At 40.3% G+C, this 72089-nt stretch overlaps 3 protein-coding genes across 6 annotated transcripts; all 3 read left to right on the forward strand.

The window, feature by feature from the left end:
• Positions 1-5883: 5883 nt before the first annotated feature.
• On the forward strand, positions 5884-11115 carry sp8b (sp8 transcription factor b). 3 transcript variants are annotated; one of them, XM_054781810.1, is made up of 2 exons: positions 5884-5994; positions 7962-11115. In XM_054781810.1, the coding sequence occupies exon 2, from the start codon at positions 7995-7997 to the stop codon at positions 9297-9299; it is 1305 nt and encodes a 434-aa protein (XP_054637785.1). In that variant the 5' UTR covers positions 5884-5994; positions 7962-7994; the 3' UTR covers positions 9300-11115. The 3 variants fall into 3 exon arrangements, with proteins under 3 accessions (XP_054637785.1, XP_054637783.1, XP_054637784.1); XM_054781808.1 differs by lacking the exon at positions 5884-5994 and adding an exon at positions 7535-7657; XM_054781809.1 differs by lacking the exon at positions 5884-5994 and adding an exon at positions 7740-7852.
• Positions 11116-14702: 3587 nt separating this feature from the next.
• Positions 14703-23180, forward strand: macc1 (MET transcriptional regulator MACC1). Of its 2 annotated transcripts, none has more exons than XM_054783034.1 (5): positions 14703-14833; positions 19146-19319; positions 19412-21408; positions 21558-21746; positions 22428-23179. In XM_054783034.1, the coding sequence occupies exons 2-5, from the start codon at positions 19205-19207 to the stop codon at positions 22629-22631; spliced, it is 2505 nt and encodes an 834-aa protein (XP_054639009.1). In that variant the 5' UTR covers positions 14703-14833; positions 19146-19204; the 3' UTR covers positions 22632-23179. The 2 variants fall into 2 exon arrangements, with proteins under 2 accessions (XP_054639009.1, XP_054639010.1); XM_054783035.1 differs by having other exon boundaries at positions 14719-16608; positions 22428-23180.
• Positions 23181-44487: 21307 nt separating this feature from the next.
• twist1b (twist family bHLH transcription factor 1b) lies at positions 44488-46455 on the forward strand. Its single transcript, XM_054782971.1, has 2 exons — positions 44488-45153; positions 45952-46455. The coding sequence occupies exon 1, from the start codon at positions 44615-44617 to the stop codon at positions 45125-45127; it is 513 nt and encodes a 170-aa protein (XP_054638946.1). The 5' UTR covers positions 44488-44614; the 3' UTR covers positions 45128-45153; positions 45952-46455.
• The last annotated feature ends 25634 nt before the right edge of the window (positions 46456-72089 follow it).

Genomic DNA, 72089 nt, shown 5'->3' on the forward strand with positions numbered 1-72089 from the left:
ACAGGCTAAGCCATCAAATGCACACATAAATTATTCCAAACATTTAATTTTGTTAATAGAAGAAGAATCATTTGTAACACTGAGGCAGCACTGAGGCCTTGTATATAAGCTGCACTTGGCTGCAGCCGGCAGGCTTTGATTGACAGGAGCTGGGATGGATCATCCGCGGCCTCTCGACATAGTTGCGTGACAAGACTCATTACGCCTCAATTCTGAGCATGTTCATGTTAACATGCAATTATCTTAGTATGGGAGACAGATCATGCCCATCCGAGTGACCAGTTACACCATCCCCATGCCGACCAAACATATAGCAGCTGATAAAGAGGCATTAAAGGTGATGTCTCTCTTTGGCTCAAGATTACACTGTCTCCATCAAAAAATGTAAGAACACAAACAGAACAGAAGAATAGTGATTTAAAAGAACAGATTGATCGTATAAATGTCTATATTTGTCAGAACTCCAAGTTAAACTTTGTAAAAAATTGTCGTAGCGACCGTCAATTTGGAGTCATTTGATTGCCTTACAGTCAATGATAGCTAGCGTTTGTAGCTAAACTTAGCCAAATCGCTATTATGAGCTGACAGCAAACATAACGAATGCGCATGTGTGAGTGTCACATAGGGCGTGGCTTGCAATGTTCGACCAGGGAGGTGCCAGAAGACTTCAAGGGAGGTGCAGCAGCTTGAGAAAATAAATTCATTAATTCATTTTCAATGCCGCTTGTCCTCACAAGGGCTGCGGGGCTATGTTGGAGCCTATCCCAGCAATAAATATCCCAAACCTGTTAAGTTAAATTCAGGTAGTTAGAGGCAAAATGTATTTACTTTTAGTTCTTACAGTGAGAGAATAAGAGAGTCTGGAGTGAGCAGAGATGATGCTCCATAAAATAAGCTTTTCTTGGGATATAGAGAGGCCCCAGCCATATTTAACGGTCTAAAGGCAGGCCACACTTTGGAAAGCCCTGCTTTAAAACATTCACACAGCTTAAAAGGGGCTTATGACAGCATATTAAATATAAAATATGTGATCCAGCGACAAGCTCTCTATTTAGATCTTTGTTTGGGATGGGGCTCACTAGAGCGAGAGGAGGAGGAGAAAAGTGTTTTGGCGGCTCTCATTCAACCAAGGAAAAACCAGAAGCTCCCGTCTTGCCACACAAAGCCGGGAACAGTTGGCTGATCGATACCTGACAAAGGCTGAGAGGTTAGAGCAGTCAAAAGACTGTTAACTAGCCATTTTATTTGTCAGACATTTATATCATTGTTTATGGTTCACTGCACCCCTTTCACTTTGGACCAGGCCGCACACCTGTGCTTGGAACACGGTCAAGGCCTCTCTCCAGTGGCTTTTTCCATCACCTCATGACACGGTCACCTAGTTCGGGTGTATGGATGGAGATAGCTAGATTTAGATGTGGCAGATATTTGAACAGATAGTTATAGAATTTAACTATTTTTACACTTTTAATACAATTAATATAATACCATGGCAAGTATTTATTTGCCACTTTTTAAGGTATAATTCATTTAATAATAACTTTAAGATCTATATAGGGGCTTGTTGTCCCTTTTTCTAGAATGATAACTATTTATGATTATGAGCATACAAGTTGTTTTTAAGATTATATCCCCAACAGTCTTTTTTGATAGAACGATAGATACATGATGTGGTATATAGCTGTTCCTTTGCATAAGACGATAAAATGGGTATATTATTTAGGATACACTGGATCATGCTCAGCTGATTTAAAAGCTAAATGTGTTCCTAAATGAACAATGTTGATTTGCTGTATTTCTCATGTTTTCGGAACTACAATAATCTTTGCCATGAACAAAAAAGTGTGGCACAAGTTGAGATTTAAAACACCATCTTTGCATTTGTGCAAGTGCTTGTGAATTTGTGTGCATAATATTAGTGTATCACCTCTTCGTCCTGCTGAGGAACACAAGGCTTTGGCTCAAACAGGCTGGCACCCACTCTGGGGCTCACCCAGGCAGAGAGGGGCTTCCTGCACATCCTTTGTCACACCATTTGGGGCCCTTGTGTCTATGTGGCTGCCCCAACGATCTGGACCCACTTGGCAGCTCTATATGCACATGGACATCTGCTCCGCCCCCCCCCCGAACCTCCTGGTGGATAAGCACAACAACACTCATCACAGCCCACAGTTTTCTTACTCTTTGATGCATACACATATACATTTATCAGTTCAGCTATTCATATTTATTTAAGCTATTCACTAACTTTTCATGAGTAACGGCAGTTGTTTAGTTGATTTCGAACATGCAAAGCAATTACATAACAGTATATCACATGTTTACACTTGCACTAGCCCGCAACACTAGAAATGTTCTTGTAGCCACAGAAGGAGACAATTGTATGTCAAACGTCAACAAAGAGCAAAACATGTATACTACATTTAGTTTGACGCCCCCTGATCTGGTTTCTTCTGGTGAGCAGTGGGTTCTGCAATAGATGACAGGGCTGCACCACTTTGCATCCTGGCGAGAGACAACATATCCATTGTGGCTTAAAAAATACTTCTAAGAAAAGTGAAAAAATTGTGGAGCGTAATGTATTTGTTTGTTTGTCAGGCTACTTCCTGGTTCATGGCGAAAGATATAAGACGTTAGGATTGGACTTCTGTTGCATTTCAAACGACTAAAAAAAAAAAATTCCTCCAACAAATGTGAAAAAAGAAGGGATGCTCCGATTGACAGGCTACCGATCAGTATTGGCCGATTTCTGTGAAAAAGCATGTGATCGGCGATCACTTCCGGCTCGGACTATTGCAGCATAGAGCCTGTAGCTATTGTTCCCTGCCCACTTCCCTTCACGCCGTGCATGTGTGCCAAACCCAAAACAAACATGGCTGCCATGTTTAACATACCTGCCGTTTCTGAGAGTGATAGGAATTTTGCACCCTGCAAAACATGCCACAGAAAATATCTTGCAGGGGTAGCACATTAAAAAGCTTTCATTTAATACTGCATTCGAAGAACAGACGCTTGACGGAGTGGGGTGAGTTTTCGAGGCTCACGATGTGATGATCAGTCAAACGGCAGCGAATGTAGCCAACGCTGGACAACACTAAAGGCTAAAGCAAATAACCCGAAAAATAACTGAATTCATCGGACTAGATGACTAGCCTCTCTCAGCGGTGGAAGACACCGTTTACCGACTGCGCTCTCACTTGGAAACCAACTATGTGCTCCTAGAAACCCTGCTAGCGCGCCATCAGACAACGTACTCTCATATCCAAAGTCTCCTTCAATATGCCGTCTCATCCTCTAAGTTTCATGAGTGATATACGTTCTCTTGAAAAAGTAAGGCAAATGTGCTTTTGTGTGAATGAAGGTGATTTTATGATTGCATTTTTCATATCATATAGCCAGTGGCAGGGGTGCAACTAGGAATTCTGTCCCCCATTAGAAAATATTTATATATTTTGTAATAATTACTTATTTTTTGGGCCTCCTGGCAGTCAGGGGACCTCGGAATTGTCCTAACTCTTCCTCCTTATACGGCACCCCTGGCCAATAGCACATAAATAAATTGAAAAATTTACAGTTAATCTATGTGATCGATATCGGCCAATTTCACTCGTGGATGATCTGTATCGGAATCGGCAGCATAAAACCCCAATGGAGCCTCCCGAGAAAAAAGTGTAGCCATGTATTTGTTTGTCTGTACGTTCGGTTCCATTGCAAGTCAGACGGCAAAAAATTCCTCTAACAAGTGGAAAAAAAATGTTTTTGTTCGGTATTTTTGTTTGTCTGACTGTTAGCACTCTACTTCCTGGTTCATGGAGAATGACATAAAACATTAGAATTACATTGATGGGATTCCACCATCTGCATTTCTGAGCAGGGAGAACAGTTCCACTGTATGTAAATGGAAAAAAGAATCCTTTAACCTCCTGAAATCTAGAAAAATACAAGTTTCTGGAGTTTAATAATTATCTTGGGTGAAAACAATATTGTATTGTACAATGTTTTTTGGGGGGTGTGTTTGTTTACTTTTTAATGCAATGTCCTTTGCAGTGGACAACGAGATCAAGTGGTAACTCTTTTAGCCATCATTTTGAGAGGAAATGAGAGGAAAATAAAAATGATTACAAATGTATCATAAATTATGAACTATAATGCAAGCAGCAGTTTTTCTTCTTGGTTCCACACATCCATTTCTGCATCTTGATGCATTTGTGGCATCAGCCAGCTTTATCATTTTATATTAACATGCAGTAAGTCCTCATGTCACCACAGAGGACAACGGAAAAATGTGTTGTTTTCAGTACCTTAAAAATGACTGCTTACAAAAAACAAAAACTTTTCTACTTTTAAAAACACGATACTTCAACAATACAAACAGCCATTTTAAGAAGACAGCTCGTCTATTTCGTGGGACAAAGCCCAACATATCACAGGACGCCCAGGATGTCCTCTCCACAGCACAAGAGTTTTAATGCTTGAAGAGTTTTTGCATGAGAAATAAGCTTGTCCTTTACAGAGGTCAAAAATGCATTTCTGGGTCTCATGAGGTTACCGACAGTGGAAAGAAAAATCACAAAGTGCAGTATTTGCTGTTTGTTTGTCTGTTAGTACTGCTTGCTGGTTCATAGAGAATGATGCGAGACATTAGGATTAGACTGATGGGACTCCACCATTTGCATGTGTGTGTGTGTGTGTGTGTGTGTGGGGAGGAGGAACGGTTACATTGCAATTCAAATGGGAAAAAGAGAAAATAAATCCCTCTAATACCCACACTGGCACCAAAATCAATTGGGTTCTTGCACTAAGGCCCTGTCCACACGAAACACTCCTGAGATTTTTTTTTTTTTTTTTTTTTTTGGTGGGTTGAAAAAAATGTGCGTCCGCACTGTGCCGGATTAGTAGATAGCTGCATTCAGACGGGATGATTGTGTACGCTTTTGCATAATATTACTAACAAACTGATCAAAACAACACAACAGAAAATAATACATAGGCAAGCTAGTATTGTAGTTAAAATACAAACGATTACGCTTAGTGCTGCTAAAGTCTGAATAATCTCCATGTTTCACTTAAAAAGCAACCCTGTAAGAAGCGAAAAAGTACATTTAGGACTTTATATTCTGAGGTCACAAGTGCTGACCCCCAGTTTTATCTTTTTTTTTTAACCTCCAGAAGCTACAGCGGGTGAAGCTTCCCATCAAAGTGTAGCGTCTGCATCCACGGACCCAGTTGTTTTGTGTGTGGAGTGATTGTGCCGCACGCAATATTGCACCCACTTTGTTCATGCTCAGCGTCCCAGAATAAGTCGCTCATTATGGCGGCAGAGGGGACAGGTTTTGAGTTTGATTCCGTGATGGTAATATAGCCCAAAGAAAGCCTTCAATGGGGACATCTGTTCAGTGTGGCTTACAGTTACGGAGCTATCAGGGCAACCTGTGCACCATCTGAGCACACATCGCAACATGCCGCTAAAGATTTCCTGTGCAGAAATGAATCAGAGAAGATTTTGGTTTTTTTCCACCCAGTGCACCTGCGTTTACATGTTCTCTTTTGCAGGAGCAACATGCTGCCTGTCACACTGACCTTTCACCTCTGGCTTGCTGCAATGATCACTTGCTAATTTGTCACCAAGGGGCAGCATGCACCCCCACACTACCCCCCACCCCCTTCCGCACCCCCCCCCCACACACACACACACAGCTTGCATGTGCTAAATTCACTGTTAACCAAAACATAGCGAATTGAAAAATATATCACCCAAATTAAGCATAATTCCAAATCTAAATTACATATGGTTAAATTACTTTCTAAAAAAGTGTATACTATAATGAAGGGGGTTGGTGGACTGTCTCCCATGAACTTCCAGCCATCGGATTAAAGGTGTATCATTTATCCGCACCGTGCACAGTCACAGCGGCATGCAGCTTGTATCTGGACGTGCTGTGTTGTGCTGAGAGCAGAAACTGAGGGTCAATCGATGCACTGCGGAGGAGAACGGTATGTAGCTCCATTTCCCCTTTTTATCATCACATTTTTATTTATTTATTTGTCGTGCGTGTGCGTGTGCATGAAAAATGCTTATTCAGTTTAAAGCATAAGTGATTATTACTGTTATTGTAACGTTTAAAACATATTGTTTCCCGATTTACATGCACAAATAAGTTGTTCAATTTCGCATACTTTTTAAGTTATCGTATGAACAATTAAATCAACGCTTGCGAGCATGTTTGAATTTCATGAAAATGATGTCTAAACATTAGCAACAGGTGTATAGTGTGATGCAACAAATTAACTCGAAATTAATAAAGCGCTTTTATAATATTATCACCTGTGTATCACAATAAAGTGTTCAGTCATTCCTGATGTTTTTTTTTTTTTTTTGCACCTGAAAGTAAAGTACGTATAAGCTCATTCAGATAAAAAAAGCTTGTGTCCAATGGTAGAAACACAAGAATTAATCAGGCAGCCCATCTATCACGCTGTGTAATAAAGGAAGCGACGTGGCCAAGGCAGATGATGTGATGAATAATCCCTGGTCGTTTTAATTAACTTTTCCCTGTCCTGTAATGACCAAGCTGGTCAACAGAGCCGGTCAATAAGCATGTTAATATCAAACAAATAAAAGTGCGGATGATTAAAAACCTCCCGCGTTATTAAATTTGAAATTCAAATGAAATGTATGCTTCCAGTGCGTGCTGCATGCAAATGTATATGAGCCCCAAAGACAGTCACTGCACCGCAACTTCTTATTACATAACAGCCCCTTCTTGTGTAGATTTAACCAAACGTCCGTGTGCAAAGTGATGAACCCATTCAATATAAGCAACATTTATATTCTAAATCCAGCCTGACCACTTAGTTTAATAAATAAACCAGAGTTAAGTCACATAATGCATATTGCCTGGGTTGAAATTTGGAGGAAGAAACAAAGTCTGCTCACCTTCCTCATAAAATGAATCATCCGCCTGTGAAATCATCTACTAGTTTTAATCAAAAGTGCCAAGATAATTGACTTCAATTATGGGAAAGTTAGTTTCATATGTATAGGATCAGAAAGGTCGAGAACAAAGCAGCCTTTATCCACATTGACTTAGCGTTTGTGTATATTAAGTTATAAGTAACAGAAAAAATGGAGAAAAAATGTGTTATAAGAAAAAAAACAAGATTGAAATTGGATGAAAAAGGGTAATAATGATACATTTCATACGATAAGCAACAAGAAGTGAGATAAAAATTGACAACTTTTTGTACTGAGACCCAGGACCGGTTTTTTTTAATTTATGGAATGTGATGTTCAGTAAAAATGTTCAATAAGCGCCCCCCAATTCCTCCCTCCTTATTCACTCTCATTTAACTTTACCTTCCTTCCGCTGTCTTTTATTATGGAGGGGGCGGCTTGGGGGGTGGAGAGCCTGTCTATTGATGACCTCACGGGGGCCGTGCGGCGGCCGCGCGGCGCGCCGGAGCCCCTGATTGGATGCCCGTGTCACAGAGCCACTTCAAAGCCAGAGAGGAGCCCACAACCGTGGAAGAATGGGCGGAACACATCATTGTATTGCACACCTCTAAAAAAAAACACTGCTCGGATTCATAAATATAAAAAGATCCTCAGAGGAGGGCTGTGTTTTTTTTGTGTGTGATGGCAACTTCACTTCTAGGGGTGAGTCTCCTAAAAGGACTTTCTTACTGCTTCAATTAGTTCTTGTCACTGGCCGCTCCTCTCTGCTTGGAGGGGGATTCAACTTTAAAATCTGCGGGAAAAGTTACAGCACAGGCAGTTCCTTTAGCTTCTATTGTCAGTTGATGGGATAGAAGTTGGTGCGCAAAAGTATTTTGCTTGTAAAAGTTTGTCCAGGTAGGAGGATCTAGATTAAGAGCTATGTGTAGAGGAAATGTACCTTTTTATTCGTAGTGTGGAAAGAGTGAGCCCTGACCACTAACTTGCATCTTTTCTGTCCCCCAAGGAGGAGCCGAGGTTGGGATCGACTCCTTTAGCCATGTTAGCAGCAACATGTAACAAAATAGGGAGTCCGAGCCCTTCACCGTCCACCATTTCGGATAATTCTTCGTCATTCGGCAAAGGCTTCCACCCGTGGAAGAGAGCCGCCGCCAGCAGCTGCAGCCTGGGCTCCGGCTTGTCCGGTTTCGGGGTGGCCCGCAACGGCTCCGGCATCTCGGACTCGTTCGCCTCCAACGGCTCCACGGGCTCCAGTGCATTTTCCCTCACGTCCGGCGCCTCTTCCGGGTCCCACTTTGGAAACGACTACTCCGTGTTCCAAGCCTCCGTGTCGAACAGCTCCCAAGAGTCGAGTCACCAGCCGGTGTTCATTTCCAAGGTGCACACGTCCGTGGACAGTCTGCAGGGCATCTACCCGAGGATGAGCGTGGCGCACCCGTACGAGTCCTGGTTCAAGTCGTCTCATCCCGGTATCCCCGCGGGAGAAGTGGGAACCACTGGGGCTTCTGCTTGGTGGGACGTGGGAGCCGGGTGGATTGACGTGCAAAACCCGAATGGAGCATCTCTACAGACGTCGTTACATTCCGGCGGACTCCAGACGTCCTTGCACTCTCCTCTGGGCGGATATAATTCTGATTATTCCACTTTAAGTCACTCAGCCTTTAGTACAAACCCCTCTCCGCACCTGTTGACCACCGGCCAGCACCTGATGGACGGTTTCAAGCCGGTGCTATCCTCTTATCCGGACACAAGCCCCTCTCCGTTGACAGGTGCAGGGGGAACCATGCTCTCAGGGGGTCCACCCTCCTCCTTGGCGGGGTCTCCGAGGTCATCTGCTCGGCGCTACTCGGGCAGAGCTACCTGCGACTGTCCGAACTGCCAGGAGGCGGAGAGACTGGGACCGGCTGGCGCGAGTCTCCGGAGGAAGGGTCTCCACAGCTGTCACATCCCAGGCTGCGGGAAGGTTTACGGCAAAACGTCCCACCTCAAGGCACACTTGCGGTGGCACACCGGCGAGCGACCGTTCGTGTGCAACTGGCTCTTTTGCGGCAAAAGGTTCACACGTTCTGACGAGCTCCAGCGACACTTACGCACGCACACTGGGGAGAAAAGGTTCGCCTGCCCGGTGTGCAACAAGAGGTTTATGCGAAGCGACCACCTGAGTAAGCACGTAAAGACTCACAGCGCCGGGGGTTCCGCCGGTTCAGGCTCCGGGGGCAGCGGCGGCAAGAGGGGGAGCGATACCGACAGCGAGCACAGCGCACCGGGCAGCCCACCGTGCCACTCCCCGGACCTGTTGCACCCGGGAGAGACGAGCCAGGGTGTCGGCATGAACGGCCTGTAAACTCCGCTTGCTTGACGTCCCAAGTGTGTGAACCACAAGAAATGTGTTGGTAAGGAAATGGCAGTGGACATACTGTACTGTATGCATCATGCTCCATGATAAGTGTTACTTAACAAGAAAATACAGCTATACATTTCTCAATAAGGACATACAGTGGATACAGCTGAGTGTATGCACAATGTTCCATCATGAGTGTCACGTTTCTTATTAGAAAATAGGCCTAATTTTCATTGGTGACATGAAAATGACTGTACTTTCGTGCACAATACAACATCACATGCGATTAAAAAAATGTCCTATATACATTTATCAGCAACAGGGATTTTTTTTGGTAAGGATAGCGGTGTATGCACAATGCTCTGTGTCATTTATCAAGAAAAGGGCCTATGCATTTTTAAAGTACACTGCAATGGACACACTCTAGTGTATACCCATTATTTACGTCATTTCATAAGAAAATTAACTTGAGCATTTTACGGTTTTTCAGTGGAAATTGCGGTTTATTTTACTCCATAAATGCATTTTGTTGAGGAAGTACACATTTTCTTTTTTGGTAATGCTATCACAGTGGACATATTTTCGTGTTTACACGATGTACAATCACATTTATAGACAAAACAGGCGTATACATTTTTTCTACAATGGCCATAATTAAAGTGCTTTCCAGTACTCTTTCTTCAGAAACAATGCTCCACACATTTTCATTTCCAAGAAATTAGACCTTTGCTTTTCTTTTTAAGGACATAATATGATTGAACATACTTTACACAGGTTTACGTCATTTATTGAGAAAATAGGCCTGTACTTATTTGGTAAGGATTTCGGGAAGTTGACACTCAAGGGTATACATAATGCTCCATGCCATTTGTTGGGAAAAGAGGCCACGCTGTCTTTTTTTTAAAAACACATCTTGCTGTTCCACAGTAGAAAAAGTTGTAAGAGCACTAAAAAAAAGACAGGGGACCATTTATTTTCACGCCTTAGTGTGTATTTTTGGAGGGGCTGTTACACATTACTGTTCATGGGCAAACTCTGGCACTTTATTACCGAGCGGGAGACATGGACACTCGGTGTATGGAATACATGGAGTGAAATGATGAGATGCTTTTTGTTATGTATGTGATCGTGTTGGATCACACACACGCGCAAACACACACACACACACACACTTTCTGTCCAGTCCACAGTGTGCCATGCCAAGTTTGTATAGGTTCCTTATATTACGGCAAAAATGTTGTGTAAATATTGAAACGTGTAGGTTAGAATATACGCCCAATGTCAAAAGGTGAGTAATGTATTTGTCCAGGAGACGATTTTGTATAGCTATTTCTAGTTGTATATGGACTCTAGTAAATATTTGAAAATATACGGAGATGTACTTTTTGTTTTGACATGATATGAAACGTATTTGTGGGGAGTTCTATTTAACCACGACTTTTCTTGTATGTAGGGGTCTATATCATTAGGCGCACTTTTGAATTTATTTGTAAACTTTGGAAATGAGTTACTGTTTACCCACTGTTTTTTTTTATTTAAGTAAGCATGTTGTAAAGTGATTTTACAATATCTTTTTTGTTTCCTCCTCATGAGAATGGCTTTTTATGTGAGCCACTCAATAAAGTCACTATGGACTCAAACTCAGAATTTGTTGAGTCAGTGAAATGTTTTTGGCCGATGAAATGGTATTATTTCAGTGTACGGAATTTGTTGTTTACTTCTATAGCGTTTTATCAGTAATGTCAAAGACTATTTCTGAAAAGATGGTGGGGTTTAGAATTTGATGTGAAGGCCAACCGCCCTGCGACATCAATTGGGCCTTCTTTCAAAATAATAATTCATTGAATTAAACAATAAAATATGAAGGGTAATACAAATAATAAAATAAAATATTGCAATTTGGGGTAAAATTCTATATTGTTATCTATTTTTTTTCTATTAGGGGTTTTTTCCCTTGCGGCGCATGAACATTCCTTCAGGCTGATCTTAAAGCAGGTCATTCTAACAGTGTTCAATTGTATGACAAGCTGTGACGTCATTAGAATATTATTTCAAGAGTCAAGGCTTTATTTTGAGTCTGTAATTTTTGTTACATTTTTGACACACATGCTGCTGTGATGAGTGTGAACAAACAAATATGACATCGCCACTGTGTAAATACTTCCTAAATGTAAGAGCATGCATGTGCATTTCCAAAGCGGGGAACTTTGAGGTGAGTCTTTTAGCTTTACTAGTAGTGGAGTTATAATAAAACCATTTTTTCCTGTAAATTCCATTTAAAAGCAAACGCATTCAGAAGCAAATCGTGCTATTCTTTTAATGTTTTTCATGCCTTCTATTTACTCTCATGACCTATGGAAGGGGACCTTTTTTTTTGCACGTGCAACTAGAAGGAACTGTTTTTCAATTTGAAATCATATTCATCATTTTACAGCAATCAACTAAAATCAATTAAATTATTATGACACTTGAAGGTTTTACTTGTACATGCTGCAGGAAGTCTAAGAAGAGTCACGAGAGTTGACAAAGCTAATATAAGAACCAAAATGTGTTCTTGCACACTGGAAACGATCGACCTACCTGTTAATTGTTTTTGTTTATTTACAAGGTAATTTGATGTAATTATTTTAAGCTCCTCAAGACGAATGAAGAACAAACCGTAAACTTTGGGTCAATATACTGCACAACTTCACCGCCCTCTAGCGTTTAAACTATTGACTAGCATCCATGTTAAGTAAACGATGAATAATTCTGGTGTACAGCTTTGCGTTGAATTCTGACAATAAAAAAACCCTTGGAATATTTGCCTACTTTTAAAGGATGCCTCCTCAAAGCAAAGACAAGACTTTTTGAGGAAGCAAAAACCCGCATCCTCTAAATTTCCTCAGTTTTAATGAAAGAGGTATATTTTACACTTTTTGCTCCTGTCCAGCACTTTGATCAGTGGTTTTTAAACAGTGCTATATAAATAAACTTGAAATTACCTTGTGTGCAAAGAAGAAAACTTGAAGGCCATCTTCTGAATTCACAGTGCAAATACATCTGCAAGACGGTTAAAAGAGAATAAGAAAGCATGAGAGGAAGTTTCTAATTTCCTTAAAGTGGACTGCTATTTCTACAAGGTCACAAAGAAATTGACATATCATAAATTCTCATATTAACATTAAATTCACGCCAAAGTCTCTGACAGTTGCCAGGTGCATGGTCTACAAATGCAGGGGTCAAAAAACATCTGATCACACCTGTGGCTGTATGCAACCTTCTGTTGTGGTTTGTATTTACTCCACACGGTGGCAGTAACTGCATTTCAAGTATCATGAATAGTCAGCATTCAGCAGCTTTATCTACCCCTAAACAGGGCATTGCACCTACTTCACTTGAGAGGAAGAGGAGAGCTGAGCTGTCCATCATGCATGAAGAACAAAACCAGTATACTACAAACACTGTGTTGGAAGCCAAAGGCCTCACTGACCCATTCAACTACATAACAAGAAAGTGCAATACCATCACACTTGTGCTGAAATTCAATCAAGTCTAGTAGAAAATCAGGCTTGTTGCAACAATTGTGTCAAATGGACTCAGTTTATGTGGTTGAAGCGATCAAGAGCAGCAAGCTCACCAATCTTCAGGTGAAGGCAATTTGATAGGTCAGTCAAAACAAGTCACACCAACTCTGACAGGGTTCCCTTGTTTATATTTTAGCAATTTAGACTGAATTGTGTGGCATGTGGCGGCATGCCACACAATTCAGTCTAAATGCCTCACCAGTCAAACTGTGTGAAAAACCAAAATGGTAAACAGAAATGAATATCAGCGTATATAAAAATAAAGGTGCAATTTTTGCCTTGAAAACAGCCTTCGGAGAGGGCCCCTTAATCTACAGAAAGGTGTTATTGGGTGAAGTCTCCGATAACAACCATAATGGTTCCTCCAAAATAAGATAAAGTGGAGAAAATCACATTTAAAAAAAAACAGCATCTCATTACATGGACAAAGAACTAGTTTAAGTTACAGCTCGTGCTAAAAATAAGTTCTCCTACTCCTGAAAGTATCCAGAAAACCAAAAATCATAGCATACAGGATCAAACTTTTGTCACAACTGAGAATGAAATAAAGGTAGAGAAATGGCACCACTCTGTGGCTAAGATATGTAATGACATCATTAACCTTGCGCAAGAACTTTTATTCAATAAGCTTGCAAACTGTATCACACATAATGTGATAACATAATGTGATAACACTTGACACATAGTTTCAGAAACAAAATACTGTAAAAATGACGTATTAACCAAGCCACAAGGAAACAGGACGTGAACACAGCATAATTATGGCAACTGTTATGATGGAATGTACTGTATGCAAAGCAGTGGGCCTGCAGCCAAATATTGTCTGTACTGCCTACAAGTCAGCTGATGTAATCCAGTGCTGTGCTGCGTTCCTTGGACACAAACTGATATTACAATTGGCAGCAGCAGCAAGCTACTGGCAGCGGAAATGTCAATATGAGCCTTCAGAACAGAAGACACAATTCTAATATGTTTGTGTATCAACAAAGATGGGAACTCATTTACATAATTACATACAAAATTGTGCTTTCAAAGTACATTCGCCTGAGTACAATTTTTGGTTTTGATTTGTTCTTTTTGCTCAGTAAACTTGATGAGATCATTTTAATGTATTTATATGTGTATCAAATTTGCAAGCCTGCTTTGCTGCTGCACTTCTGCAGGGGGTTTTGAAAGTTGTGAGGTGCCAGAACACTTCAAAGGAAGTGCAGCAGTGTGATAAAAATAAACATATTTTCAAACTTCAGTTATGTTTAAATACAAAATTATTTGATTTTCAGGTCATACAGTGGGCAAGTAAGCAGAACTGGGGTAGCAGAATACAAAAAAAATCTATAAAACACTTTGAGGGTCGGCCCAAACCGTATTATATTGTCTCTGCTTTAGAGTATAGTAGCAACTGTTTCACCCCTGCATGAAACAGCCTTCTGGGTAAATGGTTAATCAGATAACATGGCATCTGTCCTTGATGCGATTAACTCCAGCTAATCTCTCTGATAGTTTTTTGGGTTTGATCTGCTATCACGGTTCTTTAGCACAAGAGAGTAAAATCAATAAGCCACAAGCTACTATGAGCATTCTTTGCTTTGTGATATTGTTTTAAAATGGAAAATATTATACACTATTATGTGTTTCTTTGAAATTCTGTTGTTTTTCTGCCGCATATATTTACTTCTTGCCGTCCAATGCGTCATGCCACTGCTTATCTTTCAAGAGTCGAAACCGCTGCAGGTTTCAGGTGTTGTAACGTCTCGTGCGTAAACACAGGGGTGCATCATGGGAGCCGTAGTGTCTTATTGGAACTAGCGCCTCCTCCGCCGAGTTCGTCTGTCCCATTTCAAACTCCCACTCCCAACATGCTCTGTATGTGAGGACACAGCGACAACGTGCGGAGGCAGATACGCGTCAGAAACAAAGTGTCACTGTCTCTTTTACTGACAGTGTGCCTGGACAAATCTACAAGCACCGACGGTGAGGTTTTGATTTGATTCCATCATTTTGTACTCCTATTGTCGCCACGGGAAGCGCCGGTGTAGCTTACGCGTCATTAATGTGTAACCACTGCACACACACCTGTTGAGACAGTGATACCTGTGCTTTTGTCAATGTTGACTACGACTGTGCTGCTCAGATTTAAACTATGGTCATATAATGAATTATTCAAGAAAGTTATGTTACTATTGAAATTATTGAATTAGATGTTTTTGTAAACAAGAGTTACAGTATGGGCACTTGTATCACACCGATTGAGGCACAGAGGGAACTGTTTCATAAGCCTGACAAGACTAACCTGTTTTTGTGCACTGGTCTAAAAAAGCACATTATCAATGACTGACTCACTGTGACACGCCATGAATGGTGCTGAATCCTTTTTACCATAACAAGTGACAGATTGAAGGCTCAGGCAAATATTCCGATCAGGCACCGTTTCCCTGCAAGACTGACAAAAGGCTCACTGTATTGACAAAAAATGCTTTTGACGCAACAATAACTTGAACAGTGCACATAATGTAGGTGGATTTGTTGTTGTCACATTTGAACATTCTTAGAAATGTAGTATTTTCGGGCCACAGCAGAGGTATATTAGTGTTGTGACTAGTTTGACGATTCTTTCTACAAATTAGGTAGAAGAATGAGACATTATCTTATATTTGATTGCTATTTATTTACTGGTTCACAATTTGTATGTTATTATAACAACTTTTATTAATTGAATAGAATGAATGAATGAATACTTTGTTTAGTTTGTTTTGTATATGACAAATTCTCCGAACCTACAGACTAAAAACCTGACAAGGGAGTCTAAATTTAAAGTTGAGAGGCACTCAGAACTTATTTTATGTAGTGTTCACTCACCGCCACATCATAAACATGTAAAAAAATATAGCTGTACAATGTTAAGTTCATGAAAAACAGTGACAAATAAAACTTTGCACTTACTGAAATACATCAGTGATAACAATTGTAATGATTGGACATCACATGGTTTTTAGATGTCAGTGCATAAATAACTTTCATTCCTTTTGGCCCATAACTATAGCCTAGCTTCTTGCTTTGCAGCTGGTGTGTGTTAGAAGCAAAATAGAAGGTGTTCAAGGTGATTCCCACGACGGGTGACCTGATCCGACATTGATATCTGATATCAGGCCGATATCAGCAAAAAAAGATCGGATTATATTGGCCTGCATCTAAAAATCTCAGATGTTGGCACTCAAATACAAGCAGTCGATTCCAGAATCCTCCCCAGCACTTCCAGCGGTGGCCAGATAGAGTCCACGGAATCACAACAACAGCAAATGATAACGTGTTAACAAAGTAGCAAGGAGTAAAAGTGATGCCCATATATGGAATTCCGGGTTGCACTGATGTCAATGAAACTCGGTGTTAAAAAAACTCTGTAAAACACAGCGTGAAGAGCCATCCAAAACGGCTTTCACGTCTTACTTCCAAATACGCAAACCTCATTATCTGACGTGTTGGCATCGTTTAACACGAGAAACCAACATTATAACAACATTTATAGATCAGAAAAGAGGAAAATCATAATAGGTCACCTTTAAGTCGAAAAAAGGCGTTGCAGCTGAGTGCACAACTTGTCTTGTACAAGTTTCCCTTTGTGGCACAGAACCGGGGAAATTTAACAAAACAAACGTCATCTCACATTTGAAGCAGCATCACACGGGAAACTCCCCCGGGTCAACAAGAAGTCATTGGCTATAATAGAAAAGAGCCAGCCCCCGTCGAAGGTGAGTAAAGTCGGGTTTAAATGCTTAAGTGAACACCTCGAACCTCACTATATTATCACTGAATGCTGCAGCTTTACTACTGCAAAGTTTGTGCATCACAATAACCGTTATATAAAAGGCGGACAGCTTAGTAAAATGTTCATTTAATTTAATGTTAGTTTAATTTAATGAGATATATTGTTGTTATTATGTTGTGTATTTAGGTAAACCGCAAAGAGTGCAGGGTTTTGTTTGGGAACAGGCGATAATTGGAGATTTGGAACTGTTTATAGCTCTTCTTGATGGTAATTTTTTTAACAAAATATTGCACACCAGCAAAAGAACCAATTCTGAAATACCAGTAAAGAGAAAACTGCACAGCTAGCATTGATATTGTTGATGAGTTCATTATAAACAACAGTACTGTAAGTGTAGTGTAATACTCTCAAATGCTGCTACTGCCATCTTGTGGATTTATTAAAAACTACATTCGGAGGTTGCATGCAGCCATAGCTGTCGGGTCTAATTAGAGACCCCAGCTGTTATTTGCTTTTGTAGACTAGGCACCCACGGCTATAGGAGACTTTAGAATAGAGGTGTAAATTGGACCATTAACGATACAGTCGACCCTCCTTTGTCACGGTTATAATTGGTTCCAGACGTGCTCGCGATAAGTGAATTTCTGCAAAGTAGGATTCAGTATTAGTAAATTGAATATTTTTGTAGTTAGAGCGTAGAAAACCTGCTTATGACTTTCTAAATACGTGTCTTGCCATTATTAGTGTGTAGCGATGAAATAACACCCTGAAAATCCTCAGCATTATGGAACAAAAAAGTGGTACACCCAAAAAAAAAAAATCACACCTGCAACTGAGTGTCGATAACTTACGGCTTTATGGATCAGTTTGTCCATCTGGTTTATGTCCTTTTTGCTAGTGCTGCTCCCCCAACAAGCCACAGCAAAGTACAGGGCATTGGCTACCACTGTTTGGTTTAGTTTATTTGAACATGAAGGTTACAATGGAATACATCTCATGAATCATTCTTTGACAGTTCCACATGTCCAAAAGGAGTAGGAAGAAGCAAAGCTTAGTAGGAAGAAGCAAAGCTGGTAGAAGACTGGTAGAAGATCTCTAGCAGCTTGCTACACACATTGAAGGACCTAAGCTTCCTAAGGAAGTCGAGTCTGCTCATGCCCTTCTTGTAGACAGCATTGCTGTTGTCCTTCCAGTCCAGTCTGCTTTTCATGTGGGCGCCCAAGTACTTGTAGTGGTCCACTACTGCCACCTCCCGGACCTGAATGGTGATGGGCTCCACTGGAGTCACCTTCCTCCTGAAGTCAATCACCAGCTCTTTGGTCTTGTCCACATTCCGGAGCAGGTGGTTTGCCTGAGACCACTCCATAAAGTCAGCGATCGCTGTCCTGTATGTACTCCACCTCCTGTCCATCTCTGATACACCCAACCACTGCAGAGTCAGAGAACTTCTGCAGGTGGCAGGAGCCAGAGCGGCACTGGAAATCAGGTGTACAGAGCGAACAGGAATGGAGGCAGTACAGTCCCATGCGATGCCCCTATAATACTGACAGTATCAGACAGGGAGCTCCCCAGCCGCACAAACTGGGGCCTGTCAGACAAGTAATCAGTAATCCAGGAGACGGACTGGATCACCCATCCTGAGCAGCTTCTCACTCATCAGAGGGCTGAATGTTAAAGGCACTGGAGAAATCAAAGAACATGATCTTCACAGTGCCCTTCCCACCATCCAGGTGAGAGTGAGCATAATGCAGCAGATAGATGACAGCATCATCCACACCAACATGAGGTTGATATGCAAACTGTAGAGGGTCCAGGGAAGGGGCCACCAGGGGTCTCAGCTGAGTCGTTCTAGGACCTTCATGAGGTGCAATGTCATTTAGGCCAGATGGGATGGGCTTCTTGGGCACCGGCACTATGCAGGATGTTTTCCATAGTACCGGTATCCTTTCCAGCTTCAGACTCAGGTTGAAGATGAAGTGCAGGATCCCAGTCAGCTGAGCAGCACAAGGCCTCAGAACTCGGGGGTTAATAAAAGGGTGGAAATCTCAGGAGCTACTGTGAACTGCTGCCACTCTCTCAGGCAGTCAGGCTCTTTTATAAAGCCAAGTTAGCGGCTAGTTAGCCTCCAATTTATTTGTTCTAAACTTAAGTGTTTAAAACAAAGTGGGAAGGACAAAGTAAGAAGCCAAAAACGTACCACTTCCACGCAGAATGGGGGAACTTTTTTTTTCCACTCTCATGTCGGACGTGCTAGGGCTGACTACATGCAGTGTTAAGGTAATGTAATCTGTCTCATCAATGTAACATTAGTGACATCTAGTGACCATAATACTACATATGACTAGTCTTTAAATATGTTTTGACTAATAATAATACACCATAGTCAACCACGAAACAGTAATCATTTATTAATTTTTGAAAAATTGCAGTAGAGCGAGGGACGACGTCACATGCAGATTTTAGGTCTAAAAGTGCTGACATAACAGTGCTGTCATTTCCATATGTCTGTTTCTCTTTCAGAACTTCGGGAAGACTTTTAAGATGATATACTGTAGTCTGTAGCATTTACAGATGAAAACATGGCAGCTGGAAGAGCAAACTGCTTCCCTCGTACGGGGAGTATAGTGCGAAGCAGGTCAGAGGGTACGCTGATTGATCTGGATGAAAATACATTGTGTGGTGAAATTCCAAAAGGTAAATAAATAATAATCTTTAAATTGTAAGCAATACAATCTGACATGGTTTATTAAGCAGAGTTACTGATAAAAGTATGACTTCTTTAATAGGTGGAAAAGTGATACAGAACTATGGCAAGACAACAAAAAACCCCTTTTGGACCAAGTTGTCTGGATCTAATCCTTTCTTAGATGATATTGTACACAACACAGAAAAGCTTATTTCCAGCTCTTCCGAGACATTCCCATGTACTGCAAATCACCTGGAAATAGACAATGCGGACAACATTAGCACATCCTCAGATGAGGGCAATGTGGGGAGCTTTCTGGAAAAGAAAAACAAAGCTAACAGCTCTGGGAGATGGAGGAGTGCCACTGACATTCTGGATGAATTTGAGAGAAAGGTGCCAAAGAGGATGAACAGCTTTAAACCACCCCGGCCCGTCCTAAACCCTGATTTTGAGTGGCTAAAAAATGACAGAGAAGCCTATAAAATGGCCTGGCTGAGCCACAGGCAGTTAACCCGCTCGTGCCTGGACCTAAACCTGATGAGCCAAAGTCCTGGATGGGCTCAGACCCAGGCTACAGACTTTCAGGTCATCTGCAAGATTGGCCATGCTGGAGGCTCAGTTAGGCTACCAGACTCTGAATTTAGTATTCATTTCCCAGAGGGGCATGTTCCTCCTGGTGAAGTACAGGAAGTAACACTGAAGGCATTGCTCGACCCTCCTCCTGGACTCAACAACAACTATACAACCACAATGAGTCCACTCCTGGAAGTGGTGCTTAGTAATATTAACACAAAGGGTATGATTTCCCTAAGGATTAAGCTGTCCGGAGAAGTGCGGAGTGACCCGTTAAGTCAGGTTTTGACCACTGTGATTGGCCTTTTGTCTAGCAAACGACAAGGACCTTATATCAGTGTAGATGACTGTGATGTTTTAAAAAACACAATGCACATGAAACTCCAGCACTTGAAGACACATTTTTATGTGATAGCTGTTGCTGAAGCCTCCGCTATCCAGTCTCCGGCTACATCTGTATGGGATTACCTTCACCGCCAAATCACAATTGCCGTTTATGGCCCGAGGTACATCCATCCATCTTTTAAGGTTGTAATAGTGGTGTGCTGTCACGAGGAGGTACCACCAAGGCTTTCCTTTTCAGATATTTGTAGAGGAAACAAGCATCTGCCTCCACTGGTGCTGCAGCTCTGGGGAACGCATCGCCTTAGGATAGACAACCTGCATGACCTGTTTATCACCGTTAACCTCACAGGCTCCACATTTCAAATCCAACATGAGGACAAAGTGAAAGAAGTCAAGCAAAGCAAACTGAAAATAGGGACAGTTTTGCATCTACCAGTTGCCTTATTTTGCACTAACAGCAAAGACATGAGCCCTTTTCAGGTGGACCTGCAAGTGGCAGAGTCCAACTCTTCAACTGTTGCTCATTTCCAGGTCCCTTCTCCTCCTGTGGCACCAATTCGATGTGAAAAGCGTATTTCAAGTAGAAAAAGAGAAGAAATCACTGGAAATTCCTACATTGCTGAGGAACAAACTCCAGAAATACCCAAATTTCAAGACAGACCTGTGAACCTAAAATGGTACGGGGTAGCCCTAAAGTCAGTTCTCCGTCAGCCACGTGTGGACTACCTACTGGAGTACTTCAAGGGGGATACAGTTGCTCTCTTATCAAAGCAGACTGTTAGATCTGTGGGAAATTCAAGGGGAAAGGAGTGGTATATTGGATTCCTTAGGGGCAGGACTGGTTTAGTCCACTGCAAAAACGTCAAGCTCATTACTGCCCATCAAGTGATTGACTTTATCGGCATTCAGGTGACCACAGAGGCGCTGCTGGACAACATGACACTGCCTTTTAAGAAGCTTACGTATATGTACTCTGCTATCCAGACGCTGGTCACGGAACACGTGACTTCTTGGAGAAGTTTTGCAGAAGCTTTAGGGTATAACAATCTATCGCTGGACACCATCACTCGTAGATTTGCTGAAACGGAGGCTGATAAGGTGGCCAGTGTACTGGAAAAGCTGAAGGAAGACTGCCACGCCGAGAAGAGTGGGAAGAAATTCCTTCACGAGCTCATGGTTGTAAGTAGAGAAATGAATCACGCTTGAAGAACACGTTTTTGTTGTCACACAATATTGCATACACACACTCACTCCCTCTCTTCCTGCATACTATCTAAATCTTCAACTACTACCTTATTGTGAAGCCCATGTTTGTTCCTGTCTTTAAGGGCCTGTTAAAGATGGACAGCATCTATCTTGTGGCCCAGCTGATTCAAAATACAGTCATCCTGTCCACTGCTGTGGAGCTGGGGGTTCGATGGCGGGAACTCGCTGAGAAAGTGGGAAAACTGACCAGTGCTCAGATAGCAGCCTATGAAGCACCACACAGAGGGAAGAATGGAGAAGTTGGGCCTCAGGTTAGTTGGCAAGCCTTTTTTAGTTTGCACATATAGAAAACTATTAGCTAATTGTACAACTCTAAAAACTTCCAAAAAATGCCTTTTTCCTTTTATAACACGACAAGACGTGCCATACTGTAATGTACGCAAACTGAGACAAAATTATGGTGTAAATTTTCTGTTAACTGAAAAACCTGCTAACCAGGCAGGCACTAACCGTGGTTCCACTGTATTGCCATGCAACCTATTGAAGCGTCAATATACGTAGACATGCCAACCAACAAGTGAGTCACAGCTTTTCTTCCTGTCACTCACAGGCACACACACACACACACACACACACACACACACACACTAGTGACATGGTGATGCAGTCACGCCAAACGGTTGAGCAGCTAAGAAATACGTCCTTTATTGTACTCTACCAGTTGTTAGTCTACTGATATTGAAAACACGATTAAAAAAAAAAAAAAGATTAAATGATAAGAGGTCTTGAAAAAGAGGGGTCATCATATATTTGGGTCACTCTGGTACTTTAGTGGTCTATGATCATGGTGGATACTGGGAAATAGTGTTATTGTGACGGTTCGTGCCTAAACAAAATTTACTACGTGCTAAAATAAACTCAGGCAATGTTTATTTCAGCTGTTGATTTGTTTTCAACACACTGGCTCAAAAGTTTATGACTGTCTGTTTCAGTTAATGTGGAAACCTGCCTACGACTTCCTGTTCTCCTGGAGTCAGCGTTATGGAGCCAGTTACAGAGACATGATTCAGGATCTCCACCTCATCCTAGATAAGATGAAGAACCCTGTTGCCAGACAGTGGAGACAGCTGACCGGCGCTCTCATCACGGTGAACTGCCTCGATCTCTTTCGGGCCTCGGCATACCCAAAGACCTAAGCACTTTGCTCTCTGGGGGAGGACCATATCCACGCACTTCTACAGGAAACAAGCATAAGTGTTTTTAAGATGGTACTGAAGTCTTTCTTCTAAACTGCAGCTGTGAGAGCTGAGAAAATAATGAAAACGATTACAATTAAGGTAGTTGTTACTTGTTAATGCATTATATTTTGCTACTCAAATTTGTAGACAATTTGAGCCTTCTTAATAGACACCACCAAGAAATGTGAAAAAAACTAATCCTGTTGCTGATAAACTGACTGCCTAAACTTTTTTTAAACTAGGTTCCTGTATGCTCTTGTAAAGTGACAATGAGCATTTACTTTATTATTTTTTTTTTTTACTGCGATGTAATATTTTAGACTTTGATATTTTATAAAGACATGGTAAATTATTTCTCCACTGCTGTATGGATCATTGTTTAAAGTGGTGCCATACAAAAGTTTGTAATGTTCTATAGTGAATTAAAGTGTTACATTTAGTACAAATATCAACTTCAATAAAGTACTTGAAATACATGCAGTTGTAGGGTAACGTGTATTTTGAAATTGCGCTGAGAAAGTATCTGTGAAACGAATGACGTCTGACTGCAGTGGTTTCAACTGATTTTTTTTTGTCATGTTTGTCTTTGCTAGCAGTGTTTGTTTAAGCTGTAGTCGTGGGCCGTCTTGTGTTCCGTTTCTCCATGGTAGCACACAATGCTAAACACTTTGAATTTACTTTAGCTGACTAAAGAAGCCTGAGGCTATACACTTATATATAATATACATACAGTATGTATATATATTATACAGCCAGCAACAGAGCCACCTGCCTCAATTTGTAAGTAAATTTGGAGGTAAATTCCAGAAACCTCGGTTCCACATGCATTTCCTGATGCACAACTTGGACACATCATCAGTGTTGTTTCCTGGCTTCATCAGGTGTTTCGGGTCTTGGAGGAGACACCCTCTGCCAGGTGACCCACCTGTGTCCAAGTGGCTTAAGGCCCCCACCTGTACCCTCTCTTCAGTCAGAGCCATTTGATGCCTTTTCTGCTGCCTGCACCTCAAGGATTTACTGGAAAATTAACCTATACGGACTGTGAAGTTATTCGTTAAAGGCTCAAACTACTGGCAACAAAATCTTAAAAATTGACAATGCATTAAGGAACATTTTAACATTCTTGTCATACTTGTATAAAAACATGTGCACAACTGTGCAATAAAAGTAAAAAGTAAAACTATTCACCATTTGAATACACCAGACAGACACATAAATGGGGAAGGAACAGGAAAGTGTCTGCTGAACAATACTGTCAATAACCCTAATAATAATAAGTGTTTGTGTGGCTTTCAGCAGGCAGTCATTATTATTCTGGTCAAAAAACTGCATTGAGACTAGATAGAAATATGACTTGTTAGCTTAGAAAACATATTTGGAGGGAAGAACTATGCTATCTTGTTGCCCACACCTTCTCTAGCGTGCCTCATTAAGTCGCAACACAAACATACTAACACACGCATGACACGGATGATGACAAGTCCCAGGGCTGTGCTCTGCCTCCAGGTCACAAAAGAAAATTATATGCTCTCAGTCTTTCAGTCTTTGTGGAAATAAACGTGACACAAAAAAATCTTTGAAACTTAGTTGCTGTAAGATGTACCTGCCTCGGGTGTAGTGTTTAAATTCCATTAATATTTAGAAGAACAAAATCTTTTTATGGTTACACATGTAGTGAAAACACTGGATTCTGTGGGAGAGACAAAAAGTGAGCACAAACCATGAAAAGCAAAACAAATACATTTAGAAATATAAATTAACCTAGTTCTGTCGCTTCTTTTTGTGTTTTTTTTTAATCTCATACACAAGACAGAGCCGCCTTTGAGTGATTTGAGGTCATATCCAAACAAATATGGATTTTTCTTCGCTTTTTTTTGCCTCTCGTCTACACGCAAACATACTTTTTTGTCCTTAAAAACATAGGTTTTGGAAAACTTCACCCAGGGTGATTTTCAAAACTATGGCTCATTGTTTGTGTGGACGAGTAAGACGACGCTTGTGTCAAAAGAAATGAGCGGTATTATCTCATGTTTTTAACCTTATTTAACAACACAACATGACGTTATTGCCTTTACAGACGTTGGTGTTGATGCAGAAAGCGATAGACGCACGTGCGACACACATGGACAATTACAGAAAACATTCATTTTTCTTGGGCTCCATGTAAGTGTGTACTGATTTTAAAGATAATATACACGTCATTGTACATCTAATATCTCACTTTTGATGAATAGATCCGTTCTAATGTGCGACCACGTCAATTGTGGTAGCATTTTCAGGTTTCTGCTTGGCCAAAATGTGCATGACAGCCAGTGAATGTGTTTTTTTGTGGACAATATCCGTATTCGTGTGCACATGGACTTACAGTAGATGGGGGTTGGTGGGAGGCCCAGCTGCTCTTTGAGAGCAGTGACATTCTTTCATGTTAGAAAAAGTTGCTAGTCACTTCTTTGACAAAGAGAATCTAGACTAGAGGGTTCTGAATAGTCATCAAATATGTTGCTAAGTTGGCAACACCGACCCCCCACCGCCAAAGCTTCTTGTTCTTTGGCAGACCAGGTGTGTATGAGATGTGTTAAGAAGCAGAGTTATGATGCCATCTACTGTATGGAGTTGTAACATCAAGCTACACAGACATTACATAATGTGCTAATGAAGATGGTGAACACGTAGCGCGGCGGTCCAAATTTATTGATGGTGGCCCCCCACAAATAAATATTTGGGAATGACTGGTATGAATTCTTCTGTTTTTAAACACATCATGGAGGCATTTTATTATTGTAAGTTCTTGTTAGTTTGTTCTTTGAATGTTAGCTTGTCTAAATTCTCTGGTAAACAGAATACATTTCTTGTACTTATCCATCCATTTTCTATGCAGCTTCTCCTCATTAGTGTCACGGGGGCATGCTGGACACTGCGTTTACCGGGCGGGTGACAGGCGGGGTCCACATATAGACAAACACAGTCACATTCATACCTACGGACACTCGCCAATGAACCTAACATGCATGTTTTTGGAATGTGGGAGTAAACCGGAGAAAACCCACGCACGGGGAGAACATGCAAACTCCACACAGAAATGCCCAATGGAGATTCGAACCCAGGTCTTCACGATCTCCTGTGTGACCAAAATGCTAACCACTAGCCCACCGTGCGGCCCTTCTTGTAATTATTATAAATGAAAACAAAACCAGCATGTGTGAAGTTAAATGTGAGAGCGTTATTGAAAGACATAACCAGTTCACAATACTGTTGAGAAAAATGGTTCATGGGCAGCATTTGCAGGAACACTCACCTTGATGGCAAACCTGTTGAGTACAAACCTGAGTTTAAAATGACTAGCCAAAACTAATCACATTCAGAGAACATTTACTGGTAAACAACAGTTTGTCGTTGCTTTTTTAAATTATCATTATCAGAATTTATACGTGGTGGTCGGAGTGAAGATTCAAAATTAACCGCCTTTTCCCCTTATTTCCGGGGTGTGTCCAAGTAGAAATGTACTGGAGCGCAACACCACGTCCTTATAATAGTTCCGCCTTCCTTTTACTACGCTCATCATTGTACTGTAGACAAGATGATTGTATTATCTGTGATTATAGTCATTAATTTTAACAAGGTGATTAATGAAGTATAGTCATAGCAGCACATGGTAATATTATTGAATTCTTATGAATTCCATGTGTTTTTATTACTTTGGTCAACATGAAAAAGAACCTAAAATGTCATGGCCGACTCCATCCAGTGGGTAGCGCCATTGTACTACCAAGCACTATTAAGTGGGCTGTTAAAATAGTCTAACAGTGTTTAAAATGGAAATAAAAACGACATCAACACTATTAATAACAATAGCGTGCATTGATACTTTTAACAACAGATTTAAGCTTCCATTATGAAGATTTGCTACCTTAATTGAATAAAACAAAACACAGCAAATAAAGTTAAATAAGTTCAGGGTGGACAAATATCAATACCAAGGTAGTATCAGTGTCGTGTCGATACTACCACTTTCAGAGAGATATTTTTCAGCTATCTTCTGTTTACGTTGACACGTTTACGTTCAATATTTGTGTGATTGTTGTTGTTGTTATGTTATACATATTGTTGTATTTTTATATTGTTATATTGTATACAAATTCAAGGAATAAGCCCTTGGACACGAAAGAGATTTTTATTATTGTTGATTAATATATATTTTTTATTTAGCTAAAATCTTTGTCCTGTATGTGATTCTGTTTGAAATCATGATCAACAAATTAAACTCAAAATCACTAAATCATTCAAAGAGTTTGAACATTTTCAAGTAAAAGGTATTGATATCGGTATCAGCAATACTGGTCCTGTATTAACTTGGCATCGGATCGATACCTTAACATTTGACGTCTTGCCCAGCCCTAAAGTGAGCTAAAGTGAGAAGTTTGTGTAGGTATGCATCAAACAAGCATGGGAGCCCCCCCACAAATCACTTGTTTGAACAGAAGCATTCCTCTGTCCCCCTTGGGTGCACGACGCTTCATGATCATGATTCCATGATATATGCTGGGGGCAAGAAGTCATTTGGCTTTCAATTTATTAGCCTGCTGATTTATGCTCACTGCAGAGGCTGCGATGGTGACTCCCTCCACCCAATCCTTTTCACTTTACACCCTAATAATTTGGTAATGGATGATGTGAAAGCTGAGACTGTTGGCTAATTAGAAAAGTCAGGGTAAAAACAACACAGTTTATAAGACAGCACATCATTTATCAGTGGGGATTTAGTCACTCTGATTACAGAGCTAATTTCAGCTAATGCTAGCTTTAATAAACAAAGTGGTCATGAACACAACAACAAACACATACCTAAAGGCTGAAGTTGACAGTAATATATATACTGTATTAGACTGACAGTTTTGGAGCAGCATACTTGTGGTGTTACAAGGTGTTCCATGCCTTTCTTCTGAGTAACAGCCTGCTTGGAGCCTCTTCCCTTGACCACCGCTGGGAAGGAGGAAGCTCCATTACCACATGACTCACTGGAGAAAAAAAAAAAAAAGACAACGTGAAGTGTTTTGGCAGCGTTTCGAGCAGCTTTGTGCGTAATCTACATCCTTGGACGCCTCGCTTTACTCTCACATTTTCCACCGTTCGGCCTCAAAGAAGATGAATTTCATGATCCTACAGTATAAAGTCTAGGGTTTTTTGGGGGGAGGACGGGGAATACTTAATCAGTTAAACAGTGGCAAAAAGAATTTATGTTTAAGTATTGGGACCACACTGTCTGAAAGTTGCAATCTTACGAAAATAATGTATTAATTTGGGGGGAAAGTCATAATTTTACAAGAGTAAAGTCAAAATTTTATGATAATTTTTAAAAGTCAAAATGCTAAATGGAAGTACACAGACGTAGCCACATAATGGAGAGGAACAGGAAGCTGTTTGCAGAGTGATGCTGTCACCTGGTGGCGTTTTATAGGTATTGCTGACTATTAATACATGTTAAACAAAAATGTTAAACAAAAACATATCTTAACTAGGGGCTGTCAAAGTTAACGCATTATTAACGCGTTAAGGAAAGTTTCCTTTAACGGCGCTATTTTTTGGACGCGCAATTAACGTGCGCACGTCTTGTTTGACCCTCGGCCCACACCGTGGTTCCAGGAAGTAGCAGTGACTGGCACCACAAGCAGTATTTTGATTGGTAAATTTTGTTTCAAAGCCCTGGCAGATGGCTCTGACAACAAGACCAAAGTTACTTGGATCTACTGTCGATGTGATTGGAATTGTCAGAGACTACATCGACTTGCGAGAAGGTGGGCTATGAAGCACTACCGGCACTTCACTACTGTCACCCATACAGGAGCACCTTGGCACACACGTGTCCCTACCAACGAGTGCCTTCTTAGATGAGAGCCGTCCTGGGCTGATTCTTTGCCCTGAGCGGTGAGCCAAAAATTGGGTACGAGCTGCTAGTTAACAGCAGCCCGCGACCATGCAGAAGAGCCAGCAGAGCTAGAATTAACTAGCATTCGTACCGCACTAGCTAGTCGTCAACACATTAGCAAAACACACGCACACCGCAGCGATACCAATCCATGTTATTTATCATGTATTGTGTAAAACTGAGACAGGAACAACATGCAAAAACTTAATACAGACCCACCATCCACCAGCACGAGCCTGGACTTGTCTGCCGCATAGTATCAACATTTGGGACCAAATAAGAGGTGAAAGAGAAAGGGTAAAAATACAGTATATTAGTCCATCTGTGTGAATTTCTCTTGGAGATGAATAAAATATCTATCTGTGCAGCGTGTGACAATGGGAGAACGTGCGTGCATGAACAGTTAAACAAAGTGGGACACATCGCTGCTTGCATTAAGCATATAAAAATTGGGGGATTTCTAACTGTATATTAGTTTGGAACCCATCATCCACCAGTACAAGCATGGACTTAGCTTTTCAGAGAGGTTGTGTACCAAACAAATATGCACATTAGCGCTCAATAAGGTCATCAAATATTACCTTTACGCTTCCCACATAGTATCAGCATTTGGAACCAAATGTGAGGTGAAAGAAAAAGGGTAAAAAGACAGTATAGTAGTATCCGTGCATCGGACAAAGTTAGAAGGTGCGTTCAAGGACTGTCAAACAAAGTGGGACAAAACACTGCTTGCATTAAACATGCAAAAACTGTGGGATTTCTAACTGTATATTATTTTTTCAATAAAACGATGACCCATATTTCCAAAGTTGATATCCCTTTATGTCAAATTTTATGTAGTTATCGTTGCACAGTCGTGTATCCAATCGCTTAGCACAAAAATATTTACATTCCTATTTATTATACATTTTAAAAAATCATCTGCGATTAAATGTGATTAATTGTGAGTTAACTATGGACAAAATCCGATTAATCACGATTAAATACTGTAATCAATTGACAGCCTTAACCTTCATGGTTGCTTTGATGTATTAATACAGTATGTACTGTTTAAGGAACTAAAATGCACAGTACACATGCACCACTGTTAGAAATGGTGGAGTGTCTTGTTTTTTCATCAAACGTTAACATTTCACACTTTTGTTCGGCTGCCCTTGAGCGCACCATAGTTGCTGTGAGTCGCAATAGTGAAACTTACGTATAATTCTCCACCGTGACTCAGATTCCATATGTTCATTGTACATTTTATCATTTAAAATGTGAACGTCTGCGATTGGCTGGCGACCAGTACAGGGTGGACCCCGCCTCTTGCCCAAAGTCAGCTGGGCTCCAGCATACCCCCACGACTCTAATGGGGACAAAAGCGGTATAGAAAATGAATCAATCAATATGAATATGAGGCATGTTTAGAGCTTAAACCTGGATTGTGTAACAAGTGAACAATGGCAATTGAGGGAAGGGGACGGTTCTAGAGCTGAATCGAATCTAATAATAAAAACAGTCACTCTTATTACAAATGTTGATCCGATATCGAAGGAGAACATCACTGTCAAGCTAGCAGGAGGGTTTAGAGATTGGTGCGGGTAGTGGTGGACGAGCTCTGTGTCAGAAAGATATATTTTAATGGGCGTCTCAATTACTCTGGAATATCTGCCATTCACTGGTGGTCCCGGAATGTAAGCCTCATGAAAAGGTATCTTTGTATTGTCATTTATACAGTGGTACCTTGTCCCAACTAGTCGTGTTCAGTCTGCAGATCGCCAGTGTCCCAACTAGCAAGTGTTTTTTAGATGCAAGGCATCTCGGCTGATTTTTTGCTTTGAACTGCAAGCTAAAATTTGGGTTATGAGCTGCTCGTTAACGGTAGGCATGGCCAAGGACAGCTATTTGGGGCTTGTGTCAATGTGAGCATGACCGGAGACGAGAATGGATGTAAATAGCATTAGCAGCGCACTAGCTAGTAACCGGCATATATTTTCGACACACCAGCAAAACATACGTACATTATAACAATCAAATTTACCTTATTATGTAAATGTATCTTATTGTGTAAAACTATGACAGGAACAACATCAAATTAAAAGCACTAAGTGAATACAGAGCCACCTCCACCAGTACAAAACTGGATTTAATATGCACATTAGCTCTCAATAACATCATCAGAGCTTATTAGCATTCCCACATAGTATCAGCATTTGGGACCAAACATGAGGTGAAAGACAAACCGGAAACGTTCAGTATAATAGTCTACCTGTGCAATGTGGGAGAAAGTTAGACGGTGCATTCAAGGACAGTCGAACAAAGTACGACAAGTCGCCGCTCGCATTAAACATCCAATTTATTTATATTACATATATTTTTATATATATTATTTTTTTGAATAAAATAATGGTCCATATTTCCAAAATTAATATCGCTTTACATACAATTCTATGTAGTTATTTCCAAATGATTTTATTTTTGTAAGTGTTTTTTTTTAATCATTGTTTCCCATGGCCCGGTGGTTAGGGACCCCTGCCTTACAGCATGCTTGGGGATATGATATGCTCTTTTACACATTTGAAAATACTGTAAGAATGCCACTTTTATAGAATTGGCTCCTTTATTTTATAATGTAAGATTAATATCTACATCAACAAATGTAACCGTTGAATCATATTGAAACGTAACGTTTGTACACTGTATCAAATCGTTCTGTTTTTAAAATACCTGGGGTAGAAATTGCCAAAATCCAGTGGAAGCAATTTGTTGCTTGTAGATTTTAACTTTATAAGCAAATTGCTCATCTAAGAAGCAATTTTCAGGCAAAAAAATGTGTCCATTTTTTCCAATGTTTTTTCATCAGCCCTTTTAAAGCCATCTTCAATTGGAGTTGGTTTCTTGCTGCTTCCAAATATTTGGCGTGCCTGGTTGCTAACGACCGTTGAAGTGTTGATTTAATGTGTTGCTGTATTGCCTCCTTTTTCACCCTGTTGCTACCAGTCACAAGAGCTGGCCCACGATCTGAACCAGTACCATGTTCCTTGCACACCTCACACCAAATTTTGTAAACACAATCGTCGTCCTTGACTATATAACCAATGTCTGTGCTCAATTCTTTCATCCACTTCCGAACTGTTTTTAACGAGCCGGTTATGGCGACATGAGATGCACCAGGTCTCGGTGGCAGCTGTCGTCCATCACTCAACGTCGACGTCGTCGGCGTCCAGGAACTGTCACTGGTTCCTGTGGAGGGGCCTGCTGAGGTTGAGGCCAACTGAGAAACCGCGGGCTTATCCAAGTCATCGGCCGTTGTTTTTTGTTTTTTCGGAGGGTTGTTATTGTTATTGTTGTCCCGCTCCGAGTGACATGAGTCCGCCTTGGCAAAATACTTAGTAATCATCGTGTTCAGTCTGCAAATCGCCAGCTAAAACAGCAGCAGGACCACCATATTTGTTTCCAACAGCAACAGACGATCTGCTGCAACGCAGATTGTGATTGGATGGGAATATGTCTCACGACCAATCAGAGATCTGCTTTCGTACGCACCATGGCCATAATACCGTAATACCGTACTTTCCAATTTGGTTTTTGCAAATTATATTGCGCCCTTATTCCCATGACCGAACTGACCCGATCAAACGCAAAATAATTTGTCTTAGATGAAAAATCTGCACAATTTTGACAGTTTTTGCACGCATTTAGCGTCTTGCATCAGGTTAATTTTGGTCCATGAATACATCATTTTAGAATCATATATTCACCCGTGTATCTAGATGTGTATCGAATCGTTTACCACAAAGAGATTTACATCCCTACTTATTATTGATAAAAACGTCTTTCTATCTGCAATTAATTGCGATTCATTGTGAGTTAACTATGGACAAAATGTGATTAATCACAATTAAATATTTTAATCGATTGATACTCTTCTTATACTGATCAGCCAAAACTTCTTCTGTTGTCGTAACTTTCATTTCCTGTACTATGGTTGTCATCACACTTTTGTCTTTGCCATCACCGGTGCCCTTCTGCGCTGGTATGCCAAAACACACACATACGCAAAACCCAAACCAATCAATCAATTGCTCACTTAAAGTCTTACAGTACACGATTTGCTGTGGTCACACAGGATTATTGTTTGAACATTCGAGGCATATTTTTTCACAAATGTTACCACTTTTGGGACTTTGAGTTTCACTGTGCAGATGAAGAATGTCAAGATATAAATTTTAATAATTGTTTTGGCACATTAAACCTTATTTTAATTGTGCTCATCCTACGTGGCGGTAAGTGGTAAGTTTAGTCAGGTGTGCTATAATGGTGTTGGGGGATGTGTTGAGAGCGTGGCTGCTGACAGGTCTGCTATATCAACCGTGACACTCCCAGTCCACAAATGATGTACAAAACAGATGGAGAAGAGCTGGGAATGAAGAATGTGAAGGATTCCACATTGTGATAATGAGCACAGCAATGATACACCGTAAACCTTCATGGCCACCATGCCCTCTTTCCCAACCTCTATGGGACGGGGGCACTGCCACTAGCTATTGTTAAACAGCATGTTACTCATAGTTCATTCAGTACCTGTCAATCACAGTGGACATAAAATCGATCACTTTTGCTTTTGACATGAAGCTGAAGTTATTGCTTAGTCCAGTTTCATGTGTTTCTTTATTTTCTCAAGCTGCTGCAAAATAACTGTAAACGGCATCAGTTAATAAAAGGTTTTATGATGGAGATGACCCTGGCACAAATGAAATATATTCCTAGGTTCAATTGTACTTTATGGCTATATGGGACATCTTAGCTGGTCACGCAGAATGATGTGAAGCTTCGATGAAATCCCCATCTGGGAGACCGCACCACTTCCTCAATGATGAGTCCAAACAAATAAAACCCCTCAGAGCAAATACACCAAAATCTACAATCAGCTGAGACCACGGGGTAAGGGGCGGGGGGTAAATCTCTTGAAGGAAGTCTTCGCTAATTTCTGTCAACCAAGAGGGAGAACAAGCAAGGCTGAAGGGTTCCTGTTCCAAAAACAACATAGCTGGAGAGGTAGCCCATTGTGTCCTCACTGAGGAGGAGGAGGTCGCCTCTAACTGACTCTCTGGGATGAGCAGAGGTGAGCAGAGATGAGAGCACAGCTGCAGTTCAGGGGGACATAAGTGTCGCATCATTTCAAAACGCGTCAGTGCCTCTCCGCGCATCGCGAAATATGCCTTTCGCTTGTGAGTACACCTCGGATGGACTTGACAAACTGATGAAAGATAAGATTCCTCGCTGTTTAATATAGAAGTCAGCGGGATCCTAGGCACTGCTCCTGTGTTGTTCTTGGCCAGGGATGGGACACCCTCCTCCGCCGTGATCACTCCCCAGGTCCTGACACCCCTCCCCCACACCTCTGCCCATCATCCCCCTGTATGCTATTCATCCTCATATGCAGCTGGAGCACTCTGTTTGACCTCCTCTCGCCTCACACAATACTTTTAAGCAACTTCAATGTACTTGTGGTTCGCGGGAAGTACGACTGTCATTAAACTCTTCACTTGCACTGTCGATAAAGTATGGGCGTACTTTAGCTTGCTTAAAGAAAGAGGCTCTTTCATTGGGCAAGCCATAGCCAACACGGAACTTTCAGTGCGCTTTTCACACAGTGAAAAGAACAGGGGGTCACTAGACAGAAAACTAACTACAATCACGGCGCAAACACAAAAATGGCAGCACATGTAGCGGGTAAGTAAACACATACAGGAAACACATACTACTATTATTGAGAATATTAGACAACTATGTTAACTCTAAACATGGGGGGGTGTCACAAGATCTCGTGTCACAAACTCTCGCGAGATTAAAACGAAATTAAAAGATTTTTCGTTCAGAAAAAAAGGTCTCGTGGGCACTATGCCTAGGACGATAAACTAATTAATGAATCTCACAATAAATGAAAATGGACTTGATAATTTTGCCGGCCTCAATATATTGCCATGTGCATGCGTGTCTATTTTCCTCGTCTCTCGCCTTCAAACAGGCAGGAAGAGGATTCACTCTGTGCATTGGTTTCAGCACCTTGGCGTGTTTGTTCTATACAACAACGGCATGAACGGAGTGAGCCTGTTGGCCAGTTATACAGCCTCTTCGTCTCGGTGGGCAGAGGCGAGGCCGCTAGCATACACGCACAGTGCAGTAGAGTATAACGTAGTAGAAATTTATTAATGAATAGCAATATATTGTCATTTTTATATTTTTTCGTTTTACTTTTCTTAAAAGCAATGTTAAAATCATTCTTATTCTCACAGACCCACTTCCGTGTATTGTCACGTCTCGTGAATCGCTAAGTGCCTCGTGACACATGTAACTTTAGCAACAAGTGCCGCAAAGCATGCTGGGAAGCCGGAAGTGCTTGCAGCAACGGGAGTGCTGTCAGCTCCCAGCATGCCTTGTAGCACCAGAATTTCCCTTATTTCCCTCAGGTCCCTTTTTTCAAATGGGCGAGAGTTGTATTTTACCATTGTAACCTGTATACTTATGCATATAGTTTTTGTTGAATAGAGACTGTCATCTGCCCTGTCAAAAAAAGAAAGAAAGTGAGCTATTTTTGCGGTCAGAAATCAAACAATAGCATAAGCATTTGTATCCCAATGGAATGAATGGTGCAACCCCGCTGCATTTCATTTGAAGAACACATTGCACAGGGACTATTTCATCTGGTCTAACAAAAACAAGCCAGTCAAATCAGTTGGTTGATTGCAAGGTCTGTGAACTGTCAAGAGTACGGAAAGTCCCACTGCTGCTGAGTTTCATGAAAGTTATTTTTCATTCTTGTGAGGCCTCAGGTGGGAAACGTTTGTATGCTAAGAGTGGCTGGTTTGATTCCCAGCTCTTCCTGAGATTTCCACTGTTCAAGCGTGCTAAGTAAGGGCGTTCTCATACTGGCCATTTGTACAGTGCTGGACTTGGGCATGATTCCCCCTCCTTCTCCCGGCCAGTCACACTGTTCATTTGAGCCACGGCCTGATTGCTTCTTCTATCACTTCTACTCTGTATTACTGCAATTTCTCTGACTTTGTGGACTATGTCAAGTCCTATTTGGAGTGGTTTTTATTATTTTGTTGAGGTTTGCCTCTGTCATTAATTTCTTGCAAGAGGGGCGATCACATGAATCAAATGACACATCCTATTATGCAGTATTACTGCAATTTCTATGACTTTGTGGACTATTTCAAGTCTTATTTCGAGTTGTTCTGATTACAAGTTTTGCACAAGATTGCCATTAGCTACTTGCAAGAGGGCAATCAAATTATTTAAATGACAATTCATAATATGCTACATGTAATTTTTATGACTTTGTGGAATATTTCAAGTCCTATTTGGAATTGTTTTGATTATTTTGTACAAGCTTGCCGCTGTCTTACTTGCAAGAGGGTAGTCGCATTAATTAAATGACAGGTTCTATTCTGTTGTATTACTGCAATTTCTCTGACTTTGTGGACTATTTCAAGTCTTATTTCGAGTTGTTCTGATTATGAGTTTTGCACAAGATTGCAAGATTGTTACTTGCAAGAGTGGCAATCGTATTATTTAAACGACGATTTATACTATGCTGCATGTAATTTCTATGACTTTGTGGAATATTTCCAGTCTTATTTACAGTCAGGAGATATATTTTCTGCAGGGTTGCTGCTGTCATTCAGCAGCAATCTCATGAATTAAATGACACATTTTTATTACCCAGACGAATGTAGCCACGGGTGAACGAGCAGGATCGACTTTTGGATCATTTTGAGTCTTTGTATTTTAATTCTATTATAAATTGTGTCAGTTATCATCACAATTCTATATAGAGCGGTTGCATTACAGTCTATGACTCCGCTACAGTGACTCATTGTTGCCTCTTGAGACACAAAGTGCAACAAAATAGCACGCAATCTCTTGCTCATGCTGGGCCTGGATGGTCACTGCCCCACTTGGCCCCAATGCAAGTGGACTGTAACGACAAAAAGCGGGACATAAATACTTGTATCTGCATGTTTATTTGTTAAGTTTTATTTTTAAAATATGTCATGTAGTGTTTATGTAATCCTTCTGCATAGCGACAACACTGTAGGCTTAATTGCACCACATGGGGGGCAAGAATACCTCAACAGCTATGTTTTATATTTAATAAAGAGCATTATTTCAATGAAAAAGAGAGAAAGATACTGGTGTACTTTTCTTTGTACGAAGCCCAAGTTAAAGCCAGCATTTTTTACATATAAAAATAGTACTGCTGCACCGGTAAGGCCCAGTTTGCAATAAACCAGAGTCTTTCTACACAGTTCCTTAAGAAGCTGAACACAAACGCAGCACTCTCTAAACTCACCACAGCACCTGTTTATAGGAGAGTCACGATAAAGCTACTGGAACTCTCCGAGCAGACGTTTTCATTGCGTGGGTCACTGCACCGGACTGCTTGCTGTAGCAGCCAGGGTGAACATGTGTGTGGTCTGCTGGATGCCAGCAAGCTTTATAGACAGCAGAATGCACGGCTCAGTGGTCTCCAGGTTTTAGGATTTAGCAGTGGCCAGAGGAGCTAAATACACAAACGCACTTTCCATGGAAAAAGTTACTCCATGATGCTTAGATGCAGGGATACACCAGGGCGAGATTTTGATTCATGCATCATTTGTAATGTTTGGTGAACAAAGTCTAACCCTTTAGCTTGTGTGTGTGTGTGTGTGCGTGTGTGTGTGTCACTTTCCAAGCTGTGAAAACACACTGTAGGTTTGTTGCTTCTTTGTGGCTAATAAGGTGTCATTGTTCCTTGGAGCTGTCGCACACCCCTCAAGAGTCACTGGGATGACATGAACAGATTTAGCAGAACATGACACACACACCCTTTGGAGGACTCAGCCTATGTTGCCTATGAAGATAACACCTTTGAGGGCACCTTTTAAAGCCACGTAAGATCAGATGGTCAAGCCTTACAGGAATTTCCTGTGTAGTTTCCACCCTTACCTTTATTAGCTTAGCATTACTAACATGAGGTATTTTAATGAAATTTTTAGGTTATAAGGAACCAGGAAAAGGAATTTCCAATGCTGTTGCTCAAGCGGGGAATTGTAGATGTAGTTGATTGTGGCAAAAACACTCTACGGCAAAAACAAAAGCCGCCACACCTTAAAAATTAGGGTATTTTTTTTTTACTTGTCCACCACCTCAGCTTCAAAAAATCTTCGGGGAAACCCTGCTAGTGGATGACGGTTGAGACATTCTAGTAGAGTGTAGGATGCCATTAGACGAAACTCAGCATCTGGCAGAAGATATTGAAATTGAAAAAAGCTACTACTTAAGAGAAGAGTACTATCTGTGATGCTTTATTTAAATAGTTTCAAGATAGAGATAAAGTGTGCCAAGAATCTTGGGATATTGGCGACGGCTATAAATGGAATGCAGCCTCTGAATTAGGACAAAGATTCCATCCTCACAAACTATTAACTGACAAATGAATGCTGTTTGCAACTATGTGACTTGGCCTTGGGTCAGTCCTCTCACACAAAGTGAAACTGTGCTGCAGGAATAGAGACTTGAGGCCCGAATTGAAGGTGCAACATCAAAGCTCGTTCTTTAAAGGCTTTCTTTTACTACTTGGTCCAGGAGTCTTGGCTCCTCCATGTCCAGACAGCTTATAAAGAGTCACCTCTCTCTTCAACACCTCAGCTCCTCTCTCACTCTCTCAGGACCGCTGCTATCAGAATTTTAAAAAGAAAGAGAGATACTGGATTTCTCTCCTGAATGGCACATTTTGTTTCGAAGGAAAAATGTTGTCATCCAACGCTGCATGACCTCATTAGCCCCCCTCAAGTTGATTGGGCGCTGTCTTCTCTTTGAAGCGCCATGTCGTTCCTCACAGCGTGCAGCTGATCCATCTTGCAGAGCTGGCATTAGACTCGCTGCGGTGGCAGCTTTAATGGAGTGAACACGGATATCACAGGCAATTGTGGGAGCTTCGTACATATGGGGGACTGTGGTTTGTTATTCCAGCAGATATGAGTGGGCCGATAGAGAAATGCTGCCTTCCAAGGCCCCAGCAGAGAAAATAGACAGGTCTCTGTGGATCTGGCTCGGGTTCAGATCGTATAGTGAGTGAGATTCTGAGTTGTGTCTGCCTTGATGTGACCTCAGGAAGAGGTGCTTGATGACGCTCACTCATGGCTTGCTGCGTGTAGTGAAGGATCGCAACAGAACTCAGAGCTCATTGATAAGGTTTGATTTAAATGGGCGAGTGGGCACACGTCATCGATTTTTGCCTTTGTACGCGTCCTTTCCTGACAGTCTGATGAAGGTTAGGTCTTTATTAAAGATCAACACTGGAGGAGTTGTCCGGTGCTGACATCATGTAGCTGAGAAGCAGCTGTGTTTTCTCAGAGTCACTTCAGCAGCAAAGAACTGACCTCTGCGGCACAATCTGCCAAGGATTATAAATATAGAGTGGGCCTAAACACAAGCTTCTATTTTTTTATGTGCATACAGTGCAGACTAAGAGTCTTAGGCCACCACTAGCTTTGTTGTTTTAAAGACCTTTTTCACAACAGTCATTCTGACGTAGCAAAACAATAAATAGTAGGACAGATATACAGGACTATGCAAAAAATACTGCCTGATGGCCTGAGGAAGAAATCACTACATTTTGGTGAGTATCTCTCATAGGGCAGTTTATCGTTTATCATAAGGGGTGTCTAAGTAGGCCAGGATTTTAAAGCTATATTTACATGAGTTTAAAAAAAGAAGTAAAACAATAAAAAATGTTATAATATGCATACCAGGCCAGTAGTTTGCCAAGGCACATTGCACCGTTAAGAAATACTATGCGCAACCAGGTGATCCTCGGTTTACGGCATTCCATGTTACGATGTTTTGTGCTTACAAAGACGGTCCCAGAAATGAATTACCAACCTAATGCACTCGCTCAAGAAGTAGTTACAGCGCACGGCCGTGGCAGAAGAATACACTATATGCTCACTACTGGTCGCACTTGTCTCAATCACTCGACCACCATTAAGGATAAACATATAACATATTGTAACGAATAACTGGGTGTTTTAGTGATTATAAGGAGGAGGAGGTTGATCAACAGTCTCTTTTTTGTAAAAACAAACAGGATACTGTCGGCCGAACCACACCAAAACAACATCAGCAAACTCAACTGTCCATTCTGCATGCAGCCATCCTCCTCCACCCGCACCCATAAACTCACACACACACAGTCAGGATGCAACTAGTTAAATGAACAGCGCCTCTACTGGTTGCAGAAAAGTAGTGGACCCCATTTTGTCTCACTTGCTCCAAGATAGACTCCATTATTCAACAATCTATTCCACTCAGTTGACAGAAAGGATCAGTTAATTGACACTACAGTGTCCTTGGGATCAACATAACTTTATGTACAGTCCGGATCAAAATTTGAAGACCTGTTTAAAAATTGCAAGAATTTACATTTTGCACTGCTGAATCTGGAAGAGCTTTCAAGTAGAGCTTCAAAATGCAAAAAGAAGAAATGGTACTGAGACAAAAACATTTTTAGTATGCAATTTATTGCAAAGAACTTAAATAGGTTGTTTATCAGTTGATCAAAAGTTAAAGACCAAAGCTAAAAAAAAAAATCCAAACCCCCCCTAAAATTGAAAAAAAAAATCAGAAAAGGAGTCAGTAATGAGTCGCTGCACCATTCTTTTTAACCACCTTAAAAATTGGTTTGGGCATGCTTGATGCCAGTGTTTCCAGGAGGTTAGTAGTAATGTTGCTCCAGTTGGTGAAGATGGCTTCATGGAGGGCATCCACTGTATAGGACTCCATAATGTCCATTTTGTAAACATCCCTTGCCATCCATCCCCAAATGTTCTCAATTGGATTTAGATCAAGGGAACAAGCAGGATGGTGCAAAAGAGTGAGGTTATTCCTCTGGAAGAAGTCCTTTGTCAGGCGGGCATTGTGAACTGCAGCGTTGTTCTGTTGAAAAAGCCAGTCATTACCACACAGACGAGGGCCTTCAGTCATGACGGATGCCCCTGCAACATCTCCACACAGTCATCTGCCGTTTGACGCCCCTGCACAACCTGAAGCTGCATTGTTCCATTAAAAGAAAAGAAATCATGATGGTTCCCCCTCTACTGTGCTGTGTGGAAAACATCACAGGTGGGATCTCCTTGTCAAGCCAGTAATGATGGAAGACATCAGGACTGTCAAGGTTACAATTTTTCTCATCAGAGAATAAAACTTTCTTCCACCTTTCAATGTCCCATGTTTGGCACTCTCGTGCGAATTCCAAACAGGCATTTTTGTCGAAGGAGGCAAGGGCTTTGAAGATATTTTTTGTTCTCAAAACCTTTCTCTGTCAGATGCCGTTTGATGGTTATTGGACTGAACTCGGCACCAGTAACAATCTTTATTTGGGTCGCCATGTCTTGACGGACAGTACAGCCAATTGGGTACACCGGCTCTGACATTTTTTGGGGTTTACCATTTGACTTTTTTTGTCCATAACCGTCGGGATCTTATAAGAAGTTTCATGACTGTCTTACTGCATCCAACTTCAGCAGCAATGGTTTGCAACGAGAGGCCTTGCTTATGCAGCTCAACAATCTGACAGTGACAGTGACAGTGTAAATACCTGACAAAAAATGACCTTTAATCCACATTTTTGCCAAGATTTTGGCTTTTAAAGGCTATGATTTTAAAACTTCTGCTCAGCTAATGAACAGCTTATTTCAGTTCAATGGTTGTTTGCAATAAATTGCTGACTCAAAAAAAAAACCCTCCAATTTCCTCTTGTTGCATTTTAAAGCTCTACTTAGGCCCTGTCCACACGGAAACGGTCCTGGGATTCTTTTTTGGCAGGTTGAAAAAAAATTCACGTCCACACTGTAGTAAATAGTTGCATCCAGACGGGACAAAAAGAAAGAACACATGAGCATAAGTCCATCGTCTTCCACTTTCCAGGGCTCGTCTAGACTTACGGCGCGTGGAATTACTTCTGCAAGCCATTATGGAGTATAAGACAACAAAATATCAGGAGAATGTCGGGGTGACTCATGTCAGTCCAAATATTCACATATTATGTTGGCTTGTCGTCAAAGCTCAATTTTGGTCACCTGACGGCAATGGGGCGGTGACGGGCCAGTGATTTCATCGTTTTCGAAAGACAGCAGTCTATACAACAACGACAAGCTGGCGTTTTCAGATCTTGCCACTCTGGAAGCCGGTTTAAAAAAATACCGTTTCAGGGCACCCAGAACTCTGTTTCCGTGTGAATGAAAGGCTGAAACGATGAAATACCTGAAAACGTTTCAGTGTGGATAGCCCCTTAGAACCTCCTTAAGATCCAACAGTGCAAAATGTAAATTCTTGCAATTTTCAACTGGTCTTAAGATTTTCATCAGGGCTGTATTTAAGTGTAAAGTGAATGCTCCTCACGTGCATGCTGACATCAGTACCATGGACAGGTACACCGCACAGGTACGCTCACCTTGACAAGGCTCGAGCTTCTCATTAGCTCATATTCCCTGTAGTACTATGTGGTTGTAAAATGCACTAGAATTCAAATATGAACAGCGTGGTGAGAATGCAAACAGCCCATTGCCACTTAAACAAGCCCGTGTGTGTTGTTGGTACCTGGAGGTGTTCCCTTTGGAACAATACATCACTCTCAGGCCTCCGTGAAGATGTAAATGGATGTTCGGCTGGTGTTGTGCCCTCTGACCTCCACTGCCCCCCTGTTTCCTGAACCAGATGCTGCTCCTGTGGACTACAGCCTCCTCAACCTAAACAAAGTAATCCTCCACTAAACAAGATGGGTATTGTATCACCATGCCAGTAAATACCGGAGGGTCTCACACACACAAAGCTGCCTTCTCCTCACCCTTGGCAGGAGCCAACAGGAGGCTCTGATGCACACATTGTTTCATACACCAACAAAGACATAGACTGTGATTTACAACGCGTTTAAAACTACATTTGTGGCTCATAACCAAAACATGCCCTCTTGTGGGGAATATAATGAGAGAATGGGGGGAAAAGTTGGATAAAGTGCAACACTGGCTGCATTACAAATGTGTCAGTTCGGGCTCATGTGTTGCATAATGAGGCGCGTTTGATCTCACTGGGTTTAGGTCAGACTATGGAAACATTATTACCAAACGTCATGCGGGTTGCATGCATGGTTGCATAATAGAATACTTGATTCTTTTTTTCCTTTTTACTGTTTTATTTTGGTCTGTGCAGCATCTTCAATGAGGATTGATCAGCTTTGTGACGGAAAAACAATATGTCCGTTAACATTTAGATTTTGCTCCTACAATACAGTACATACTGTACTATCATGCAACATTAACTCTACCATAATGTTTATTTGGTTAAAATGTTCTATTTGTAAACAATAACCTCTTACATCTACTCAGAAAGGACAGGTCACGATCCAAAGCATACCACATTGTACAGTATGTAGCATCTATGTATGCATGATCAAAAGCATACTACATCGTACAGTAAGTATCGATCGATCCATGATTCAACACATACCACACCATTTAGCATGTATTCATGGGTGACCCAAAGCATACCACATCATATGGTATGTAGCTATGTATGATCCCAAGCAGGGACGCACAGTATTTTTTTATCAAGCCAATACCGGTACCGATAATTTCCTGCTTCTCAAGAACAATACTGATACCAATAACTGATAACTTATTTATATTTATTACTGTAAAAATTTGATTTAACTGTAGTTGTGCACACCTGGAGGTAAGTACGACTCAAACAAAGTTGGATTTGATGAACTGCACCTGTAGGTTTGTCCTTACCAAGTATCACAACATCACTACTGTATATTAACATAATTTTTTTTTTTAAATAGCGGCGGTGGTATAAACCGTGGCTCCAAGGGATTTACTAGCCGACAAAAGCCGGTATCTTCGGTGATGGTAAAGGGCTGATCATCCAGCGCCATCATTTCCATGATGAAATCACAGATCGCTTTAGCCCTCGTGTCGTCCCTGGCAAACTTTTTTGCACTTTTCAAACCCTGCAGCGATAGGAACAAGCCCCGCACCCTAGGTGTCATAGCGATGCTGGCGTTTCAGATGGCTATTAAGGTTTGATGTGTTGAAGCTCAATGTATTTTTCCCCCTCATCACAGAACGTTTGCAGAGCATTTGGAGAAATGTCTTCCTCAGAAACAGCAAAATATCCCACACGATTGACGCCACGTTTGTTAACAAGTGAGCTCAGGCGACGTTATGACAGGCGGTTTGCAGCAGTCACAGAAAAGGAGCGCTTGATTTGCTCATGCTAACCCACCTACAGAGCATTACGGGTAATCTCGCTTCATTGGAGTTTTTTTTAAATCGGTTATCGGAGCTATTTTTTAATGTTATCGGATTTATCGGTATGACATCATAATTCCTCAGATCGATAATTATCGTGTGCCCCTAGCACACCATATTGTACACTATGTAGCCATCGATTTATGCATGACCCATAGCATACCACATTGTACAGTATTTATGCATCTATCTATCTTCATTTCCTCACAAGTCTATGGTTGTCTAAGTCTTTGGTCTACTTTACAGCACTGCAAACTACAAACACAGCAATAAAATGTATTATTTTATAACAAGCTCTTATATCTCAGTAGACTGTACAATCAGCCATGTTTAATTACAATAATGCAGGCAATACTCTTTTTTCCGTTGTGATGTAATGATATAGCGCCGTTATCTGTTTTTTTTTTTTTTGAAACACAGCACAGCCCTCATGTGACGTCACTTGCCTTCTCAACCAATCGTATTCCTCCCCAAAACGCGTTCAGCCTATAAGAACGCGCTAACTTTCTCAAGTGTCAGAAAAGACTTGTCCTCCTGGAGGCCCATCTATGGATACTTTGGTGTCTTCAAACCACACAGACATACAGGTGGACTAACCCGTGGACTTGATGACAGGGAAATAAGGTCTGCGACTCTTTTTAGAGTGGGACACTGTTTCAGTGTTGAGAGTGGAGATGTCCGAGGAAAATTTGGGGGAAGAGTCAAGCAGCTCCCCAGTCTCCCCTGTGGACAGCCTGAGCAACAGCGAGGGGGAGGCGGACACGCAGCCCAAGAGAAGCGCTAGGAAGCGGAGGCCGAGCAGGAAACACGCCGAGGACTCGGACAGCCCGGTGCAGGGGGCCAAGAGAGGCAAGAAGTCGAGCAGCAGCGGCAGCCCGCAGTCGCTGGAGGACCTCCAGAGCCAGCGAGTCATGGCCAACGTGCGGGAGCGCCAGAGGACACAGTCGCTCAATGAGGCGTTCGCGGCCCTGAGAAAAATCATCCCTACGCTGCCCTCAGACAAACTGAGCAAAATACAGACGCTCAAACTGGCCGCTAGGTACATCGACTTCCTGTGCCAGGTGCTGCAGAGCGACGAGCTGGACTCCAAGATGTCCAGTTGTAGCTATGTGGCCCACGAAAGGCTCAGCTACGCCTTCTCCGTGTGGAGGATGGAGGGCGCCTGGTCCATGTCAACATCTCACTAGCACCAGGACGACTTAAGCCCAACATGGTAGGAAACTGTTTCTCAAGATAAACTTTATATAGTTTTTTTCACCAAAACTGCATGATGTAAATTGTCAGAAGTATTTTTTCCCCACCTGAACTGCATGATGCAAACTGCAAAATCTATTCTTCCTACTAAAATGCATGACGCAAATCGACATATATAGCTTTTTCATGAACAAGGCATGATGCAAAAAACAAAATAGAAATTTTTAGACCTAAATGCAAGATGCAAATTATAAATATATAGTTTTTCAGCAAAAATGCATGATACAAATGACCAAATATACAACTTCTTTCGTCCACAATGCATGATGGCAAACTGCAGCAAATATTTTTTCAACTAAAATGCATGATGCGAATTATCAAACACGTGTTTTCAGCTATAAAATGCATGATGCAAATTGAGAAACGTATAGATTTGTCATCCACAAGGTAGGATGCCAACTGCAACAGGCGTTTTTTTCAACCAAAATACATGATGCAAATTGCAAGTATGTTTTTCAGCTAAAATGCACGGTACCAATTGACAATATTTCATTTTTTCTCATCCACATGGTTTCCACGCTTTTTTTCAACTAAAATGCATGTTGAAATTTGTCAAAAATGCTTTTTGGCTAAAATGCAAGATTCAGATGGACAAATAGGCCTATATACATTTTTCATCCACAATGCATGATGTAAACTGCAACATTTATAAACATATAGCTTTTCTCTCTTTGTATAGCAACAGTCCAATAGAAACTAAGCAAGATGCATTGCCTTTTTATCACACTAATAGTGAATCACTGCGTCTAATCTGCAGGTGACTGCTGATTCTATACTTCTCACATTTTGACGGGACAAATCTGGAGTCCAATGCTGGATACATGGGATCACTATTTAAAGCAAAGACCACGGAGGTGCTGCAGGGGATTTTTGTTTTTGTTTTTGCAGCCCCCTCAAACCCCCACTCTGATGACGACGGTGTACGTGCAACGTTGTTGACGACGAATGTTGAAAATATCACGGTTGATGAAGAGGTTTTTTTAACCACATGTATTTGTACTTATTTCTGCCGACGTGGAGTAAGGCAGTTTGACGTGTGCGTGTGTGTTTGCGTGTGAGTGTGATATTACCCACTGTTGGTGTAACTCACATTATAAATGGCTGTCTTTGTGGATCGAACCTGTGCAAGAAAAAAAATATTTTCAGAATACATTTATTTATTTATTGATGTTACATTTAGGGACTACATCCTGTGTTTGAAATACAAATACATTCCTATTTTTATTATCAATTTTTTGTAAATGTTTGTATATTTTTTGCAATAAAGAAAACCAGAATATTTTGCCTTTTTTTTTTTAGATATTTTGGAAAAACAAAAGAAATCAATCGGAAATGAAAAATATATAGTAATAAACAGATACTCTAATGGAAAAATGCTGCTATTTTTTAGTAATTCACATAAAAAATCACGTTGACGTAATTAGATTAGCCTACTAATTCCAAAACACACTGCCAAAAATGTATAAATAAAATTCAAATTCAAATTATTCTTTGTTTAAATTGCTGCTGAATATGTTTACACAATAATGAAGCTGTTGGCATGTTACCATACACTATAAATATATGATGACAACCTGCTATATTGTAAGACTAAATCCTTAATAAGTTCGGCGTTGCATTTACGTTTTCGGGAAAGTTAAGTAAAACCCACGATCCTCAATAACGTCCCTGCAGAAGTGTGTTTTGTTGCTCTTTTAGTCAGCCAGCAAATAATCACAACGGCCTTACCGATACATGGCATCATCTGTGCTATTTCTTACTCATAACGTCAAAACAATCGACTTGAATTTAATTAACCAAACTCCACCAATGATAAAAGCCGACTTCTGGCGTGCTTGATGTGAACCGCTATGGTGCTGTCATCGCTTTGTGACAGATCTTCTGTGACGTGGGAAAGTTTTTTCTTACTGTCCAAAAAAAAAGCCGTGACCGTTTGAAGGTGTGTAATTGGCCTGCGAGGCATGTATGGAATTCCCAGATGTCTATGAAATTTAAGCAGGCCATGAAGGTAGCATGAACGTGGGGGCCACGCTCACTGTTTGTGTGTGTGTGTCGGGGGGGTGGGAGTGGGGGATACAAACCCACAAACACATGCACAGGCCCAAGTTTTATCAAATATATATATTTGCATGCAGTCACTTGATGGAATAATTCCACACACATTAGCGCAATAAACGCATCACCTGCGAGCAACAGCGACACATTTAAAACAACCTCCTCCTAAAATACAGTATGTTTCCGTTTTTCAGAGGAGAGGAATTGCCAATGGAGACGATGCAGAGGCACAGAATGAAACCTATTTAGAACAGATGTTAGTATTTTTCCTTTTTTTTTGAAGGAAAAAGTCACGTGAAATGAGCAGATGTTCTGCAGAGGCTCCTTGCAGTGCAGTGCAGTCCAGTCCACGGAGGGAACACACACACACACACACTCGGGCCGAACTACAGCAGAACCGAGCCCAACAACATGCTCAAAGACATCCACATTTGTTGATGAAATGGATTTTAAACCTAATGGTCGTGTGGGGTTTTGTGGATCTTCTCCATGAGAAAAAAAGGTAGGCTATTTTATGTTTTTTTAATATCATAAATAGTCTGACGTCTCTATGTTGTATGTAAATGTGCTGATGGAGATATGAATCTCGAGAAAATGTGCAAAGATCAGGGAGTTTTTGTACAGAGGTCAGTATAAACGGCGTGTGTGTGTGTGTGTGTGTGTGTGTGTATGAAAATTCTTTTGCAGCTGTTTAAAGGGGGAGGAAACAAAAGCAGACTTAAGAGTATTAACAAATATAGCTTTCACTTTGTTCTATTTTTGCACAACATTCAAAAAATATAATGAAATATTGTGTTCTATAAATACAATCGAATATAATATTATATATATATACATATACACTGTATATGTATATTATTATTATTATTCCTGTACTTGAGATAAACGTATGTATATTATCTTTTCTTTTTCAAAACATCCAGACTTGGTCATCTATATTAAAATGTCAATTTAGACACATTTTAATTGTTGCTTTGTGCTTTTTTATGATTTATTATTTGTTGTCTTGTTCTGTTATGACAAAACAGAACTAACATGTATTTTTTTTATTGATTTATTAATAATCTACATCAAAAAACGTTTCTAAATTCAAAGGGAATGAGAAAGGTGTGAGTTAAACTGGCAACATACAGTATGTAAATCAACATACTGTAATTTCCTTTGCTGGCTCCTTCATAAAAGAGCAGGTGCAGACATTATGTGGCTTCTGACTAAAACACCAAAATGTCTACAGACAATTTGAAAATATTTGAATAGAACACAAAACGCTTTGACACTTTATCCCAAACTAGCAATGGTCACAAAAAGATTGGAGCATAGCTTTTTACTATAAGGTGAGTAAGCAAAATAAATATGGCATATTACTTCAGTACCTCCTGCATTGTAATTATCTGAACACATTTAAAATGCAGTAGGAGGTCATCTCGCTATAAATTAGTCCTGTCACCGATATTCAAAATAAGTTTTGGATTCATAAGAAAGTCTTCAAAGTGTGACTGTCTTTATTTTATTATGGTGTATCCATAAAGTATGATGCACCTATGTTGGTATAGTATGTGTCAAACTAAAGTCATTGTTTCTGTGAGATTAAATCATAACACACACTCAACAAAAAATATAAATGTAACACTTTTTTTGGTTCATTTTTTATGAGCTGAACTCAAAGATGTGAAACCTTTGCTATGTACACAAAAGGCCTATCTCTCTCAAATACTGTTCACAAACTTATCTAAATGTAACTTAGTGAAAATTTATAATTCTTTCATTTCATAGCTGTGGCATATCAAGATCCTGATTAGACAGCTCTATTATGGCACAGGTTGGCTACAATAAAAGGATGCTCCAAAATGTGTCGTTTAATTTTTGGGGGGTCCGAAAACCAGTCAGTATCTGGTGTGATTTGCCTCAGATTGCGTATATGCTGACCCCAACATTCTCAGTGGGTGACATGTCTGGTGAGCTCGCTGTCCTGTGTTGCTGATGGCGTGGCCCATGGTGGCGGTGGGCTTATGGTATGGGCAGTTGTATGTCATGGGCACCAAACACTGGTGCATTTTGTTGATGCTCATTTTGAACGCACAGAGATACCATGATTAGCTCCTGAGGCCCTTTGTTGTGCCATTCAACCACGACCATCACCTCATATTGCAGCATGATAATGCACGGCCCCATGTTGCAAGGCTATGTACACAACTCCTGGAGGCTGAACACATTCAAGTTCCTGCATGGCCAGCACACTCACCGGAAAAATACAAAATACAATAATCCCTAACCATAAAATACAATAATGTATCGCGGTTAATTTGTTCCAGACCTGGCTGGGAATTTCTGCAAAGTAGAATTCTTTATTTATAAATGGAATATTTTTTTAGTTAGAGCATAGCAAACATGTTTACAGCCTTCTAAATACATTTTTTTTAACATTATTAGAAGCCTCAAGAGATGAAATACCACCCCTATAGTCACATTCACACTGGTATTACCCAAAATAGTAGACATAATAACAGAAAATAAGAAATATTATACATACATAAATAGGACATAACATAGACTCACACGTTAGCATTGGGAGAGTTCCTTGGTGGTTTTTTTTGGACAGCAGTGGCTACTGTCTCATCAATGTAATGTAATGGCGCCACATCAGCATGGCTGTAAATTAGACCTAAATTAGCCTTTTTATTTGAAATAGACACAGGACACTATGTCTTACAGGTAGATGCTCAAAACACAGCATGAATGGTTCAACACTTCCTAGTGCTCTTCTTCGACAGACTTATTTCCTAAGAGGTAGCTATAACCCAGCATACAAAACGTCACTGCCCTCTATAGCCCACACTGTGAACAGCAGCTCAGAAACACACAATACACCCGTCGCGGCAGGAACATTACTGACACCTAGTGACCAGTGTAGAAAACTACATATCACGTCACATTTTCTGAATGCCTTATATTTGTATTTCTGTTCATTTAGCCATTTTTATGCTTGAAAATGCTTGATTTAAGCCAATATGTACAAATTGCTTAAATGTGCATATTTTTGACTAATAACAGGCCCTATTCAACCACATAACAGTGCGGATTTATTAATACATTTATTCTGGAAACCAGGATTTAAATTTAAACCGCAAAGTGGTGAAGGACTGTACAGTTAAAGTGCACATTTTGGAGTGGCCTTTTGTTGTGGCCAACCTCAGTGCAATAACCATGCTGTCTAACAAGGATCTTGATATGCCACACCTGTGAGGTGGATGAATTATGAATGCTCACCAACGCTGATTTAGACAGATTTGTGAACAATATTTGAGAGAGACATGCCTTTTGTGTACATAGAAAGTTTGATACATTTGAGTTCAGCTCACGAGAAATGGGAGCAGTGCGTTTATATTTGTGTTGAGATGCAGGGGGGCAGGTAACTGCATGAGCATTTTAAACAAATAGTTTACTCGAGTTATATAAAAGGTGATAAACATTTATCTAATTAGCATTATGAAGTAAGCTAATTGCATTTGAAATCTATTTTTCATGCATGTGTAATCCTATAAAAACTAAATAGCATACGATTGCTGATTTGCAGATTTTGTTCAAATTCGAGAAGTATTAAAAGCAAAAGCACAACCAAAACAATATTGACTGAGGTGTATTCTTTTTGAAGTTGAGGAGACTTTTGGATTACAGCCAGCACAAGCTGAGGAATGATACGCTTTAGCCTCCATGGTAAAATGTGTGCTTGCTTGTTCAAATCAGCTTGAAGGCTTGTGGATGTAAAGCATGTTTAAATTGGCAAATGGCACATTTCAGCTCATAATTTGGAGGCACGACAGGTCAGTGTTTCATCACAGGCGCTGTGGTGGCGGTGAGGAATGACGCCACGACTAAGGCATGCGACCTGATTGCACCCCCTTACCAAATATCTTTTGAAGGGCACAGTCAAAAACGTGTGATGTGTGCCACCCATGCTGCAGACAAGACACAAATGGGTGTTTTTTAGGAGGAGTACACAATGATGTCACAGACAGGAAAAGGCTGGAAAAGGCTTGGCACCTACTGGAATTGGCCACATCCCCATTGGCTCAGTGGAAAAGCTGAAATAATAAACAGGCAATCAGAAGGCGGCGTGAGCGTACACAAAGGCATTGCAAAACTACAGATGATAAAATCAGATTTTTTGGACTCAAAAGGCGATGATTATTTGTGGTCATCGGGTGTCCATAAACAGAGGGCCCCACTAAGAAGTATAAACTTGAGATGAAACGTTGTCCAATGATTTCAAACATTCCTGTTTATGTTCAATCAAGACAGTATTTATATTCATTTATATGTGCACACATGACTGGAGCTGGTTGAATAGATCTATATATGATGATGATCCGTTCTGGGATGCTGGCCGTCAGAAATAAAGGAAATAAAAACAATCCACTTCTGGATCAAATTGTGATTGTAGTCGGAAAACCAGTATTAACTGCGCAGGCAATGTTTTAATATCTTAACATTCTTACCTGTTATACAAGTGTAGAAGTTAACCACTCCTAATATTAAGGGTGCTGTCCTCTCTATGGCTCCAAATTACCCTTTTTAAAATTAAAAATATAAGAACACCACCACCAGCCAGCATGTTATCAACAGGAATTTTAAAGAACAAAAAAATGTCTATTTGTCACAGTTCGAAGTTAAAATTAGTCAAAATTGTCGTGCGGGCCGAATAAGATGACTGATGTTTATGGCTTTCACTCATGGTTGTCTCGTATACGTAAGTGCACATATGTACACGGCGTGAGCTCGTGCAAGTACACAAAGGCACTCTCAATGAGGCGATGAACAATTTGCAGTAATTGTGTGGTTGTGAAAGACTGTACATTCAATAATAGCTAACGGGAGTAGCTAAACTTTGTCAAATCACTATCATTACCTGGCAACAAACATATCTAATCCGCATCTGTGTGTTACATGGGGAGTGGCTTGCAATGTCAGAGCAGGAAGAGGGCGGGATTTGTTTGCAGCACATTCGAAACAAAGGCAGACATCACCTTTAAGTTGTAAGAACAATATGAGTCAAAAACATTGTGTTGTAGGTGATGAAGCAAGTTAGTGCAATATCTAGCAATGTATCTCATTAAAAATGAATTTATTTGTATTTTTTTTAACATGCAGAGAGCCAATAAAAAAGTAGGTGCTGGCTAAAAGTGACCCCCGCACCGCACTTTGGACACCCCTTCTATCATAGAGTAAAAGCCTCAAACTAACTTTAATCACAAATGACAAAGACTGAACACAAAGTTGATACAATCTCAATTTGTAACATTTGGACTCATCCCACAAGTGTAAAAAGAAGTAAAGCGCGACATGAAAATACCTTTGATAACAGGAGTCTTACTGTTTTGACAGCCCTCATACTCCATGTAACCTCTGATGAACGGTATTTTCTTTTCTCCTCTCAACACCCTTTGATACCGCAAAATACTGCATCTTAAAAAAGCCGTAGAAAAAATGTAACAGAGTTATCTTTGATGCTCGCGAAGATGAGGTCTTGCGAGGTTCTGTGTGATGTCTAGCCAAAGAAAAAGCCAAGCACACGCTCAGATTTATTGCTTTTGTGGCTGGGAAATGAGGGCTCGCGTGATCTGACATCTCGCCTGGTGGTGGTTTGAACTCAAAGGTTTTGTGTGACTTTATCCTGAAAATGTCAAATTCTGGATTGTACGGCCGCAGGGGCGTTTGACTTTGGAGGTTCCACTGTTCATACTGTGTATACAGACACGGGATCTCAAAAAAGCATGTACTGTACACAATTACCTTGCTACTCGCTGGTGTTGTCAGGTATTTTAACAATAATGGCTGTGTTGACTCATTTTCAGTGGAGAGTAAAAATCTATACAACTATACAAGCTGTACACTGACTACTCTGAAGTATGTGTCACATTCTCCGTTCTCTGCTGGCTAAAAGCCTGACAAGGGATGTCAAAACTGAAGTGCACTCAAAACGTGTTTTTTGCAGTGTCATAGAAAAGCATGTAATAAGATCTGTACAATGTTAAGTTCATGAAAAATAGCGGCAAAAAAATCTTGCACTCACCGAAATACACGTCAGTGATAACAATCGTGATGATTGGACACCACATGATTTTTAGACATCAATAAATAATTAACTAATAATAATTTCGCCAAATAACTAGTGTAGCGTCTTGCTTTGCAGCTGACGTGCATTAGGAAAATAAAAGGCATTCAAGGTGCTTCCCTGGCTGTTTAACAAGCGTGAAGACAGCGGACATGAAAGGTAACGATTGTTATTGGCTTTCCGTAGTTCCTGTACTTCGTCAATATTACCTGTGTAGCAGAAATTGTGCACATGTTTTAAAAACAGCACATCAATAATGGCTTCCAATGCAAATCATTTTACAGGATAGCAATTACAAAGAATACTGCTCGAAGAAAAGAAAGATCGACACCTCATCATCCCATGTCAACGCTCTACTAAGAGTTTCAGAAACTCACACTCTCACATTAATCTAGCGACACGCAGCGGCCACGACATTGTGTACACTTGCACAATAGCGTGATGTAGTTAAACTAGCTTGCAGTGGTTAATCTGCACTTCATCATATTTCGGGCTGTGCATGGGCACACTTGGAAGTGAGCAATGAGTGAATACATACACACACAATGAGAGGAACATCCTCTTGAGAATGCATGCACTTCATGTAGAATACAATTTGCCCTTTTACTGCAGTGCAGAGTGAAAGCTGCATGGCCACAGGGGATTGAAGGTGTTCCTGATCCTGAGGGCGCTTGACTCCCCGGGTATTAATCCCATTGCCTTCATTAACCTGGTGGCCCACCAATAGTGGGGCTCACACTGGTAATTAATGTGTCATTACCTCCACTTACAATGATCCCCCTGTTCCTCCTACACCGTCTCTTAAGTGGATTCCAGGCAGGCAGGGAGAGGATCCTTTTGTGGAAGTAGGACAAGTCAAATTGACCATCAACACCCTGTTTTAAGAAGACTTTAGTGTGCTTATGTCAACCACATAGAGAGGAAAATGGACTCCATCTGAGCCTTTTTTTTGTTGAGAACTGATATTTTCCTGAAACCTACCTATATTCTACTGCTGATTACTAAAGACTGAACGATGAGAATCTAATCTTTCTTTTGGTAGGTTCCATGTTTATATAGCCATAGAACACAATAGTCTGTGTGCCTTGAAAGATCAGTCAGAATCGTCTAAAATGGCTGGTACTGGAGGGGATGTCTTTTGAAAAATGTCTGGGAGAAAATGAGTTAAGTGACTCACGCATATGCTTCTTCGTCCCGGCGCCGCTCCGCTGAAGCGTTTTTGTATGCTTGTTGAAACATATTTCTCCTTTCGTCACATTTTCCTTCTCCTTGTCCTCCTCCTTGAACCGAATATTCATTTACAGCATTCCAAAATGGCGTCCTTCAGCCGCAACTTCTACCTTCCTTCAGCATGTCCAGAAGTCTAACTTTTTGCATGATGGTTGGATTCCTCTGCCTTTTGGGTGCAGAACGTTTCATTGACGTTGTGGGTTTTGTCGGGGAGAAAACATGCAAACATACAGAGTTCAGAGTCACTTCCAGCTGTTTGCTTGCGATCATACAACACGAAACACGGCAGTGCTGCACGAAGGAGATTGATTGACAATGGTCTAGAGACAATCAGAACGCAGAACACAATGGGCGGGTTCTCCCTTAGCCAATAAGGATGCAGATCACAATACACGGGTTCTCCCTTAGCCAATCAGAACTGTTGTGGCTCTATATTTCGCCGTCTATTGTAGCTCTACTGTGGGTTCCTAATATGCTCGTACAGGCACATAAACACATACTGAGACGAGGTGGAGGGATGACATCTTTACTCCAGCTGCACACATCTTCAACTCTTAGTCTTCAACATGAGTATACAACACCTCCTACTGGTAGCAGTAGTAAATACAATAACAGAAACATACAACAGTGCACCGATACATCACTCTAATACACCACAAGGACGCAAGAACACAATGCACGTTCATCGCTGTTGTTGTGAACGGAACCACGCTTAAGACATAAACATGTAATAATTGTTGGCTTTTTAAACAGTGGTATATGTATGCTGTACATTTTACCTGTATTAACACATAGTTATAAATTGCTACCAAATAAGGGTTGTTTCTGCAAAAAAACAACCTATTTTAGGAAAATGTATTCATTCATTCATTTTAAGAACAAAAATTTGCAAATTTGAGGAGTTCCACAGTATTTTTTCCCGAGAAAAAGTTTGAAAAAGACGTGTCGTCTCATATTCGCCTGTGAGTGCTTTGTAATGACAGGAATGACACGGGGCAAACGTTAGAGCTCCATATATCTGTGGTGGAACTTACAGCGGTCGGGTTTTTTTTTTAAATCACGTCGTATGCTTTTGTGAACTATTTTGTCCAACTGCGGAAAGGCAGCGTCGGCAATGTAGTATTGTGATGGAAGACCATAGCGTGGACCCATAGATTGTAAACGTCGGCACAAACGCACAAACCACGACGAATTTGGGCTGGTTGTCCGAAGCAATAGATTAGACTACCTTTTCAGTGATCCACTATGCCTTTGCACACTCTTTTGGATAATTTGTCTTTTGTCCGCAAGTCCAGAGTTTGTTCCTTTGGTGTAGCAGCCTTTTTGTCAGTGACCTTGCTAACTGCTTTGTACTCCGTTTTATGTTTTGTCCTCAGACTAAATTTGTGGTATTGAATGCAGCTCTTCTAGTAGCACCCCTTGAAATTGAGTATTTTCATTTACAAAGCAGATAATGATACATGCATAATAATGATGAGCAATGAAGAAGTCGTCAAAAAACTGTCTAGCAACTAAGAAATATATCTTTTTTTATTTCACTGATATTGAAAACAACATTTAAAAATGTCATCATTTTGTCTTTATCTGTTTTTGATTTTGCTGTAAAAAAATTATTTTTTTTAAAAAAAGAGATTGTCTTATACAGTATTTGTGTCAATACAGTAAAAGTAAACAAAATGGCTCACCTGTGATGTCTTACGTAAAGGTAGTCAATCCCTATATATTAAAACTTAAAAGTGTGTGTACTTACTATTAACTCTAATAACTGAATGAGGCTACTGCTTGTGCCTGGGAGGTGAGTCACTTCAAATAAAGACTACACAGTCGTCCCTCGCCACTTTGGCGTTCAAATTTCATGGCCTCACTCTGATTACGTTTTTCAAAAATATCTTAATAAATCATGCTGTATCGTGGTTGGGTACGGCCTATTTTTATTTTTTAAATATGCATATTGGAGCAAATTTTTTTTGCCTAAATTTAGCATTTTTTAGCATAAAAATGGCTAAATGAACTGAAACACAATTCTGCTACAGTATATGTAGTTTTCTACCATGGTTACTAGGTGGCAGTAATGTTACTGTAATGTTCGGTGAGACACAAAACCAGGCTTGACTGCCAGAACAACAGGCTTTTATTGCAGATTTCAATTATCTCACAACAGGCACAATAACCCCCCGACATCACTTCCTGTCCGCCTGCCACTCAGCTCCCCTCAGGAACGTATGTATACACACACCGGCACAAGTCTATTTATGTTTTAAATGGCTCATTTACTTATATTGGATATTATGAGTTTAAAGGTTTTCATGTCTAGAGGGCTCTAATAATGTTGAAAACCGTATTTAGAAGGTCGTAAACAGGTTTTCTATGCTGTAACTATGACAATACACCATTTATACATAAGGAATCCCACTTCACGGAAATTAACTTATCACGATCCGGTCTGGAAACAATTAACTGCAGTAAATGAGGGATTACACACTTTTTCCTCTTTCCAGCACTGGAACCCCTCCTCCTTCCTGCCTGCCCAGCTAATCCATTAGATGCTTAAGGCTTGCAATGTTTGCTGAGGCCACGTATGACTGACGCATGATTTTGGTCATATTCTGTATACAACGACTTTTTAGCGGGTCCACTGTGAAAACCAACTAAAGATTCTGTTCTGATCCACATCTCTAGTGGAACAGATAAATATGATAAACCAAAAAGAGCTCTTTGTTCATGAATTGACTCAATGAGTTGTAATCACTCAAACTGTCAACAAGATCTGCCTTGAAGAGAGCTGTCTTCAATTTCACAAATATTTGGAGCGCAACTTTATACTTCCAGCAAGTCTACTTTAAGTATGTTTGTTATAAACATGTAATGATGTGTATATGACTGTGTGTTTACAAAAATCAACTTGGTTTATATGGTGTGGAATTATACATATCCCAGGGCAATGGAGATATGGAGCTGGTCCAGATCGTATGAGAACATTCCATTATAAAAAAAAAAACAACACACACAAAAACATGAGTCAGATATCACTTAGGGGTGCTTTTACAGGATGAATACTTCATCAGGAATTATTACTCATTGGTTCTTGCCTGGTTTTAAAGGATTTATTAGTGTTGTGACTTACAATGTATTTCTTCACTTCCAAGCAGGAGCATCACGGCGACGTAACTGCATCCCACTCAGAAGCACCACCTGGAATCCAAGAACCACAGTCTAGCTTGATTTCTTTTTTTTTTTTTTAAAGTGCTACTTTATTATTATTATTTTTTCTGTGGTGTGGATCAAAATATGCCATAACGCCAAGTAATGAAATGATGTGGAAATATATAAATATAACGGATAAATATATGATTAGGGTTTTGTTCATTTCAAACATGCTACATGTTACATTAAGGAACATTTGCACTTTCAGCATGTCTGAAAAGGAGTAGAACGAAGCAGATTTTACTTCATCCTTCCCTGTCTTAGCAATAACTGTTCACTTTCTATATAGTATTTGCATAACATAGTATGTCAGTCAGTCAGTACTAAGTATTTTGTAAGATTTATTCTATCTACTTCACTTGTATTATCATTGCATTGTAATGTTACCTCAATGTGTAAAAACTGTCATTTCCTGAGTGAAGTGTTAATAAAAGATATTTTAATGATCATCAGCACACCATTTAGTGTCAAAAGGCATCCTTGTAATACATTAGTTTGTTCTATCCATCATTAAGTGTCTCTGTATACGTCCATGTTATTGCACATAAATTATGCAAATCAATGCAATGTTCATGGGGATTATGCTGGAAAATGATATTAAACCAAAGCATGATTTGTAGAAAAACATCATGGAAGCTGCTGAAAAGGCTTCACGGTGGCTCTGGTTAAGGAGGGGGGGCTGCGTGGTGTAGTGTAGCTGGGTCACCCAGGTGAGGGTGTCTGATGTAAGTCCCGAAAAACCCCGTGACCCCGGGCACATCACTGATAATGTGTCCAGGTTGCATTAAGGTGTATCTTAATAGTAGATATTCTGTCAATTCATGAAAATCCTAAATAATTAATGCAGTCAAACCTTGGTTTTTGAAAGCCCACATTTTTATATAAATTCGTTTTTTGATAAAAATTGTTGCCAAAATTTTACCCCAGTTTTTGTACAACGTCTCGGTTATTGTTTAAAATTTTTCCCAGTCCATTTTTTCTGTACAGTGTCATTCCGCGGAATCGAGTGCCCAAACAAAGCATCCCACATATTGGTGGCTCACTTTTCGTGCATTTTTTGCATCGCTAAATCACCCGCCATGGACCCAAAGAAAGTTGCGAGTGCCAGCTATTGGATAAAAAAGATAAAAAACATGATCAAATTCAAGAAAAAAGTCATCACGAGTGCCTGCCCAACCTGACCAGGCTGTATGGGAAGTCTGCATCAACAATAAGTTCCATCCTGGCGAAGAAAGATTCAATCAAGGAGGCTATTCTTGCAAAAAGGGGAAAGGTGTTAACAAAACAGAGATCAACCATCAAAGATGTTCAGAAGTTGGTGTGGATCCCGTCCTCTCTCCCCCTTTCCACTCGTTGCCGTCTTTGCCAACATGTGTTCAATAAAGGTAAAAGTGATATTAAATGTTCATTTATCCACTCCAGTCGTCACTTATAATGATTTCATATTGTTTTCTGCATATAAAAATGTATTTATTCTCAATGAAATGTATTTTGTTAATATTTTTGGGTGTCTGGAAAAGATTTATTTTATTTATATTAATTCTTATGGGAAAATTTGGAATCAATTACTTACGAAAACTGAGGTACCACTGTACTCATAAGCGAGGATAAGTGTGATTGCTTCCTGCTGGACACTCCATAAAAAGCAAGTGATAATGGGTGTTGGATGACATGAAGCCCCCTTCATCACTGTTATCTCCTTGTCATCTGGGCGCTCCTCTCATCCTACACAGAGGGCAGGAGGAGAGAAGCCTGTTTGGTCAACCTCTGCCTCCCCCCTTTGATTAGGAGCTTTCTTTCTCTGGATGAGTGACACTCTTGATAAGTGGCATCATGACTTTGAAATCACAAATGGGCTCTTTACATTAGAACACATGCAATTTTAAAATACAATACCTTAAAAAATGTTATTACAGTACAGACAATACAATGCAATATTTAACTTAGAGTAGTCTGTGTACAGCAAAATATGGCCACTTTTGTCATTTTGGTCATACTCTGTGAGGTGTACGCACTTGTGTTGTCAGCTGTTTAGACAATAATGGCTGTGTGTTGACTCATTTTCAGTGGATAATAAATCTACAGTATACTGCTATACAAGCTGTACACTGACTAGTCTAAAGCAGGGGTTCTCAAATGGCCTAAACCCGGGACCCACATTTTCCAATGGTCATTAACTTGCGACCCACTTTTATTTACGTAATTTTAATTTTAATTATTTTTTACACTTTTGTCATTTTTATTATTTATACACTTTTATTTAAGTCATTTTTAGTTTTATTTGATCATTTTTACCCTTTTATTTAAGTCATTTTTATCACTTTTTAGACTTTTGTTTAAGTCATTTCTATTTTGTATGACTTTTGTTTCAGTCATTTTTACTTTTATTATTTTTACACTTTGAAGTAATGTTTTTTTTTTATCTATTATGTCATTTATTTATTTAAATCAAGCAAGTGTTTTTTTAAAAGATCTGTCATATTTTTAGCATTAATACACAATGATATGTGCAAATTGCATCTTAGAGGAATTTATAAAGGCATTTTGTCAAGGAAATTGGGAAGAGCTGAAGAGTGGCAAATGCATGTATAAAAATAATGCGTAAATTAAAATTAAATATCAAAGTTGAGACCACAAAATCAGATATTTCACTTACAACTGTGCAAGGAATATATACCAAAGAGGAAGATGACTAAAAGTTTTTGTAACTAAATAAAAAAAAAAAGACTCAGACATCGGTTTGTATTTACATAATTCAATGTAATTTTTGACTTCCTGTCTGTGACTCTGGTCATGAGCTTTGGGTAGTGACCAAAAGGACAAGATCATGGGTACAAGCGGCCAAAATTAATTTTCTCTGTAGGGTGGCTGGTCTTTCCCTTAGAGATAAGATGAGTGGCACTTTCATCCGGGGAGAAACTCGGAGTAGAACTGCTGCTCCTCCTCCACACTGAGAGGAGCCACATCAGGTGGCTTGGGCATCTGGTCTGGATGCCTCCCGGACGTCTACCCTAGGAGGTGTTCAGGGCACGTCCGACCAATAGGAGGGCTCGGGGGAAGACCCAGGACAGGTTGGAGAGACTATGTCTCTCAACTGGCCTGGGAACGGCTCGAGATCCGCAAGGAGGAGCTGGACGAAGCGGCCGGGGAGAGAGAAGTCTGGGCATGCCTGCTTAGACTGCTGCCCTCGCGACCCAACCTCGGATAAGCAGTAGAGGATGGATGGATGGATGGATGTCTGTGACCCACCCAGAATGGATTCGCGACCCACTTTTGGGTCCCGACCAGCCGGTTGAGAACCACTGCTCTAAAGTATATCAAAGTATATTCTGCAGTCAAGTTGCTTATAATGCTTTTCCAGAAAAGTGTACATTTACTGCATTGTTATTGTCCAGCAATTCTGGATGTAGTAAATGTATAAATATTGCTGCATAAACAAACAGCTACAACATTATAGCAGTCTTTCTGTTAAAAACAGTCGTGAAAACTGCCCTGTAGTTGGATGAACTATTTGATTGTCACTGCATTACAAGAAAATGGTGTCACAATGTGGCAGAGACACCAACAACACAACGTTATTTTCATTGTTCCTTTGATTGAATTCACAGCCGCCGCAGCCTTTAGAAAACTGCTGTTGAAATTGATTGAAAGTGATTTGTCATGCGTCACTCTGGTTAGGTTTGGCCACAAAAACACTTGGCTGGGCTTAAAGTTGTCAAAACCGGTGTTGAAAAATGGAACGCCATGTAACTCGATTGGACTCAAATACCCTTGTTTATTGGACTCATCTACCACCCAGATCGATTGACGACCCCTTAATCGACCAACGACCAGTGACAAAGTCAAACTGTTTTTTTAATTTTTAGTTGGCTTCCGGGTTACATTTTGATTAATTACAGGGCAGATGAAGGTGCTGTTAAGCAGCATGATAGCTGTTGTCTCCATTCTTATGCAATACTAACAGTCATTACTCCTGATTTTAGTATAGTATAGTGTAAACCAGAGCCAGAGCCAGCAAGGCCTTCTCTGTATTAATTTCTACCAGTCTATTGTCTTAATTGCATGTCTCTTGGCTGCGCTACTTCCAGTATGTTGGATTTTTTTGTCCAATCAGATTTCAGCTTCTATGTGTTGTCAGGTCAATCTAATCTGCCCAGGGCCTTCAGAATCACTCGTGCTGGCCCATGTCACTGAAACACTATTAGCAATGCGATTCCGATTTCAGATTCACCTCACAGTACAATAGGGCTGTAACAAACTATTATTTTCGTAGTTGATTAATCTGAAGCTTGTTGTTTCGATTAATCGAGTAATCAATTAGGCCCTAGACCAGGTGGGTCCAAAGTGCAGCCCAAAAGCTTTGTGCGGCCCGCGGCTCATTTTTTATTGACCTATTGTACAAAAGTAGAAATAAAATAACGTTTTTTAAAACAGGGGAAAACTGGGAAAAAATAGAGCATACGGGCACAACGTAAAGTGAAAAAGCAAACTTTTTTCAATATGCGGCCCTCGGTGGAAAGTTTGGACACCCTTGCCATAGGTGGACCAAATCAGTATGAACCAAAAGCAAACGGTTAGTGTGTTGGTCCGCAACATATCTGAAAAAAATCACTGTCACTGTTTTCTAAAGTGGAAGCTGTTGTGTGTGAATACCTTGTTTTACCTAAGAACACAAGATAATGGGTTGGCTTTCACGGATGACAAAGGAAATTAAAAAATATTCACATTTGAAAGGCTGAAATCAGAGGATATATCTAAAAATCAAATAACATTTAATTGAATACCCAAATAGTTAGTTAATTGGATAAGCAGTTAATCATTGACGCATCGATTAATTAGTGCAACTCTACGGTACACACAATAATGTCAGCATTTTTCCATCTTCTGATGCTACTCTGTAGCAATTTAGGAGGATGGATTTTGTCCATAAATAATCAGCATCTGTGATAAGTACGATGTATTTTATTTAAATGTTTTATATTATTTTGATGATGTTGTAGTGTAGAGGTTTGGAGTTGTCTGACACTTGAGGTACTTGGCCGATCACCAAAATTACAGGCAGCTAGAAGTTATGTAACGGTCGTTAAGTTACTTGCAAAAATGTAACTCAGGCATATTGGCTACGATGACAAGCTTTAGTTTGCTTTAGTAATAATGGTATTGACATTTTATATGCAAAATGCCTCTCTCTCTCTGTATGCCTCTGTCTGTAACACTGGAATATGTTAAAGTTGCACTCAAATGCACTCAACCCTCATTTTGTATTCGGTTTATTTGCAAAAACTGTAGTAGTTTACAATAAAACTAATAAAAAAATAGAAATGGCAAAATTCCTATCAAATTACAATCAGTCACTGTTTTCTTTAAAATGCAAATCTACTGAAAGTTTGTGCATTTTCTAAATAAATGTAACTTACAATAATTTGGAGTGCAACTGTGTATCTCATTTCATTAAGTACACCTGCACAAAATAATGAGATCTAATGGAAGAGCTGCAGCGTAAATTCTAACAATAATACAATCGTCCCTTGCCATTTTGCATTTCAGATTTCACTCTCAGGGTTTTTAAAAAATATATTAATCAATAAATCATGCTGTTTTGTGGCTAAGTACAGCTTATAATTAGTAAAAAAAAAAAAAAACGCATATTGAAGCAAAGTGTGAGTATTTTTTGCCTAAATTAAGCATTTTCAAGTGGAAAAATGGCTAAATGAACTAAAGTACAAATATAAAGCATTCAGAAGACGTACTCAAAGACGCTATGATAATATGTAGTATTCTACACAGGTCACTAGGTGCCAGTAATGTTACTGTAATGTTTGGTGAGACACACACACACACGAGACTTGTTCGCCGGAAAAGCAGTCTTTAAAAATCCCCAATAAAAATACCGGCTACTGCAGTAACCCACCCCAAGTCAAAACTCGACTCTGAACACCCGACATCACTTCCTGTCCACCGCCACACAGCTCCCCCAGGAAACACATTTATAGAATCACACACAAGCATGAGTCTGATTTATGTCTTAAATGGCTCATTTCTTTTTATTGTGTTTAATACATTGGGTAATAAGAGTGTAAAGGAGACTATGGGGTATTATTTCATGCAAAGAGGGTTCTAATAATGTTAAAAATGTATTTAGAAGGTCGTAAACAGCTTATCTATGCTTTAACTATGAAAATATTCCATTTATAAATATGGAATCCTACTTCACAGAAATTAACTTATCACGATTGGGTCTGGAATCAATTAACTGCAATAAATGGGGGATTACCGCATACATGAAAATGGTCCGATTTCGCAGAAACTGTCAGAGTTGTGCTGATTTAGCAAGATTGCCCAAGTGTACCTACTCTAATGTTGTGGCTTGTGTATTATATGACAGACAGAGAAACAGAATATATTTGTTTTAATTACATCCAATCATCCATTTGTCAAGTTGGGAGTGTCCCGAAATCTGCCTTGATCCCCTCAACACCGAACACCAAAAAACTACACAGTTGCTTATTTAGCTAATCAAGGCATGATTTATTATTGAATGGACACAGGCCAACAAGTCGTCTTGTCAAACTAAATGTGAGCATACAGTGATCAGTTTAGAGTTAACACAGTTGTGCTGTTTTTGAAACAGGTCTAGAAAGAGCCGACATCATCCAAAAGCTAAGAAATACACGTGGTAGATTAATTTTCCACAGTCTATGTCTCAACTCTTTTGGAAGGCCTTCAGGGAAAGCAGAAAATGTGTTTATTTTGTATTAAGAGCATATTATCACGTTAAAAGAATGAATAATGAATTGTGATTGGATTGCTTTTATGTGGACTTAAAGTATTAATGAAGTGCTACTCTCAAGTGGGTGGTTTTTTTGTGGGGGGGTAAATGAAATTAAAGTCTCATTTTTGCTTGTAACTCACCATTAAAAGTGGCAATACATCACAGAGACGCCACAGAAAGTTGCTGACTGTTAACTTTGGCTATGTCCACAAGAATACGGATATTTTAAAAACGCATATTTTCCTTCACACACAAATGTAGGGTTTTGACCTTAAAAGCTGAGCTTTTTGGAAAGCTCCAGCCAGAGTGGACATATTCAAAAATTCCAGCTTCAGTGTGTGCGTGTGCGTGTGTGTGTAAAACTGAGCTTTTGGTTTGTGTCAAGCTTAAAATGTGACAAGATTTCTCCTTCACAAAATAACTGTCTTGTGGGAATAGGCCTGGGATGATAAGAAATAAATTAATTAATCACACAATAAATGAAAATGAACTCACTGATTTTGCTGGCCTCAATTGCCATGTGCATGTTTGTGTGTTTTCCTCGTCCCGCCTCCAAACAAGCAGGAAGAGAGTTCACACTGCATTGGTTTCAGTACCTTGGCGTGTTTGTTCCATAGAACAACAGCATGAACGGAGTGAGCCCTTTTGTCAGTCATACAATCTCGTTGCCTCGGTGGGTGGAGGCGGGGCTGGTAGCATACACACAGAGTACAGAAGAGTGTAGTTAAAATAGTAGATTGCAATATATTGTCAGATTTTTTTCATTGTACTTTTCTTAAATGTCATGTTAATATCTCGTCTCGCCTCGTCTCGTAGCTCCAATCTCATGTATTGTCTCATGTGTTGTGTCATGAGTGTCTTGTGACACCCCTTGTCATAAAAAATGTGCAACATTATCTCAAGTTATTTAACAGAACATGAAGTTATTGACTTACGGGTGTTGGTTTCATTTTGTGCATCAATAGGCATGCATCTGTGAGCCTTATAAGACGCACGGCCGACGTAAAAAAAACATTCATGATGCTTCCTGGATGTAAGCATGCTGATTTGAAAGATAATGTACACACCCGAACAATCATACACATCTAATATCTCACTACATTGATGAACACATGCGCTATAATGCGCGACCAAGAATTTTCAGGATTCTGATCAGCCAAAAGGCGCATGACAGCCGTTGAACGTGTTTTTCGTGCGGAGTGGGGGGAAATGTGTGTTTTTCAAAATATCTGTGTATCGTGTGGACATAGCCTTAAGCAAGCAGCTCCAAAACAAAATCAATTCCGTATTAATCAGGTATTCATACTATATGTTGTTTTAGTGCCTTTCTCCGACCTTTGACACTTGGCCCGGGGAGATGAAAATCCCCAAAGAACATAATGGCTCCCTTCCTGTGTAAAAATGGGGCCGTAAAGGACGATAATTAGTGTTGTCATGGCAACAGAGTCCAGCAAGCCAATGGTGCCACGATCGCTCGGAGAACTTCAAACGGTATCAAAGCTCCAGCCGGGCCAGTACACCCTTTCTGGTTTGAATTAGCAGCAGACATCCATGGCTTACTCTTTAAATTCAAGATCAATATGGAGCACCCCCTTCCAAAAAAAGAAAAAGACTCATGCTAGAGTTCTGGTTCAGTTCCCGACAGACCCAGGGTTCTGGATTTCATTAGAGACAATGATCTTATCTGTTTCATCTCACTGCTGCCCCAAGGTTGGCAGGAGGACCAGCGGGCTCTTTGCAGTTTGAGAAGGCTCGCAGCCAGCCAGAGGCCTGTGGATGGGGTCGTTTAAACACTCGTGCCCCTGCTGCGAGTGATCAAATATTTTCAGGCTTTTGTAAACAGATTTTCATCTTTCAACCCCACAGGACACCAAAAACACAACATGTCTTCTGTGGATATTCGAGGATGTTGTGCATTTGAAGAGATTTCAGACCGTCGTTGTTAGCTTTCCTTGCATGAACGTGTCTGCACTTGTGTCAGGTTTCTTGACGCTGGTCTTCATCGGTGCACCATGCGTACCACTGGTACCTTTAAAGGCTGCAGATACACTTTTACAAGATTAAACACTGAGGGGCCATTTATACAACATGCATGGATAAAAATGATACAACAAAGTATGCATATGTGTGTGCATGAGGACATGTGGACAAGTGTTCAGTGTAGTGCTGTAGTGTAGTAACAGCATTATTTGCATACATTCAATGTACTTTAGCGCATACAGTTGTCCCTCGCTACATTGCGGTTGACTATGGCCTAATATTGGTAAAAAAATATTGAAAAATAAGTCATAGGTAGTATTCTATTCACTGGGTGTCAGTAATGTTACATTGATGAGACATAACATTAGCTTACAATACCTTGACACTTCATGTAGTCGGCAATGATAGCAATGGTAATCAGACATGATAAGTTCTCACATTCCGTGTGGAAGTGGTAGGTTTATGTCTTCTTCCCATGTCCTTCTTCCCCACTCCGTTTGAAACCCTTTCTTCAGTTTAGAATAAATAAATTGGAGGCTAACTAGTTCGCTCACTAGCATGATAACGCTTAAAGCGGCGGTTGTCTCTTATGTCCCTTAAGTGATCCCGTAACCTGCGCATTACCAATGTGTAAAGGTAAAAAAAACATATTTAGAAAGTCATAAACAGGTTTTCTATGGTCTAACTATGAAAATATTCCATTTATTAATAGTGAATCCTACTTGGCGGAAATTCACTTATCGCGGGTCTAGAACCAATTACAGGAACAACTGTACGCTGATAAAATTTACAGCAGGTACACATTTCCTATTAATTTACAAAGTGGTAATGCGCAATGGGCGGATCGATCCAAATATTGTGAGTATAGGGTAGAATCAGTATCGGATCGATACTAGCGTGATGAGATTGCTATTTCAGTTATATCAGTTCTCTTATATGTTTATTTTCACAAATACTTCTTTGGCTTATGTTAATATTATTATAATATACAAGATGAAAAGCACAGAGGCACACAGATGGGAAATAGACCACCACTTGAACCAAACTGTTATCAAAGGGACATTTTTGTTTTTTGTTTTTTTTAATGGTAATTAATTTTGAGATATCTTATTAGATACTACGAGTATTTGCGTTGTCACCTGTAACACAAATCTAAGATGTGGATGTTCTGTTCAGACAGTTTAGAATATATCGATCTACAATGGAGTGGTTTGAACATTTTTAATGCAGCATTTTATGCAGTTCATTTTAGCATCTTTAATGCACAAAGTGTATCAAAGTGGCCTCTCATCCTTCAGCTTGTCTGTGTGCAGCTCTTGCTGGAAAAGTTTGAACACCCCTGACTTAAGCATTATCCACAGACCTAAGTGGAGGGGTGTATTTGGCCCTTTAAAGATGGAATTATTTTTCTAATTTCTATATGATTCCTCTTGGCTCAGGTCTAAAAAGAAAATTCTAACAGCGCTGCAGCCTCCACTATATAAACACACACTTTGAGTTGCATGATTTGTTTTTGCTAATCAATGGGAAAAAAGTAATTATCAAGAAAAAATTCACAATATATAACATTGTTCTATTTTTTACTATTTTATTGATAATTTATTGTTGCAAATTTAAGTATTTTTTATTATTTAAGTATTTTAAATTAATTTTTGTGCTGTAATGTTTTTATGCCAAAGTAACTGTGCTGACTACACGCTGCACTTGGAATAATCTTCCCATCTGGAAATGTTTAAAATGTCTTAGAAGATACAATTCTGGCAATCAGCTTTGCTGCACTGCCACAGTTTAGCTCAGCCTGCTCAAGGGAGGGATGCCCTGCCTGGTTGGAGATTGTGGTGGGGGTGGTGGAAGTAAGGTAGAGGTAAATAAGCAGAGAGGGACATGAGGCCCAGGACCCGAAGCCTGAAATTGAGAAGCCTCCTCATCAAGGGTTAGGGATCACGGGCCTGGACTTCCCTTCATCACCGCCAAGCTGGGAAATGCGGAGGACAGCAGGGGTCAGCACGTCACCCGCTGTGTGCTCGTTACCATGGCAACCAAACGACAAGCCAAAGAAAATAGATGACAAGAACAGTAATACGAGGTGTAATCACCAAGATCACTTGACTGCGGTGTTTTGCCTCAACTCTCGAGACTGTAAAATAAAAAAGTCGTTTAAGGGAAAATGAGTCAATGTGGTGGATTTCCTCCATGCTTCCAGCAAGCAGGAAACCTTGAGGGACATGCTTGGGAGACTCTCCACGAGCAGCCATTGAGAGATTCCAGTCCACTTCCACAGCCAGTTATTTATTTTCCGGTTCTTTGTACTGGGTGCCCTGCAGATGGAATCTCGGATCCTCTTTAAGGGGAAATTTTATGACTTATTAACTGTCAACAGTTCATAACCTCAGAGGAGCTATTAAACTTTCTTCTGTGGTCACACCAAGAGAAGTCCGTGTTTGATTTGGACTGGAAAGATATTTGAGTGTTTTTGTGCTCCACCCTGCCCACAAGCGCAACAACAACAACAAAAAAAGCTACAATCAACTTGAACATCAGATACAGTACTCGATAAGGATAATACTCACACCTGAACTCACCACCATGACAATGCAATCCTGCAACAGTTAAATAATACTGCCATAACCTGCTTTTTTGGGGGGTGTAAAATGCAATATATTCCTCATCTTAGAGTCTGAGGCTCACTTTCATTCGTGCTTCTTTTAGGGTGGATGTTATATTTGGGCTGGTGAAATGGTGTTGGTGGTGTCACTAAATCATTTATCACCAGCCAAAAACAACCGGGATGAATAATTGAGTCCAGATGTAGCTAGTTCATGCAAGATACCAAGGTTCATTTCCTGTCTGTGCTTTGTAAGACAACCTATTACACCTCCCAGGCAGCTGCCGGCTACACGGGCCCGGCCTGAAAATCAACACTCCTCAGGTGTCAGCGCAGGAAGCACACAAACACGCACAACTTGTATCTTCTATGCTGCAGGCAAATATTCTACCACTATCCATCTATACAACATTTATTCCTACCTTATTGCCTGCCAATCACACCCACAAATCAGTGAATGAACCGTCGGGCGAAGGCGGCACACACATCAGTTATTTAATGCAGCATCTGTCTACACGGTGTACTTCCACCATTACACATTTTACCAAAAAATATTCCGATGAGTGAGCAAAGTAAAGATGTAGAGGCCGATGCCAAGTTCTAACATTAGCATGCATCTGTAGGGCAGTGTGGGATGTAGTTTGATGTGGCTTTACGGGTTAACTTCTTTTTACACTTGTGAAAAGGTGCATCTGTAACACATTAAAGTATTGTTTTAACATACTAATACTATAATGGTTAATTTATTTTTCCATTTGTATGTCCATTACCATTACCATTAAATTACGGCCACATCCGGACCCTGGAACATATTTCCATTTTCATTATTCTCCATGCGAAAATGTGAACAAAGCAGGACCAGTGAACAAATAGTTCAACCTTAATTCCACTCTATTAAAACGGTCTTGTCTTGTCGCTAGTTTAATATTTACACTTTCATATCATAATATAATCCAAATAGCGTCTCTCGCCACTTCGCGGTTAGAATTTCGCGACTTCACTCCATCATGTATTTTCAAAAATATATTACTGATAAAAATCATGCTGTTTCGTGTTTCAATAAAACCAATTATTAGTAAAAAAATATATATATATATTTAAGAAAAATGTTATGTATATTCTAAATTAAGCATTCTCAAGAATAAAAACTACTAAATTAACTAAAATACAAATGCAATACAAATGCATTCAAAAGATGCATTTAAAGATGCTGTGAATGTGCATATGCAGTATTCTACACTGGTCGCTTGACGTCAGTAACGTTACTGTAATGTTTGGTGAGCCACACAAACACCAGACATGATCGTAGGAACAGACTTTTAATGCACTCATCTCGCAATAGGCAAAATAACCCCAAATAAAAATCTCTAATAAACACACGGGCTACTGTTGCAGCCTAAAGCAACGCCAAGCTAAAACTCAACTCTGAACCCACGACGTCACTCCCTGTCTGCCCGCCTTTCTGCACATTTATAGCACACATATAACCATGAGTCTTATTTATGTCTTAAATGGCTTATTTACTCTTATTATGTCTACTATATTGGGTAATATGAGTGTAAAAGTGTTATTTCATGCCTAGAGGACTCTAATAATGTGAAAAATCGTATTTAAAAGGTCGTCAACAGGTTTTCTAAGCTCCAACTCTGAAAATATTCGAATAAAAATACTTTGCGGAAATTCACTTATCACGGCTGGATCTGGGACCAACTAAACGCGATAAACGAGAGATTACTGTATATTTGCTGCCTAAGCAAGTCTTAGTACTTTACTAGGAAGCAGCATCCTTTTATACATTTGTGTGGTCATTAGACAAGGTGGCAGGTTTATTTCACTGCTCCATAATTATGATCAAATGCAAACTAAAGAGTTTATAACGTCACACAGACACACTCTTGCACGCAGTAGCGGTTGCTTTGTTTATTTTACATGCTAAAAGATGTGGAAGGCCATAACTCTGAGGCTGCCTTAAAAGCATTCTCTTCCGGGCCCTTGGGCTCCATGTGGTAGTCATTAAGTCCTCCATGCAGGTGACTGACACTGAGTGACCACTCCTCAGCAGCCATGCATGCGATAATGAAGCACAGTTTCCTGGTTAACTTTTTTTCCCTCCCCGTGTTACAAAGAGAGTTAGATGTTTTTGTGACAGTAACCAGCTATGCAATGTTCTCCACCTTGCTCTGCCTCTGACAACCTGCCTGTGAGATTTAGCTATGAGATTTAGAGTGACACCAATGTGCTCGTGCAGGTGGGAGCACTGCAACGGTCTTTCAGACTGAATCGAGTTATTGAAAAAATGCACCCATCAAATTCAGAATGAAGTGTATGCCAGCTTCAAAACATATAAACACTAAAGGCAAATGGGTTTGTGTGGACAGAATGAGTCTGGAAGTGGATGTCAGGATTGTTTAGAGGAAGAGGTAAATAGTGGAGTGGATTGGAGTGGCCTTCGGACTTCTATGTTGTGTTTAGACTGTAATTAGTCTTTGCTGAATGAGCCTCCTGACAGAGGGCCCGAGACTGCGTGGCATGATAGAATAAACTATAAACAGCCCTGTTTGAAGGATTCTTCAATGGTCATAAACCGAGACGCCTTCCACAAACTACTGCCTCTAATTTTCCAAATGGGTGGTCTGACTTTTCCTCATCTTCCTTTTCTACCAGAACTTCCTTCGGTCTGAGCCTGTGGCTCCCTCACTTATGCTCATATGCATTTTTCTCTCTATTTTCTGCTGCCCACTGTTTGCCCTTTGGCCCCCCGCTCACTGTTTGCTCCTTTTCCACTGAATGGTACTTACTTGGCTTGACTCTCTTCTCACAACTACAGCTTTTCCACAGGCAAAAGTACTAAAAGGTACTATCTAGAGATAGGATTTCTATAATTCCAATTCCATTTTCGATGGAATGCTTACCGATTCGGTTCTTTATTGATTCTCA

This window comes from Dunckerocampus dactyliophorus, chromosome 7 (assembly GCF_027744805.1).
Source record: "Dunckerocampus dactyliophorus isolate RoL2022-P2 chromosome 7, RoL_Ddac_1.1, whole genome shotgun sequence".
Classification (NCBI taxonomy): domain Eukaryota; kingdom Metazoa; phylum Chordata; class Actinopteri; order Syngnathiformes; family Syngnathidae; genus Dunckerocampus; species Dunckerocampus dactyliophorus.

Coding starts and splice junctions, on each gene's coding strand:
- sp8b (XM_054781808.1), top strand. CDS start 7,637: ATGGCAACTTCACTTCTAGGG. Junction 7,658..7,961: donor TGGCAACTTCACTTCTAGGG/GTGAGTCTCCTA, acceptor CTGTCCCCCAAG/GAGGAGCCGAGGTTGGGATC.
- twist1b (XM_054782971.1), top strand. CDS start 44,615: ATGTCCGAGGAAAATTTGGGGGAAGAGTCAAGCAGCTCCCCAGTCTCC.
- macc1 (XM_054783034.1), top strand. CDS start 19,205: ATGGCAGCTGGAAGAGCAAACTGCTTCCCTCGTACGGGGAGTATAGTG. Junction 21,409..21,557: donor TCCTTCACGAGCTCATGGTT/GTAAGTAGAGAA, acceptor CCTGTCTTTAAG/GGCCTGTTAAAGATGGACAG. Junction 21,747..22,427: donor ATGGAGAAGTTGGGCCTCAG/GTTAGTTGGCAA, acceptor TGTCTGTTTCAG/TTAATGTGGAAACCTGCCTA.